Below are 71,622 nucleotides of genomic sequence, written 5' to 3' on the forward strand. Positions count from 1 at the left end.
ATAGAAGGTAACATGCAGTCAACGGCCAGCAAGAAACTAAAGGAGGATTTGTTACATTGGGATTCGGGAAAATTGTTTACTTTTAAATTATTTGAGTAAAATAATTAATTAAATATATATATATATATATATATATATATGTGTGTGTGTGTGTGTGAGTGTGGGGCAAGCAAATTAAATGGGAGACTAAATAATTGCGATGGGCTATAATAGCATGTTTGTGTGGCATGTAAAAAGGAAGTTTTGAAAAGCCATGTAAGAGAGAAAGATTGGTAGGATTGGGAATTAGATATGATTATATTTGAAAGTACTATTATTTAATTTTGTGAATAAAGCTTTGTGTTCCTTTATTTAAATGAAACATGGATTCAAATTCAATGGTGTCAACTAATATCTAGATCCATTAGTCAATGTCTATAATTGTGGAAATCCCATATCAAATCTACAAAAAGAATATATAATGCTTGGTTTCTTTTTAAATTTTTATATGAAAAAATAATTTAAAGTGAGATTTAAATACATATTAGTAGGCTTTGGTGGGCATCACCCTGTTCATTCTTTTGTTTTCACAAATTTTAACAAGTGAAAAAAAGTTCAAAAATCAATTAATTTAACAAGATCTCTACAAAATATGAAATGTTTTTTTTTTATGTTACATCTTGAGTAATTTTTCTCATATGATTTAGACAAAATCTTAACTTTTCGATCTTCAACACGGGTCGGTATCCGTCTGCCAGCATCAACGAACCCGATCACTCTTGCACATCAAATGATCAAATCAATTGATCAATCAGGTCCGTTGAATTGCCTGAACCATAGAAGGGTAGCATAGACCCGAGACTAAATAATTGTGTGTATTTTCCTAACCTAAATCATTTAATAGCGTTAAATAAAAAGGGATCTAAAATGTGTCATATTCAATGCTACATGGTTGAGAGACAATTCAAAATCTCTTGTTACCTTTCCCTTTCTTATTTTTTGTGTTCTTCGAATTTGTTTCCCTGCTGTTTCTCCTTTTGGTTTTCATTATCCGGCTTTTCCTTGATAATTGTCATTGTAGGGTCACTCAACTACCTTTTCCTTTTACTTTATATTATCAAGAATTCTAGCTTAGAGTAATTCACAAGGTACTGACTTTCTTTTGCCCCTTTTGGGGGTGGTTTATCAACCAAGGCCTAATTATTAATTCATTCAATTTTTTGGGGCATTTGATGAAAATGCAACTCTTTGTTTACATAGGAATATCTAGTACTACACACACACACCCACACACACTAATACTAATGCCTAGATGGAAATCAAGGAGGGCCGGTGGTTGCACCCATCTCCTCTCAACTTTGTCTCATCTATAATATGCGCTCTAAATTTATAATATCAGTTTTTTCTTAAATGATTTACCACTACGCCCCCCTCTCCTGATATATAAAAAAAAATCATGTCCATCCCCTCAATTGAATTTCCTGACCATGTCTCTGTTATTGTTTTTTTGTTCGCGTTACGTGTTTATACAGTTAATTATATATATATATATGGAAAATTACAAATTTCGTCCTGTATGTTTCTCACTTTGCGATTTTGGTTCTCTATGTTTTCACATTTCAGTTTTAGTCCTACATGTTCTGATTTTTGGCAATTTCGGTCCTTTTTATTCAAAAATGCTTACGTGGCACTGTACACGTCAGCACTGAATTGGTGCCACGTCAGCGCCACGTCGAAAAAAGGACTAAAATTGCCAAAAAAATAAAGATAGCGGACTAAAACTGAAATCTGAAAATATAAATGACTAAAATCGCAAAGTGACAAACATACAGGACCAAAAACGCAATTTTTCCTATATATATATATAAACATAATAATTTATTATTTTCAAATTAATGATTTTTTCATATAATTTTTTTTTATCAAGAGTGGTGAATTATTTTAAAATTTTAAAATAATCCTAAATATAAGAATGAATTTTAAAATATATATATATAAATCGAAAATAAAAATATAAATTATTTTAATAAAATTAAAAAAATATGATAAATAAAATTATATAATTGGAGATATAATTGTAATTTGAAATAAAACTTCGTCAAATTTTGAATTTGCAAGTTTTTTATATGATTGATCGGTTGATCCAAAGCGGATAATTACAAAAGTTAGAAAGGCCAGTCTATATTAGCTTATGCATAGGACATTTATTAGCCCATATTACATTGGGCTTGATGCAAGCTACACTGCCCTTAGTTTTTCTGATCTAGCCCAGACCAGTAGGTATATATTTGGATCGAGCCCTGTTTGATATTACGACTTCCTTGGGTCTATATTAGCATGGTATATTCATAGGACATCTATTAGCCCATATTTAATTGGGCTTGATACAAGCTAAACAGCCCTTAGTTTTTTCTGATCTAGCCCAGACCAGTACATGTATCTATTTGGATCGAGCCCTGTTTGATATTATGACTTCATTGGCGCACAAGCACAACCACCGCACAACGTGAATAGATATTTATAAAGAATATTTTCTTTAAGTTAATGGTCTTTGTCGGTGATTTTCAGTATATAGTATAAAAAATATTGATATGAAAAAAATCGATATTAATATTGAAATTTTGAAATTTTGGTATGAAAAAAATCCATATAATATCATACAGATACTGAAAAAAAATCGATATACTAAAAAAATGTATATATATCGAAAAAATTTCGATACGATATCCCGAAAAGTCGATATTTTAGTTCGATATTTCAAACCCTAGTTTTGAGTAAATGAATAATGACAATTTAATTTTCGAGAAAATTACAGTCAAAAGACTCGTTTTGTGTTTTATTTTAAAAAGTAGTCTTACACTATGTATTGAAATATAGATTTGACATATAAACGAGAGAGTATTTTTTTTAATATATATATAAAAAGATATACACTTACTTTTTTTTTATGTATCCCTAAAATTATCGCTTATAGAATGGATTTATGATCCAATAAATATAAGTATACCCAGTGAATAAATCGTCACTCTCAAAAAAAATTTTGAATAGTCGATTTTTTAGAACTTCGGACTACAATTAAAAAAAATCAATTATAAAACAGGAAAAATCTGTGCATAATATCTTATTACGTTGATTGAATGAATTATTTACATAATTTTTTAGCTATTATATGAAGAAATTATTTTAGGAGTTTATCGAAAGTTTTAATAAGGACAGCTTAAAATTGTATTTTTATTTTTTAATATATACTTTTTTTAAAAAATATCATGGATTTATTTTTATTTTTTACACTTTTGTCGAAACTTTGTAAAAGAAGTCCATAATCGACACGTTATTAGTTATTGGCATTTATGGATGAAACCAAGCGAAAAAGAAAGAGCTGCTGATATGAGAAAGAATTGCTAACTCTGTTGAAATTTAGATCGAACTCTTTGTTATCCTCTTTTTTTTTTTTGTATAAACAGAGTACACAGTTCCTTCCCCATCCACCCATCGCCACCGTACTTGCCCCTTCAGTTTCGCTGCTCGATGACCCTTTTCTATCCCACTTCTTCCGGGTATCAATCCCTTTTACGGGTGTCATCTTCTTCGTTCCCATCTGTCCCAGTGCCCAGAATCCGCAATAACCTGTTTTTGGGAGGTCAGGCCAGTTCCATTAGAGTAGAACTGAATGGAAGCACTGGCGGGAGGAGCAATGGCGGTAATAAAATCGACAGTCTTGGTAAGGGTAGTGATATGCGGGAAGAATCATGTGAGTGTGTGGAAGTGATCGTGGTTGGCAGTAGGAAGGATGCTATGCTCGATTTTTGTTCTGGGTCGCCACTCGTTTCCCCTGCCTTGAGATTTTGGTATGCACTTGATGTATCTTTGGACCAAAACGGTATTCTTAGAAATCATTCGTAAAAGTTGAGATTTTTTTTTTTGGTTTGAGGGGGCCACTGCATCGGTTGTGTTTAGCTTCTGTGTGCCGAGATTCTGGTTATTAAGCTTTTAGATATGTATGGATGTATAATTTTAGCTTATGAATTGAGCTTTATCAAGTAGGTGATTAAAGAACGATTTTCTTTTGGGGTGTTCATAATTGCATAACGTGGTGTTTTATTAGTCCTTAGGTCAGTTTGGCTTTTTCCGGTCCCCTGAGCCGAGGGGTGCTGAAATTCTTAGACTTGAAAACTTACCAAATCAAAGTTTGTGAAGTAGATATGATTCGGAGAATGCAGTTTACTGAGGCTTCATTATGCTTGATAGACAGTAATAACTATTCTCCAAGCTGTTTCTTTATATAATGATTAAACTTAGTGGGAACTAGTGCTAGATATGACGTGAATAGTGATAACATGATAACCAACGTCAAACTTACACCACTTACTCACATGCAACTGTGATATGGTTCACTGCAGATCTTCCATATAATTTAAGTTTGTATGGACTATGGACAAGCCCTAAGTCCAACAACTTATGGGATCCTGCTGATGGGAAATATCAATTTCCCCTACGTCTAGATCCTCATGTTTCAATCAGTCACTTCCATGAGCTTGTATAATTTATGGAATTATGATTTTTCCTTTTTCTTTGCAAAACTGTTGGATCAATTCTGTTCCCATTTTCATTGTAGCATTGTTAATTTTGATTTCATTGCTTTTAATTTTATAACAGGAATGTTGTTGGAAATGACTCAGAGCAGGCTCTATTGCAGCAAAGATTTACCGAACAAGGTGGAGTTTGACTTTCGCTGTTTTCTGTTGCCTAAAGTACGATGCTTCAACTGTTTGGTCCAAATATAATGTTTTGTTGTCCTGCAATTGTTTTCTCGCCTTTTCACATTTACATGAAGTGTCAGTAAAACATTTTGTTATTTACTATGTAAAGCATTAATGCGACTGACATGGAAGAGAGAAAAATTGAATATATATAAAATGGAAGGGTCGAGACATGATTTATATTCATTCACATCTAGTCTTTTTGGTTTGACTCATATCATACCATATAATCTTTCTGATTCTAGAATTTTTAGCATATAATAACATAATTAATTTGGAGACATTTTCACTAATAGGACATGCTGTCATGCTTCTTTTTCACTTCTATTTTGCTCAGTTTCTTTGTGTTTTTGCAGATCGCACTCCAAGAAGAGTGGAGGAATTCTCTGAGCAACAGTCTTCTTGTAAAGCATTCATACTTGTTTGTACATTTCTCGTCTCTCTCTGTTATTTGTTTCTTGCTTTACTTGAGGTTTTTGCTTTCTATTTTGCAGTTAGGACAAATGAGTTCAAACATATAAACAACTGCATGATTAGATACATGCAGGCATGTTACTGGTAAAGAAATCAATCATTTGGCACAGAGGCAGTTAAAATATAATTGCACTATATATTAATTTTTTCATTAGGCATTATATTACAATGCCTGCCTTCCTTTCAGACTTCAGTTCTCATTAGAGTTGATATTTCTTCGAAAATATAGGAATAGACTCAAGATTGCCAAGAGCGTGCTTTCCTCAACTTTTTATCTTCAAGTTGTCAAGTGAACTTGGATTTCTTGATTTCTGTGTCATTATGTGTTGCGTGGATAATAGGCTTATCAAAAAGTTATCATCTCTATAAGAATGCATAAGTAAGTCCCTAAGTGGTGAGTGTCTGGCAAAAAATTAACCTTTTTTTAATCTCAAACTTCAATTTCAAATATTTCTTCCGTGTTGCCTCGGGAGGGTTCTTCCAAGTAGGAGAAAGGCCTTTCAGGCATTTTTGTTGAAGATGGCACGATATTGTGTCGACGACTTCATTTTTCAGTATTCTGTTTACCTCCTCCCTTTCCTCTTTCCTTCTCCCCTATTCACCTGCTTTCTTTTTGTTCTTTCTGTTGGCGAATTGACACAAATGTAATATACTTGAGCAGTAATTGTTTGGAGGAGATTATATGATGTGAGGTCTAACTGTCATGGCAGTGGCTAGTATTTAGACGCCGCTATTTATTCTCTGAACAATGTGTGAACTATAAGTTGTTGCATAAATTTCGATCATTTGATTGGTACATTTTATCCTTTTGAATGGAACAATCACAGTTTGTGTATGTTTATAATTTCAAGGTTCCGGAAAAAATATAAAAGGAACGCGGTACCTGAAGAAAGTATCTGTTTTGACGTTTATATCTTGTTGAATTGCTTTAGACTTACAGTGGACAATTGCTTTGAGCTTCTTGTTTGATTCTCTCTTGTTCTTAATTTGAATTACAAGAAGCCTGCGATTTTTATACAGAATTAGGAAACATCAAATTCTGATCAGCTTGTCAGATATTATATTGTAATTTGCTATTCCATTGCAATAATGCAGTGATCAATATATTCTTGAATCTGTTAGATATTATTCCACTGCTTATGTACTGTTCTGATAATCTCATGTAGGTGGTTGAGTTGTGTCTTCCTTTTTTCCTCCTTTGTTTTATAGGTAGCTAGTGCAGCTTTTGGTTCAGAACATATCATTGCCCTCAACGTTCTTAGAAATATCAAGGCAGGAAATGGGCTTGTGGTGGGAATAATATTGAAGCCATTTAGCTTTGAAGGACAGAGGCGTCAAAACGAAGTATTGTATTTTCTTTTCTGATATAAATAACTCAGGGTTCTGATTATTTATAGGATTTCACCATTCACCAGAATGGTATATTTTTGCTCAGATATTAATGGATTCTGAAGTCTGATGTTTCAATTGGAAATAAAATTACATTAAATCATGTTCTCGCTCTAGGAAGTTATATTGTATTCATATCTGATTTTTTAAATCTGCATCGAATGGAAATATTCCATTTGCAGGTCAATGAATTAGTTGGCAAGATTCAAATGCAATCAAATTTTTGCATTGGTGAGTTATATCCTGTGTGGCACATTCTATGCATCTCCTTTGTTTCAATAATGTTCCAATTGCTGGCTATCAGGCTGTCATATGTGATAAATTGACTTCCTTTTGAATTTTGAACAGGCATAGCATATAAGAATCCCTTTTTGAATTTAAAATATGCAAGCATATGATGGTGTTTTATTCTCGAGGACATGAAATTTTTTAGCATTTTGATGCTAATTTTAGCCGATGCTGACTGATGGATAGCCCAGTTAATTGACTAATATTAGTAACGTAAAAGCTGCCCTTCTTCCTTTGGCCAATTTGTAATGATCTAATGTTTCAGGAGCTATTCACCTTGAACCCTCGCCATGTCAAACAATTTTGTAATTTCTTATCTTTTCCAGCTGATCTCTGAACCGTGAACCATTAGTCCATTAGAAAAAACAAAAAGGTGACTGCAAAACAAATTTCAAAGCAAGGATATTGCTCATACTATGCCAAGTCATTGCACTATGTTCTTTGATATGTTTGCTACTGGCAAAAGTTGACACATATTCTGTAAATTTTAGTCCTTTTCTTATAGGAGAATAGGTCTTCCAGAAAATATATTTTCATTTATGCCATATGGATTTTTTCAAGTCAGTTCATATTCCTGGGAAATTTTTAAGAATCAACATTGATGTGTTTCTTCTTTTTTGGCTAATTGTTTCAAATAATAGTGTTTGTGGCAACGCCTGCTGTGTTTTTAGAAAAAAAATTTGTCTGAAAAAACATCTGTGTGATTGTAACGTTCCAAGCATTTATTCATGGATTGGTGATATACGTGGAAAATTTCCAAATTACATTTTGTTACTGTTTATACTTTTACACTTCTTCAAAATGATCATCGTACGAAGGAATGGACCTTGAAAGCTTGTATTAATTCACAATGGATGCAGTTCTTGATACTGATACACTTTTGGAGAATGACTTGGTGACGCTGGATGAGGCTTTGAGAACTTCTCACAATACTGTTCTGATGGCCGTGAATGCCATCTCCATTATCATCTCTGTATGCAAACTCTTGATGCCTGTAGTTTGAGTTTGATGTATCCTTGTAATGTTAGTTTTGTTTTATGCAAAGTTGATTGATTAATTCACTAATTGGTAAATCATGTCATGTGGTTAACAGGAGAGATGTGTAAAGCTTTTGAATAAAAAGGATAATTCAACCAGAGAAATCCAGCTTCTTGAGTTTAGAAAAGTAAGTTTCCTTGAAATCTTAATTACGTATGCTTTCACTGTTTATATAGTCTAGTTATACTTTTCATATATGTACCGTAATCTCTTTTTGCTACATCACACCTTCTTATGTTGTTGGTACCTTCAACCTGGATCTCTTTGTTACATCTTCCTCGGGATGGCATCGGAACTAATAAGTTCATACTGTAAATGCTACGATATCGATCCAGAAAATAATCGTGATAATCTGGATCCATATCTTTATGATGTTAAGTATTTCGTTTTTTCTGTTTTTATCGACCTTCTCAAGCCTGAGCTTTTCGTTTCCAGATTGTTGAGAGGTACAATAAAGCCAGAATTGGATTTGGAGCTGGTTACAATGTCAGGACTTCACTCTTGAGATCAATAAATGACTGTCCTTTCCTTGATGTCGATTTAAAGGTATGATCTTTGTGGAGCTTTTTATGGATTTCGGATTTCATTTTGCAACAGTTATTTGCTTTTTGTTATTTGCTATTTCATGACAAACAATTTGTTTCTCACATCTGGACTTGTTTCTGTGATCTATGATTTTATTTTCATTTTATTCATAATTCTTTACTTTAGCTTCTATCTTTTGTTTGGCAGGATGTTGATGGTGTAATTTTATGCATCTTTGCGAGCTCAGATGTTACTTATTGTGGTGATGCAACTACCACTTTTCAAACTGTTCGACAGACTATAGGATGGAACAGTGAAATAGTTATATCTATTGTCCTTGAATCCAATCTGGAGCCTAATGTAATACTGACTACAGTGATTGCTTTCGGGTGAGATTTTGTGTCAACCATCAACATACTTGTGAACTCTGGACACTAGAGAAGTCTTCTTTGCTATTATATGCTTATGTGTTTGGTGGATGTGAGTTGATGCCAGTTAGATGTTTTTATAGGTTTATGGATAATTTAATTCATTTCTTAACTTCAGCATTCTTGATACAACCCGATTTATCCAAATTAATGTGGAATGAATAATACATCGTTTAAATTTGCAAGATTTACTGTTAGTGTTGGGCAAAGAAATAATGCATAAATTTTGGTGATTCTAGACAATCCTATTTAACTTTGTTTATTTCTGCTTCAGTTCATTTGATTGGTATGCTTTTTAATCAGGGACGCCAAACAGCGGCTGGCCCCCAAAAAGGGCATATTCTCTAATCTGGGTCGACATTTTCCTTTTATATTTGATATATTTAAGAAAAAAATTCAGCAGTCCATCAGCCCTGAAGAAGCCTATGTATCTAAGAATTCGGATGATTCTGCCGTGGTGAATTCATCTGTCATTGGTGATATTTTTAATGCAAATTCCAGTGACAGTACTCCTGAAACAGATGCCAACTTTAGCGAAAACCAACCTCTATTTCACAATTCAGATGAAGAATTTGAATTTTCAAGGTTCCACTTTCAGTCTCGTTTATGAAAATTAAAAACCTTAAATAGTGTCAGTAGCCTATTTTTACATTCAGTTGTTACAACTCCTGAAATCGCAGTGTTAATTCTGGAGACCAAGACTTGGACTTTTGGCAGGCCAACTCTAATTCTTCCGTCCATGATCCAAATGCTGACGGTAAATTTTGAAGATGTTCTGGTTATATTTCTGCTTTCGAATTTAATGACAACAAATTTACAATGTGAAAGCCAATGAATTAGTTCTTGTTGGAATGGTTATTTAGGACCGCAAATGTTCAAAAGGGAGCTTTTCACTAGAGGAAATTTTGGGCCTGGTCAATCTACTGATCCGTCAATGTACAACAACAGTTCTTCAGATTCATCTGACAGTATCAGCATCTACAAACTTCCGGTAGGTGTAAAACAGTTAGAAAAGTCAGAGGATACATTTTTCACCCCGAGCACTAAGCATGGAGCAGATGGAAAAGTTGATGACAATAAAAAGAGACAGCCTCAGGCTTCTTTGGCTGTATCTTTGATTGAGTTGATGGAGGCTGGTGACTTCTCTACAGCAGATTTCAGCAATAGTGCTTCTGTATTAAAAAAAGGAAAAGTTACCAGTAATTCTAAGAAGCAGGGAGTACTTTCCACCCGTGCAGCATCCATGTTGGTAAAATGGCATTCACTCCTGACGAATCCATATATGACTTTAGATTCATTTTTTGTATTCTTACAACCACACATGAAACTTTCGAAGATCTTTTAAGTTCAAGCAACTTGCAAATTTTAGATGACCTTTATTCATAAAACAACTGGTGGCTTTTTCCATGTGTTTCTATCCCTTCTTGCCTGATTGACAACTGTTCTTGAGCATGATCCCAGCTAGAATTTTTTAGTTTTCTATTATTTTATTTAGTTTACTTCTATCTTCTGGACTTAAGTTTAAAGTTTTTCTTAAAAATGAGCTCAATTAATAGTGTCGATGCCAAATGACCGTATAGATTCGGATATCTTTACTTCTTTTCCTTCACATGAGTTACCAATTCTTTGGTCAGTGGTTTCTATCATTTTTTTTCTTACATCCACATGGGCTACTCTAAAAAATTGAGATTTGTCTTTCCTTCGTTTCAAAAATGCTCCATTAATTTTTCATTAAGTTCCAGTTACAACATTCTTTTTTATGTGTATTCTGTTCTGATATTTTATAACTCCTTTTTTCCTATTCTGCATGTATCTCAATTCTTTCCTGAGACGGGCATAAACATAAATTTCTACCACATTATATTTGATATTACAATTTTTTATTTTTTAATCTAATTTTTACCCTTTTGATTCGGGGTTTAGTAAGAATTTTATCAGCTAGTCAATCCTTTTTCAAGTAGCAGATAATCCTTGTTTTCAGTGTACTAGCACAGAAGATAAGGTGTCTAGAAGTCTATGATGCATTATAAGTCCAGGGATTCAAATTGTCCGTTGTAGAAATTTATTCTTATTACTGATGCAGTATCAGTTTCGGAAGTCCATAATATTTTTTTTCTAAAATAGATTCTTGAAAGACCTTCCACACAGTCTGCGGTTAATTTCATCTTTGTTGAGACACTAATTCTTTTCTTTTCAAATCTTCATGTTCCTCATATACAATTGTTCCAGTGTTCATTCTATTTGCTGGCAAACCTTGAGATTTCAATTAAAGGGCCATCTTTCATCAGTCTCTTAAGATTGTAACTAGATGGTGATTGTTTGTTGTGCAAAGGAATCAGAGAGAGATTCGGAGAAGAAATGGAATCGTGTGGTCGAAATGAAGTATCGTGGTGGAATATACAAGGGGCGTACCCAAGGCGGACTTCCTGAAGGAAAGGTATTCCATCATACATCTGAAAAACTCGCAAGTACATTTTCTTGAGGATCAGTGATAAATGGTTAATCTTTTCAGGGTCGTTTATTGCTTCGGGATGGAAGCATCTATGATGGGATGTGGCGCTATGGTAAGAGATCTGGGTTAGGTACATTCTGTTTCAACAACGGGGATGTTTACCAGGGGTCTTGGAGAGATGATGTCATGCATGGCAAGGTAGCATTGATATCCCACTTCAGACATTTCAATCTTTGCTGTCTGCTTCATTTTATTGACTTCTTGTTGTTGGTATTGCTACACTGCTCCTCTTTGCATTGGACCACTAATTTCAAACTAAAAGAATAAATACTTGTAGATTATGTATCATTTGACTGGAGGTGGCCCACAAAATTCCTACACCGATAAGCTTTAACTTTACCATTAATTGTTCCTAATTCTGCTCTTTGGGTTTCTCTGTTACATAGGGTTGGTTCTACTTTCACACTGGAGATAGATGGTTTGTGAACTTCTGGAAAGGGAAGGCAAATGGAGAAGGCCGATTCTACTCGAAGCTCGGTGACGTGTTCTTTGGTCAATTCAAAGAAGGATGGCGGCATGGTCACTTTCTTCGCATCAATGTTGATGGAACAAGGTTGGTTTTCAACCTCTTTTTTGTCTCTTTGAAGTTTTAATCTTTATCTTGGTTGCTTTGTGATTCCTAGCTGAGTCGTTGACTAAGCAACACCGAAATATGATCCATATTGTTGAAAAAGTTGCTGTACGTCATTGAAATTGAAGATTTCATCCAGCATGAATTAGCTTTCAACGGAATTATCCATGAGATGGAGTGATCCCATTCTTTGTATGCTATTGTTTGTCACTGATGCTTATTGATAAATTGATGTTCAAACGTTTTAAAAACTCTTCCGATTATCTCATTTCTAAGTTTGTAAATGCGTCCTAACGGTTCTATGAATCTATATTCGTTCATGCATTTGTATGTCGTGGTCCACAGGACTCGAGAGGTTTGGGACGAGGGCGTGCTTGTCAGCAATGAAGCATTGGATGCCGAGGCCGAAGATAGCTGAATATACTTTTCAAAAATTTCAATTTCACCAGAAATTGTTATACATAATGTGAATATGGAATTCCAAATTTGTTTTCTAGCCGCCCGCAATGTGTGTGCTGGTGGATCTTGATTGCTTTTGGTGAATGTGGAATTCAAATGTCAGCTATTTTTCTATTTTATTTTATGTAAAATTGTCGAAGCAAGTATGAACATTTGATTAATGAAATATCCGTTTAATTTTTTTTCTCTTGGCTGGTAGTTAAGAGCGAGGTTTCCAGAGTGAATTTTTTTAAGCGTGTATGTAAAGACAACGGTGTCAAACGGGTTGGGTCGAGTCGGACTGTCAACTTGGTGGGTTGTGACAATTTCAATCCAACCCAACTCAACGTGGGTCAAATCTTAAAAAAAAAAAAATTAAAAATGGCCTTTTTAAAAAATAAAAAATCATGCATAATTTATAGCAAATAATATAAATATTTTAAATTTATCAACTTATAACTATATAAATCATTATAATTATAATAATATAGATATTTAAAAATTCAACAATGGTTAAACGTTACAAATAACATAAGATTTCAAAATCTGATCGAATATAATAAATCATTGACAATAATATAAATAACTCAAAATTCTTTAAACATTCATAAATTATTTCAAAATTCATCGATCATTCAAATAATTAATATAATATAATTTTTAAAAAAATAATGAACCAATCCGTCACACTCCAACCTATAGTCCAAACAGGCCACCCTTCAAATGCAACTAAATTAGTAACCCGACATGCCCTACAAATTTTCTTAAAACGTTTGTTTAATACATGTGAAACTTAGTTTTAGGTAGTTTTGGAGAAAGTTTTTAGAAAATATTTTTCAGATTTTTTTTTACAAAATTTTAAAATTTTGTAAAATCTTACAAAGAAGAAAGCTGATAAATTTTTCCTACCAGCTCTCAAAAGACTGCCTTCATGTGTGCGCACACATGAATATGCATGTACCTTCGTATATTCCCAAAGAGTAACGGGAAATTTCGTGTCATGGCGTGGCATATTTGGTCGAGTAATGAAACATTATTCAGTGGGACCTTTGAAAATTCTAACTTTCTTTTTAAAATAAATAAATAAATAAATCCCTTTTCAGTGTGTACATAGAGAGAGGGGAAACAGATAATCGAATAGAATTTTTGGCAATTTTTCTTCCATCCAAATAAAAAATAAATTTATTTATATAACACGTGTATGATAACACTCCACCTTCTTTATTTAATTTGTAATTACAAAAAAATTACCCTCAAACCGAATTTTAATATTTTAAATAAATATCATATCTAAATAAGTACAGAATGACTAAAAAATTAATTTTAATCTGAAAACGTGAAAATGTTAATATTTTATAATAATTTAATATGGATAAGAATATTGATAAACTCGTAAAACACCATCTGTCAAGTCTTTAGACCGTCGGATGGATGCAGGTGATGAAGACTGGAAAAGTGGTGATATTCAAGGGAGTTTGCTTCCAATTTGGCGAGTATTTACCCAAACCCTTCAATTTCCACGAAATTTTTTGATACTTTCTTATGAGATGGTTTTTGAGATACAAATTTAGCTCGATTTCTGTATGATCTGTGGTGATTGAGAGAGTTTAATTATATATATATATATATATATATATAGATATGTGCACTATTTAATAATACAGAATAACTCACTTCGTCGGTTTGATAGATGGACAGACATCTTATTTCATTCAATAACAATTATTATAAAAATTTATTTTAGTAAAATCTAAAAATAAATAACTGATTAATTATCACTATTTAATAATAGCTGAGAGTCTCTTAAAAACTGCTCTCAAGAGGACACCAACTTTTGTTTCGATTTTACATTTTTCTCTCTTTCCTATCCATTCAATTGCGGAGCCAGTATTTCAGTTCCACCCGAGATAAAAAAAATTTAGCGAAAAATTCAAAAATCATGGAAGCTGAAAACACCGATTTTTGTAGAAAAAATGGTAAAATTTTTTATTTAAAAGAACCAAAAAAATCGCATCAAAATTAGTTACAAAAAAATTAAATATTTCTCAGTGTATATACAAATTTCATAATTGTTTGATCGATATATACTTTATAAAATTGGGAGCATTATAATGTCAGAGAATTTTATAAGATAGAGAGTGGAGAATATGACACTAACACAATAGTAGATTTGAAGAAAACCCCATTTTTTGATTTTTTTGGACTAATTTTGAGAGCTAAAAGGTGGGCTACGTCATTTTTTTAATTGGGCTACCTGAGCTAATATAACATTAGCCCCAAAAATAACAATTAAAATTAATTTTTAAAATTTTTGGGCCATATAAAAATTTTTAAAAAATTTAAGCAGCCCGGGTGACCCAAAGCCTGCCTCCACCTTTGTATTCATTATCCCACTAAACCTCCCACCAACTCTATTCACAAAAAATACATATAAAAATAACATTTATTTTACACACTCACGAGCGTGTGTATTTGTTGTTAATTATTATTATTATTATTATTAAAAATACGTGAACGCGAATTGCCGTTGGCTAATATTTTATCATGCACTCATATTTCTACACTCTGGCAGTTTCCTATGATCTAGATGGTCCAAAATGGCCCGCCCAACCATAAATTGACTCCACGATCACGTTCTAAGAAATTAAAATTGACCCGCCTCGCCACGAGATTCTCATGCCAATCACATAATGTTGGATAACCATTTGTATGTAGTGTTTTTTAAAAAATTTATTAAATTTTTAATGGGAGGTTTTTTCAGTGTTTTTTTAAATGTCTTTTGTTTCATTATTTTGGACAGAAATTTTAGTTTCGTGCTATATTACTCTCTCCATTTATGTAGATGAACAAAATATTAATATACAAATAAAATGAGATTCAACACAATATTGATAGATTGCAGGAATAATTTTTAGAATATCTTGCTTGTTTGCATCTAGGAATATGAAAGATAGAAGATTATGTCAATTTGATATTTTTTTAGATTGTTGTATACTCGTATTAAAAATATAAAAAATCTGAATAATTATTTTTTTGTAAAATTTGGTTTTTTGACTATAATATTATTGAGTCATGATATTTTTTATTTTTTTTTGAAGAATTGAGTTTTATTATTTTTATTAGAACATGATAGATACTGATGTGTGAAGATTAAGAAAAATTTTATGATTGAACAAAATATAAAAAGACATAAAGTTAATGGGGAGCTCCTCACAAATGTGGCTTCCATTTCACACATAAAGCAGACAGCAAAAGCAAAACAAACAGTAATAAACAAAACAAAACACAAAATTAGTAATAAATCTGAAAATTTTATTGCCCTTAATTGAAAAGTAAAGTAGTGCACCCACAAAGTGATGAATTATTATAGATAATATTTATATATATTGCGGTAAAAAAGTACACAAAAACAACTTTGAAAAGACACTTGAATCAGTTTAATTCTATTTTAATGGGGGTCCTCCTGGTCTTGATTCAACCATGTTGAATATTGTATCTAGTTATTTTATTTTATTGTTATTGGGTAGACCGTTTGGAGACTTCGGGTGAATGATGAAAAGTCGAAAGAAAGCACAATTCAGATCTCATTGTTGGGGTCGCAAACGAGTCGAGTCAAACCCGAATATTATACTACTCGAGCTCGACTCGTATTTTATGTATTTGAGCTCGATCGAGTGAATAATTTCATATTCGAGCTCGACTCGTGTATATTTCGAGTTTTTCGAGCTCGAGCTCAATAAATAAACATATATATAAATAAATCAGTGTTCTAAAAGGCGTCGCCTAGACGTCGCATAGGCTCTCAGTTGTTGCCTACCGCCTCGCTTTTTTGCTAAGCTGTATCTCTAGGCATTTACCGTCTAATCTCCCACCTAGACGGCGCCCAAGCCGCCTAGGCGAGCAGAAATTTGCTTAGGCGGTTACTATTTTTTATTAAAAAAATTAAAAATAAAAAACTAAAAGAAAAACACGAAGCGAGAAACAAACACCAAAAAAACGAAAAAAAAGCGCATAAAAAAAGTCAAGTAAAAGATTAAATCTCATATTACATATAAAGATTTGATATCTATTAATATTTATGTTGTTATTATTGTTGTTGTTATTATTATTATTATTATTAAAATTTTATAAGAGTTTCGTACAAAAATTGAAAAATATAAGATATAAAAATTATATTTTATAGTAAAACTCAGAAATATTCCAAATTATTTATTATTTAGGTTTTAAAAAAAAAAACCGCCTAGACAGTCGCATAGGCGGCTAGGCGCTAGGCCGTGGGTCACCGCCTGCCTACCGCCTAGCGCTTTTTAGAACATTGAAATAAATATATATTATATTTATATATTTTTTATATTATTTATATTATTTTTTTATATTTATACATTTTTTATATTATTTATATTATTTTTTTATATTTATATATTAATATTTTTTATAAGATAAAAATATATATAAGTATAGTATTATAGTTATATATATTTTTATATTAGTTTTATTTATATAATTATATATTTTTATATAATTTTTATTTATATAATTATATATATACAGTTTTGATCCACCGAGATTGAAATTTGTAGCATATGATATATCGTTGGATTTGTATTTTTGAGATGACCCTACCTTGAAAATTCACGTGGATCTCGCACACCTTAGGGTGCGTGAGATCAAAACTGAATATATATATATATATATATCTTATCAAGTAGCTCGCGAGCTGCTTGAACAAAAACAAATGAAGCTCGAGCTCGGCTCAAGTGAAGGATCGAGCTCAGCTCGAGCTCAAGTCGAACTTTGGACCGAACTACTCAAAAATAGCTTGATTTTCTTACGACCCATAGGTGTAACAACCATATTGGGCTTTTCACAAAAAAATTATAGATCAAATAAACAAATGGGATAATTTTTTTACTATTTTTTAGTGTTAATAGCGACGATTTTCAATATTTTTGCGTGGATTTTTTTAAAAAACAAAATTTATAAAGGTCATTATTGCATCTTGGTTTATAAATTCCACGTGTTGCTATATTAACATCCGAAAAAATGACAATGATACATAAATGTGTCAAAACGGATTAACGTGGCGGGCTGACTCACAACATGTCACAACCCACCATTAGCGTGGGGTGGGGCAGGGCGGGACGGCCCATTTTTTTGGCGGGTTGGGCAAACACCCAACCCACCGATTTTAGGTGACGGGACCGATCAACCCAACGGACCTACGTATAATTTGACAGATTTTGGTGGACCAACCCGCAACTCACTCCAACCCACCATTATGCGACGCGGGGCGGGACGACAACGTGAAACGTGTTGAAGCGTGAGAGTCAAGTTTCAAGCTTTTTAAGCTTAAGCGTGATTACTACGAGCTTAAGCATACGTTTAAGCGTAAAAAAACTTTTTAAATTTAAACTATAATTTTAGTCAGCTCAAACAAATTAACTGAGTAAATAATGAATAAATATAATATGTTCAAGTGTAATGCATTAATTCTTTGTGAGATTCTAATTCAATTTATTTCATAATTCATTTCATATCTCGTGTCATCGAACATAAACTAAATTAATTGATATAATTTAAAACATTATCTGTAATATCTCTCAATATGTACTGTATTCACATAATCTCTACACTTAACCATACAATATTGTACATTTCTAACATTGCTAACAATCACTCACTAATAAAATCGCTAATTTATGATTTATTTTCGTCTTATTAATCAATTTTGATTTTTAGAAAAGTCACATTTAAGCGTATTTAACGACACTTGACATGATCAAGTTATGTCTGACCGCTTTTTTACTGCCTTTGACCCAAGCGAGGCGTTTTGGTGAAGTTCAAGCTTAAGCGAGGCTTAATCAAACTTTTTAGAACACTGCTTTTTGGTAAATTAAAAAAATGTCAACCCAACTCAACCCAACCCAACCCACTTATTTTGTATAGCGAGACAGACCAATCCGACGAATCTAACTCATTTTGACACCTCAAATGGTACATGTTCATATATTAAATATTACATATTACATTAGAAACAAGGAAAAGTATTTCCCAAAAAAAAAAGAAAAAGGCAAAGATACATGTACGTATATTAAATATTACATATTACATTTGAAATGAAGAAAAAATATTTCAAAAACATAAAAATAATATCGTAATTTCAAACGTAACATATAATCCCAAACGTAAATCACAACATTTTAATATAAACATTGGCGGCCGGATTTTTAGGCTCATCTCAAGTCTCCACGCCAACTTCGCTTTCAACTAGTTTCGGGGCATCGTACTACAAATACTACGCCTGCCTAAAATTTTCTTTAAGCACAAAACAAATCCAATTTAGCTAACTCGAAAATGGCTGCTACAACAACAATCCCATCGGTCCAATTGAAGGGCTGTGAAAAGGCGATGCCAACGCTCATCATGGGCACGGCATCGTACCCGCCGTCCGATTTCGAGACCACCAAGGCGGCGATTCTCGAGGCCATCAAGGTGGGCTACCGCCACTTCGACACGGCTTTCGCGTACGGGTCGGAGAAGCCCGTGGGGGAAGCCATAGCGGAGGCGGTGCGCCTCGGCCTCGTCCGATCCCGGGACGAACTCTTCATCACCACCAAGCTCTGGTGTAGCTTCGCCGAGCCCTCGCAGATTGTTCCCGCTTGTAAAATGAGTCTGCGGCAAGTTTTACTCATCGATCCAAACAGATTTTGGGAGTTTTTTTTTTTTTTTTTGGGGGGGACCTAATTTTTGAACTTTTGAAACCGTTTTGTGATGCAGAAACCTTCAGCTGGATTATGTGGATCTTTACTTGATACATTGGCCGATAAGATTGACCGAAATGATAAGCAAAACCCCCGTAGCTAGAGAAATCGTGCGCCCATTGGACGTGAAGGGTGCTTGGGCAGCCATGGAAGAGTGCAAAAAGCTTGGGCTCACCAAGGCCATCGGCGTCAGCAATTTCGCCACCAAAACCATCGAAGAAATCCTCTCATCTGCCACTGTTCCGCCTGCAGTCAATCAGGTGAGTGTCTGTTGTCAATAATTACTTTTTATTTGTTCATTAATAAAATGAGTAATTGATTTTCATCGACAATTTTGTTAATATTTATAATAAAAATTAATATTTTAATAAAAAAATAAATTTTTTTTATACCAAAAATGATTTTTCTTATGTTTATTTAGACGTGGGCTGGAATACTCAAAATATCAAATTATCGGGATATCGTACTGAATTTTTTTCGATATATTATACAGATATTTTTTCGTTATATCGAATTTTTTTTCGATATTTGTACGATATCATTATAGATTTTTTTCATACCAAAATTTCGAAATTTCGATATCAAAATTAATATAAATTTTTTTAATACCAATATATTGGGTACGATATACCGAAAACTCATCCCGGCAACTTGTTTATCTGCCAAGCCAAAAGCTGTTGACAGAGCCCAACCGTAACTCTGTCTCCACCAAACTCAATTTAATTCCTCCCTATTATTTATCTCTTTTTATATATAAAAATTTTTCACCTTGAACATCATCTTTTGTTTTATCAAAATTGCCTTTATATGATATACATATTACACTTTTGTTTATTTTTTTAATTTTGATATTTCAAATTCCAGATTATTTTTTAAATAATTTTTACAACTATTATATTTTTCTTATTTGAATATAAATAAAATTAATTACAAAAATATTATATAAACACGCAACGCGTGCACCAATACATTAATTTAAATAATTTTTTTTTTTTGGCTTTTGGATTATCTCAAAAGGGTAATTCAATTTATGTAACTAGTAACATTCTTTCTTGTTTTCTAAACATTATTTTTTTATTAACTAAGTTTTGAGAGATTTGCAACGTCTATTTTTAATATATTAAATAAAGATAATATAGTAAGATGGGGTTGTTTGCAAGATTTTGTTTCTCCAATGGAAAAAATTAAAAACGTGTATATTTGGGAGAGAGTACGTGTACCTAACAACACAATTAAAATGAGCCATAGTTGCCTAGATTAATCTTCTCTCTTCGTTTTATCAAAAAAAAAAATAATAATAATAATAATAATAATCTTCTCTCTTCAAAAAAACAATCATCAGTATATTAATCTTAAGCTTAATTTGATAAAAGGTGGAGCTGAACCCACTTTGGCGACAAGAGAAATTGAAGGAGTTTTGCAAGAAGAAAGGGATTCACTTCACCGCATACTCTCCTTTGGGTGCAAACAACACCAAATGGGGAGACAACAGAGTCGTCGACAATGAAGTTCTTGCCGAGATCGCCAAATCACGGGGAAAAACTACAGCTCAGGTAATATACATATATATATACCACCTTTATAATAAATAAATCTCACTAATTGTGAATAAAATTTTATATGAATTAATTATTAAAAATGAAATGTAGGTGGCTCTGAGATGGGTATATGAGCAAGGAGTGAGCATTGTGACAAAGAGTTTCAACAAGGAGAGGATGAAAGAGAATCTGGACATATTGGATTGGTATTTGAGTGAAGAAGATACCGAAAAGATCAACCAACTTCCGCAGCGCAAAGGAACAACTTTGGCCTCTGTTTTGGGACCCCATGATATTGTTTTGGAGTTGGATGCATTGGTTTAGTTTGACTTGCTATTATTAAATTAATATGTATGTGCGACTTTTAATATACTATATATATATATATATATTTAAATTAAATATGTTGAATATATTATATGAGAAAAAATAAATGTCAGGTGTTTTTACGATTCATGCATGTACATCATCCAAATCAAGTTGAAATTACCAATCTTGATTCTTTAAAGAAAAATCAGCACTCCATTAATTATCTTATGTTTGAGGATTTAATCGGTGTGCGTCTAAAGATTTATCGATAAGTTTAATATAATTATGACTTATAATTCAAATTAATTTCACCACGATTTATTAGTTCCGCCATGATTTGTACTTGGATTCTAGAAACATGTGGTTCAGAACATGCATGTTATGTTACGTTTCTAATGGTTTTGAATCTGGTTTCCTACTTTTATGAATATGCATTTATGAATCTTTGAAAATAAAATAAATTCACGATGGTTCATGGTATTATGTACATTTTTTTAATTTTTTTTTTAAAACGGTTTTATGTAAATTTTGAAGCCGATTTCTCCTTCTAAAAAGTAAAATTGAATCATAAGCTCGAAGCTTCGTGAGGTTCCGATGGTTTTCATGATAAAATAAAAAAATTACTTTGGTTCTTAAAAAAGATGTGTTGCGTGCGAGACCGAGCTTGTAGTCCAAATTAAGGGTGAGTATTATTTCGATTTAACCGAATTAATCGACCGAATCAATTGAATTCGAAAATTCGGTTCGGTTAATAGGAAATTTCGGTTAAATCGGTTCGTTTTCGATTTTCGTAAAACAAAATTCGGTTAATCAAATTATAAATAATTAAATTTTAAATTTTTTATTAGGATTTACATTAAATTTTTAATATTTTTTAATGTGTTTATATTTAATATTGTACTTAATTTTTGTTATATTAAATTTTTTAAAACTTAATGTTTTTATTATGATAAAAATATCATATTTAATTTATTAATTTTATAAAATTTTGTATTTTAAATTTATTTTGTAAAAAATCGATTAATTCGGTAACTGACCGAATTAATCGTTTTTAATTCGGTTTGATTAAACCGATTTTAACATAAATTTAATTCGATAAGCTTAAAAATAATTCGATTTTAATTAATTCGAATTTTTGATCAAATTAACCAAATATTCTAAATAGTCTCATTTGTGCGTCAAATCAACGGACAATTGAGTTCGAATCTTTTCCTTTCCGATCCTCGTGTATATAAAATTTAAAAAAGAAAAAGAAAAAGAAAAAGAGTTGCTTGTAACTGGAGAAGCAGCAGATCTAACGGCGCACGCCAAAATACACCCAGCAGCATGGATGCCCCTGCCGTCAGCTTTACACAAGCTATATTTGTAAGGTCAAAACTAGGTCATCTCTAAGCTATAAATATAATATATACATTATACGTTATTTCTTTTTCTTTTTCTTTTTTCCTTTTTTTAAAAGCTATGATACGTTATTTCTTTTTTCTTTTTTGACACGTTATTTCTTAAAAAAACAAAACAAAATTAAAACCCATGCATCTATTAAAACGAAGTTTTATTGGGCACTAAAGTTTCATTTCATTTCCATAAAATAAAAAATAAAATAAAAAATCATTTCATTAATTATCAGATTTTGACTCTCACTGCCTCTACTACTGTTGATATGATAGAAATTATAGAATGTGACTATGCGAGGACAGAGGAGCAAACCGATTAATATATAGTTCAAGTCAGCCTCTTGGCCATGATATATACGTTAAGGCACCTTTTTGTTCGTATCGTTCTGTTCATAGTATTACTAATATAGTATAATTCATCTCATCACATTTTACGTTCTTCTCATCATATTATTTATCTATATATTAACTATTTATTTTACATCAATCAAATCATTAATTATTTATTTCACATCAATCAAATTATTGAATTCAAATTATTATATTATTCCTTATAAATAATATAATTTTTATTTTATTTATTGTTAAAAAGACAAAATAGTCATTTAATATTTTTATATAAAATTTAATCAATCAAATCAAATAAACCATAATCTATCAATCAATTCCAATACAATTTTAACGATCATTTTTTATTTATTTTTTATTACATTATACTACTTTTCTATATATTATTTATATCATACCTCAAACCAAACGGTGCCTCAAGTTAATACTTTAAATTAAAAATAGTAAGATTAGTAATTTGATTAGATATGAGTATTTTGGTACGAATAAAGATGCAAGCTAGAATAACAATGATATAATGTTGTTGAGGTGCTTCTATTCATGAAATTTGGTGTCGGAGAGTTTTATTATAAGGATATCTCCAACTCTTCACTAAATTGATGTGAAATGCCATTTTGGTGCAGGATTGTGGGCGGTATGTTGGGGCAATGGAGATGCTATCTTTTGCGCCAAGATTGCGCCCCTCCTTCCATGCATCAATGAGACCTTTTTTTTATTATTACACCATCCGTTTCAATTATATTGTTCACGTTTTTTTTGTTTATTTCAAATATATAGTTATATAGCATATTTAGTAATATTTTTTTACACATCTTTATTAATATACCCCTATTCACTGCACCTTGAAAATTGTGCAATCATTTTTAATACATTGAATAGGGATAAAATAAGAAGTTTATATAAAATTTGTTTTTCTAATATATTTTTCTTAATCTGTGTGAAAATCCAAAGATGACAATATATATGGGACGGAGGGAGTATTTTTTTTTTATTTTTTAATGATTAAAAATAATTTATAAATAATATAATTTAAAAGTTAAACGTAAACACATATATATTCTATCATGTTATTTAATTGAATTTTTTGTTTTCCAGTTATTTATCAATTTCAATAAGTTATGTGTATTAATTTGTATTATATAAAATTCAATTAATATATAATAATTAAATTAACAATTTAAATATTATAATAATAATAATTGTATTTATTCATAATATAATATTTTTATATCATATTAATAATGATCATTAAATGTATAAATATGTATTAATTACATGATAAAAATATTAATATATGTTAAATAAAAACAATATTCTGGAAAAAATATTTTTTTAACATAAAATTTGAAATAAATGAGTTGAAGATAGAAGTTGTATTTGACACAGAATTTACATTATTTTAATGTAAAACCTTGATTAAAATAAATTTTTATGTTGGATTTGGCCTAAGAATAGAATATGATCGGAGTCCATATTCTATGACTTTCAAAAAAGATAATAATATTATTGTCTTTAGTCAACCTTAAAATATATTATATATAGAGTTATTTGCTCCAAACACCTCTGTGAAATATTAAAACGCACATTTTTCCCCTGTGAAATTTTAATAGGCATCTTCAACCCTAACCTTTTAAAAAATTAGCACACTCGCCCCTTCAGATAAGTGATTATTACGCACGCGCCCCTCATGCGACTGGGCAAAGATTTTGAAATTTTTTTGCACCAAATACCCTGTGAAATATTAAAAATGCATATTTGACCCATGTGAAAATATTTTTTAAATCTATTCAACCCATAATACATAATTTTTATTAAAATCTAATTATAAAATATTTAGCAAACACTTTTTGTTTTATTAGTTTTATTTTTATTTTTAAATTTATTATGATTATATAATTATTTTCTAAAAAATATTATTATTTTATCTTGTTATCATTATTTTATTAAACTTTCTTCTTGATTCCAACTTTTCCATTAAACACACATTCATAAACAAGTATTGAAATAATTTCAAGTACCAAAATATTGAACTAAACCGATAAGTTCAAACATATTGCATTTTCGATTTGGGACTATATATTATTGAATCAAATTTTAAATTTTTCGAGAATATGCATTGCACATTTGTAATAAATAATAATAAAAAATAACATGTTTATATAATTCTAAATCGAAAAAGTAACATTCATGAACTTATCATTTGGTTCAATATTTTGATATTTTTAGATAGTTAAATCCTTATTTATGAATCATGTTTAATGGAAAAGTTGAAAACACGGAGTGATTTGATAAAATAATGATAACGAGATAAAATAATAATTTTTTAAAAATAAATTAATTATAAATTTAAATTAAAAAATAAAAATAAATAAAATTTAAAATGTTTGAAAAATATTTTATAATTAGATCTTAATAAATATTGTGTATTATTATTTAATGCAAATTCTGCAATGAATTTTAAAAAATTTAGATTTTTGTTCAAAAATCTATAATCCTAAATTGAAAAGTAATATGCATGAAATTATCATTTGATTTAATATTTTAATACTTTTAGGTATTTAAATCTTGTTTATGAATGCATTTTTAATTGAGAAGTTGGAAACAAGAAGAAAGTTTAATAAAATAATGATAATAAGATAAAATAATAATATTTTTTAAAAAATAATTATATAATCACAATAAATTTAAAATTAAAAATAAAGTTAATAATACGAAAAGTGTTTGCTAAATATTTTATAATTATATTTTAATAAAAATTATGTATTATGAGTTGAATAGATTTAAAAATTATTTTCAAATGAGTCAAATATGTATTTTTAATATTTATAGGGGTATTTGGTAAAAAAAAATCAAAATCTTTGCCTAGTCGAATGAGGGGCGCGTGCGCAATAATCACTCATCTGAAGGGGCGAGTGTGCTAATTTTTTAAAAGGTCAGGATTGAAGATACCTATTAAAATTTCACAGGGTAAAGTGTGTATTTTCAATATTTTATAGAGGTGTTTGGTGCAAATAAATCATTATATATATTATAAAGTTGTTTTTTTTTTTTTTTTGAAGCTATATAAATGATAACGTTAGGGACTTAGATCGCCTACAGTGGGACTTCCCACATCACCATATGCTGTGGAAATAATTTTGGTAACAAAATTTATTTATGGTAATTGTTTATGATTTGGCTTTATTAACGTTTTTTTTTTATGTTTCCACATTCGATGATTTTAATGATTCATTATTCCAAATTTAAATTTTAATATTTGGAGATTAGCAAAAAAAAGATTTCTCTTTAATAAGTTGATAGAATATTCCAATTGATAAATTATTGATTAGCTTGACTTTAAAAAATTAATTAAAGGGTAAATTTTTTAACTATTAAATTCGATGATTTATTTTTTTTCAGTTTTTTTTCTTATTTTCTTAATATATTTTAACTCTTCTTTTTTTTTTTCCTTATTTTTTGGATTTATTTCAAATTTATTCTTTATCAAAGTATTAATTATTTATATTTTATCATATATATGCATATATGTATATTTATTTTTCATATTTTTTGTTTCTCTTAACCGAATTTCTTCTAAAATCGATGTAATCGAACCGAATTAAATGTGGTTCGTTCGGTCGTTAACCACATTAAACAATTTAGTTTTTTAAAATATTTTAAAAATAAAAATTATAAAATTAATAATTGAATATGTGATTTTTATGATAGTAAAACACATTATGATTTAGAAAATAAAAAAAAAGATTAAATATATAAACATTAACAAATACTGTATAAAAAATCAAAATATAATTGATTATTTATAATTATGTTAATTTGGTAAATCGATTTTTTATGAAAGCAAAAAATCAAAACCAATAATTAAAATTTTCTAAAAAAAAATTGAATTTTTTAATTAATCAAACGGAATTTTTGGTTCGATTGGTAATTAAAGGACACAACATATAAATTATTTATTTGTGTTTCTATATTAACAATAATTAGTTGGTGCATTATTATGTAGTGTTGAAATATAAATTATAAGAAGGAAAAAATGATATAAGAAAATTTGACAAAATAAAAAAAAGAATTAGAATGTATAATAAAAACAAAAAACAAAAAAAAAAAGAGAAATAAAAACCCCTAAATTTTAGCAAAAATAAAAACTCCAACAATGAAAAAAATTAAAGAATTAAAAAATATATATATTTAAAAAAACCAAAAAAAGAAAAATAAAAAAAAAACAAAGTGGATCGTGGGGGTAAACGAGCATTTCCTACTGCAGGGGATCCAAATCCTAAAGGTTAGAGTTTAGAGTTTACAGTCATGACTTGTCGATATCCCACCAAATGAATATTTTACGACAATTATAAAAACTACACATACATATATATATTGGAAGGGGGCTGTTTTCTTTGTGATGATGAGCAAGTATGCAGTATGCTGGCGTATAATTAAGATTCTGGCAAGAGAGAGAGAACAGAGTCAAAGCAAAGCAGCAGCGCAGCAGTTGGTATCCGTAGAATTCTTTTGGATTTGTAATGATTGCGGATGGAAATTAAGATGAGCAGACTCGTGATGAGAATTTTTCTCCTTTGCAGTTATTCAAAATCTCATAAAATCTATAACCCAGTTCAAACAATTCGCAGGCGAATTATACCATTTGTCTCCTTCTAATATATTACCTTTTGTTTTCTTCTTTCAGATAACTAGCTAGCACTCCCCTAGGTGGGTTTCTTTTTTACTCACCAGCAGAAGAAGAAACCCAATTCTAAATATATATTATTTTGTCAATTTCTTGAAAAATGGGTAGCTATGGGAGGAATGTTCATGGGGTGAGACAATATGTAAGATCAAAGATGCCTCGCCTCAGATGGACTCCTGATCTTCACCAGTGCTTTGTTCATGCAATTCAAGCCCTCGGAGGCCAAGAAAGTACGTAGCTTTCTTATCTCCATTTTTTTTTTCAATCTTTTGTGAAAGCTAAGTGATACATATTTTCATGGGTTACATCTATATGTATGTATATTTGCTCGCAGAGGCGACTCCTAAATTGGTTCTGCAGTTGATGGATGTCAAAGGGCTCACGATTTCTCACGTCAAAAGCCATCTTCAGGTTGTTTTAATTTCTTTCTAGTTTCTATTTCGATCATGCAAGTTAATTCAATTATTTTTCTTTTTTGCAAAAAAAAAAAAAGATTACATTTTGCATCATTTAATCTTCCCTCTTTCTTGTTCTACATGCCAGATGTACAGAAGCATGCGGGTTCCTACTGATTTTATCGGACAAGGTTCTCATAAATCTTTCCTAGCTTGCTCTATCTCTATCTACAATCTATATATATGCACACATCAATAAATGCAAAACACGAAAATGCTGCTTTGATTTGATTTTCATTTGATCTTATAAAATAAGCAACTCATGTTTAACAAAGTTAAGTACATTTGCTTCAAGCTTTTGCTCGTATAGGCGTGATGGATTAATAAAAGTAAGAGCTCTAGAATAGTAAAATGTTTGATTATATTAAATTAAACCAAACTGATATCCAATGCGTGCAAGTAAATAAAATCCAACTTTCAAAAGGGGTGTTCAAGTTGGTGGAGGAGGTGAACTTTTGGTCATATGTCAAGAGTTCGATTCTCCAAGTCAACATTTTTTTTGATTAGTCTGTCACATATGGCTTGCCTAGTGTGGTTACCTGATTAGCGTAGTTTGATGGCTATTGCGTAGTTCGGGGTTTATTCAGAATGCACCGAAAGATAGCGAGCGACTGTGGGTTTTTATGTAAAAAAAAATAAAAAATAAATAATTCCAATTTAATTTGTTGCTTGACTTTTATATATATATATATATGCCTTGGTGTATACAGCAGATAGGAGCATTCAGCAGCTAGGAAAATGTCCCCGCACAGATGAGCTCTACTACATGTCTCCTATCCCAACGAAAAGGTGAACTAGCTTCTTTTATTTTCTAGTTTTGTTCTCGAATTTCAAGATGGATAAAAGGGTACTTACTAGTTGATATATAATATTTGGTTTACTTGAAGAATTAATCTTTATATATATTATTACTGTTATAAAATATACAGAGCTACAGGAATCGAGAATCTGCAACAATGCAGCCAAGGAATGCGTGAGCCAGTCAGGAATCCGTACAGTGATGATGATTACATGCAGACAATTGCTGAGAAGGGAGGAATATTAATGGAGGAGAAAGAAGAAAGTTGTGTTCTCAAACAGCATATTCAAGAATACACTTCTGACCAGACAGTGCTGGAACCTGACCTTTTCAGGGTACAATACAATATCCTCTCTCTCTCTCTTTAACACAGGATATTATACACTCTATATATCTTCTTTTTTTTATAGCTTTTGGGGCCTATTTTTTAGGCTCTTTTTGTTTCTGAAAAGAAGGTCCAACCATTTTAAGTAATGGGTTTGAATTTTGTTATTTAACAATAATTTATAATATATTTTGCAAATTTTGTCAGGATGAAATCGATGGCTGTGAATTGTCGCTGTCTTTGTGTTTGCCTATGAGTAATGTGTCTTCAACTACAGGTAGTGAGACGAGCGAGGCTGCAATGGTCTCTTCTTCATTCGATAGGCATCAGCAACCAAATTCTAATGTTCATTTCCAACAACTTCATAGGCTAAATCTTAACCTTTCTATTGGTTTATGTAATTCTTGACGAATATGCATGTATTTTACAAGGTTATTGAATTATTATTATTAGTACTAAAGAAATGTGCCAAACTTTCGTTTGGGAGTTGGTTTAGTGTTTCGTTATCCATGTATATTAGTTGGATTGGGATGCTGACATTGAAAATGCACAATTTTCACAAGTTTCTTTTGTCTAGTGATTCATTTTAGCGCATAACAAATTCCAATTTCAAACATCAAACAATGCCCTTTTTTGTTAGGAATAAGTTCATCATGTCCTCGGGTAAATAATAATTAGATTTTAAGATATTGTTGCGTGTGAAAGATGAGAAGTGAATTACACTGTCTTTAATATTTAAACAAATATGGACTTAAATTTTAGAAATAGATAAAGATGTGGATATACATGTTATCCATATGTATGAATTTTTTTTATCTACGTATTACACGTTCTTTATCATGATCTCGTTCTAATAATACTAACTATAGTGGCACACACTATGCGTATATAACTAATAAAATGTGATAGTACCAATTGTAGAAAAAAAATTAGATAGATGATAAGAATTCAAAGAAATTCACTATAATGAAGCATAAAAATTTGACTGAGATATGAAAGAAAAAAAACAAAAACAGTAGCAACACACCCTTGCATTGGAGAAAAAACTTCATATCTTTGCTTGATATTTTGGCTTTCAGAATTGGACGATTCAATTCGAATCGATTATGGAGACGTGAGAAGGTGGGAGAGAGAATGAAGTAGGGAGATTTAGGTAAAACGTGAAAAAAGAGTTAAAAGTGAGGGTAAAATGAAAAAAAAAACATGGTGTCCTCTTGTCATATCAAATACAGTTATTATATACCTCTCAAGTATAGATAATATAGTATAGATAGTATAGATAACATGAGTATGAGTTTGGAGCAGGTTCAATTAAAATACTGAGGCTCGGTTATTTTTTTATTTTATATTTGAATAACTGAAGCTCGAGTTTAATTTTGAATATTTAATCAATGTGATTATTATTGTATTTTTTTCACATGTACGCATAGGAGAAAAGTGCCACCAGTTGGCATGAAATTATTTGACAATCTAGGTCGGATTAATGTATTTTTTGAATGGTTCTTTCTTCTTCTTTTTTTTTTTTTTTTCTAAAATTGTATTTTATTGAACGACATGATGAATAATTGATTTTATTTTTTGAAGATGTTTTGTTCGTGCGATACTATTTTTAAATAGTGTTATCAATGAACAAAAATTATTTTGGCCATATCCAAAAGTCTTTTGCAATTATATCGATTGTCAGACCATGTTTCAAAAAAGGCAAAATTTTTTCCCTAAAAATTAACAACAATTTAATGGAAAATAATATAAATAAAAGTACATGTCTGAAAATGAAACGAAAATAAAATGATGATATCTTATTTTATTATGGGAATTGAAATTTAATCAATACCCATCCTGAAAAGCATTGCAAGTAAAAGGACAAAATTTATTCATAGAAATTAAATTGAAGTTGACCAGGACTCCCCATCTCATCCATACATATTATATTATATTATTTAAAATAAAAAAAAAGGAAAAAGAATTCCTGGGGACAAATGGGAATGAACAAAAAATTTTACGGGCAAATAAGACCGCCACGTGTCACTCAGGCATTACATCCCAAGTAGATAAGGTTCATTGATTCACGTTCCAGAAAACCAATAATACATGTGAGGCCACAGTTTGCCACCGCCGCTCCCGTAACGCCATGTTACCAAAACCGCCGGCGCCGCCGCAGACGGGGCAAGAAGGGGCATCGACGCCGCGAGTGCTGACCATTCTATCGTACATGCTCGAAAAGCTCGTGAACCGGAACGACCAACTCCTGCACAATTACCACCACGAAGAGAGCATTGGTTCCTGGTTAGGGAAAAGCTTGAGCCCCTTTCATGGCGTGAGAGAGCCTGGGATCAGCCTTGAAAAATATATCGAGAGAATATACAAGTACACGAGCTGTAGCCCTTCTTGTTTCGTGGTTGGGTTCGTGTATATCGATCGGGTCCTGCACAAGTACCCGGACTCGCTTCTGGTGTCTCTCAATGTTCACCGGCTCCTGCTCACCAGTGTCTTGGTGGCTTCCAAGATCCTCGATGATGTGTGAGTCTTTCCATTTTCCTCGAATCTCTCGATATACTTTTTTTTTTTAATGATCATTCGGTATGCATTGGATAAACTCAAAATTAACGATGAAAACTCAGGTAAATCAAATTCGGCAAGTCTTGTTCGACAGATTAATTTAAAAAGATACTGTAAACTAAATTAGTCAGGTAAACAGCATTCGACAAGTACTCTTGTCCGACGGACTTCTAACTAAGAGTTCATCTAATCAACCATCTTGGATGACTCTTTGGGGTCTCTGATCCATTTTTAGACGTCAGTGTTTGGAAATTTTTTAGAAACCACTTTTCAATTTGTTTACTCCAATTCTTTAAATTCAATTTGATCGACTTTTTGTTTCAATCTTTAGAAACAATACTTGATGAATAAAATGGAATCAAATCTGATTATAAATTCAGGCACTACAACAATGCATTCTACGCCCGTGTGGGAGGAGTGAGCATCACAGAGCTCAACAGGTTGGAAATAGAGTTGCTTTTCCTGTTAGACTTTGGTGTTACAGTGAGCTCCAGTGTTTTCGAAAGCTACTGCCAGCACTTGGAGAAGGAGGTGGTGCTCTGTAACGGCGGCGGCGGCGCCGCCATTGACAGGCCTACAACTACCAACACCTCCGCCGCCGACGACACCACCGAGATTTCTGTCGAAGACACGCAGATTTCCTCGTCGCCGTCTCTGATAGTTGACTAGTTAATGTGTGTCTAAATGTGATCTCTTCATTCATATAATCATTCAGTTATGGACTTGTAACTAATCAATCCAGGTGTAAGTAAATGATATATATATATTTTTATACTAAAATATTGTTTGATGCAAATCATTATAGTTACGGTTATTAACCATTATATACCATTATATATGTACATATATTATATATCTTTTATCATTTCATTTGAATTACTCAAACGAAATCATGATGAATTCATGACTCATGATAGAGTTATATTTGGAATAAGTTACATGTACACACGGGGAGTTATATATTGCGTTACACGTTGCAATTTGAAATTAATAATTATTTTAAATGTGTTTTGAAAATAATTTTTTTTTAAATAAATTGAAGGAATGATTATGTAATTTCAAGTCTAGCAAGCAAAACATGCATTTACGTTGGGAGAGGAAACAAATTCAATATTTACTAGTTATGGTTCGAAATTTGAAGATAAATTACTTTGTGTTTTGATTTCAAATCTATATGGAAATTGCAATACAAGTTCGACTGATTAACGGCCAGCATTATATATAATTACTATAGTTTCTATAATCGTATTAAAGTGTAGGTGCAATTATATTTATCAATTATTAATGTTTATCTCGAGTTAAAAATTTTACTTATTATTTTGTAAACGGTTCGAAAATATATTGGTGAGTGAATACAAAAACAAAAATTTCAATTTCTTTACGCAAGACATAAAAATATTGATATTTCACCTTGCATTTAAAATAACTTTGAATCCAAATTAATTAAAGTTAGTTCTTGCATGCGCATTTTGCATGCATTAATTATTCTTCATGCTCAACACACCAACTCATGAAAACAAATTGATCAAATTCAGTATGACTTAACAGCTGCTAACGCTCATATTCTCTACATGATCTCTTCTTTTTATGTATCATGCATTGATCAATCAAAATCTAGACCAAGAGAGTGATTTCAATTCATACTTTTTCTTCCAAAATTTTTTCTTTAAAAAAAAATTCCACATCATGAAGATCATCATTGTAATGAAAGACTGTGAAGTGTCTTTAGATGTTGCATTTCAAGAACCAATTCTTGAAATAAAATCCAAACTACGAAGCTGTCTAGGCATCCCCGAGTCCTCACAAACCCTAACGGTTTGCGACTGGGAGCTGATCGACGGCCTCGATTTATCGGATTATCCATTCATTTCCGAGGGTACGAAAATCAACCTTTTCATCAAACACATCTCACCTAATTCCCTAGAAGACAACCAAATCAAAGTCACCGTGAAGTTCTCCACCCGAAAAATCGAAGTATCGGTCGACAAATACGACACCATAAAGAGCTTAAAGGAAAAGATCCATATAGTCGATGGCACCCCTATAAAGAGGATGACACTATTCTTTTGCGGATTAGAGATGGACGATGATTTCCGGAACTTGAGCGAATATGGGATTCAAGAATACTCGGAAATCATCGTGTTTTTGAAAACCATGACTCGAATTATGGTCGAGCCACCAGCAAATATTCTGGGGGTCGTCATTCAGACATCATCTTGCTTGATGAATGCGGCTAAAATACCCGTTGAGACGATTGACACGAGCCGGGTCGGGGACGTGAGGCGCATGTTGCTGGAGAAGGGAATACTTCCGGTCGACGAGTATATATTCATACATAAGCAGAGAATCATGCGTGAAGATTGTAGCCTTCGTTGGCATGGTGTTGAAAATGGGGACTATATTTACGTGTTTAAAGGGAGTGTTAGCCGGAGTACTGGTGGATATTGAATAATTTAATTTGTTATATGATGATTTATTACATTATTTTTCATCAGAAACTTTATAATACAGTGCTATATATGAGAAGTTTTTGCCTTTTTATAATCTTCTTATAAGCTAATGGATTAAACATTTGCATGAGTATTAATCATTATAATTTTACGTATTTATTACTTCATCCTTTGAAATCCGCTTTAGTTAATTGTGAAATGAAATTTGTTGGTTGGAGAAAATTCTAAAATTCGGATGAATGCATGGTAAATTTAGTTGAGCTTAGCGTCATTGGAGTGTCCGATTTAGTAAAGTAGATGGATGTGTGTGTATATAACCATAATTTCAATTATTTTACCAACATTTTTTCGGTCGAGCTTACGGAATGAACACCAGACAAATATTCACGGCGATTTCCGGTCAAAAATGAAAAAGTTAGTCGAGTTCATGAGCTGATGTACATGTTGAATATAATGGGTTGAAAAATTGGGCCAAACAATTGGTAGTTTATAGCATAGACTCCCTATGTTATATTGGGCTGAACACATGGGGATGAGTTAAGGCCCAATAACTTATAAGGCAATCGCTCCCCAACTACTCTGAATTTTGTTTCTCTGGCAGTCGCCTAATGTGAAACCCTAAACATTTTCAGCGAATTTCTTGTCGTATGGATTATGGCTGTCGATCTTGTGGCTCGAAATTCAGGTCGATATTTATGTTCTTTGGGCGGCGCCGCCCCTTGGTTAGCAAAGATAGGTCCTCCCAATGGTGACTTATGCAACAACGCCGCGGGCAAGGAGGCGAATATGGAGGAAAATTGCGCTGCTGAGCTCTTAACTCCGTTCGTCTCCGCTCTCCAGGATGCTGGCAGCAGAGTGTGCGACGCACATATAACGAATTTTATGTGTAATTTTTCTAAAAAAAATATATATTTTGGCCTACAATTTGGCCTTTCAGCCAAATTGATGGGTCCACCCGGCTCTCCATGTCCATCTTGTAGAAGCCGGACACTTGATCGGGAGTTGGAAGTGATTAAATCCTTGGAATTCAGAGGTATAACCCTTTTCCTTGGCATTATAACTGTTATTTAATGTGTTATGCACATTCCATAGTTTAAAACTGAGTTCATATTTAGATTCCGTGGAAAGCCAGGCCAGAGCAATATTTAGAAATTTGGGTTGTATTTGAATGTGGTGTGGACGTCCACTGATAACGCTTACTAATTTTATATTTATGAAATGTACCATGTGATTTTTAGTGAAAAAGGAAAAATATAATGTTAACTGTTCAACAAAATAAAATTTGGGAACTAGGAAAAATGACTGAAAACCTTGAGTTCAATGGTATGTTCTGTCCTATGTTAAAAAAGATAGTCATATAACTTTTATGCTGGCCTTGCCGGTCTATTGCAAAGACCTGCCAGCGGATACAAACAATGGTGTCTGCCTGGCCATAGTAGCGAGTTATAGTGCTGAAATGATATAGAGAGAATGATGGCAACCTCTCTTTGGTGCTGGTGACGGTGTTTTTGGGAGTTGGAAGTTAAATTCTGTTTAAAATGCATCGTTATTCAATTATTATGATAAATTTTTAATAAGTATATTTCAAGTGAGATTTTTTTTGGAGTATATTTCTTATTTCAATTTAATTAGTAAATATTTCTTATTCAATTTATGGTAAACCATAAAGTTATATAATAGACTAATAGTTCAAAACCTGCAACTTAACCTAAAATAGAACACATGTACTAGTTAGTTTAAGGTTACCTTTTGGTTTATGGGATGAGATGAAAGATGTTGACACAGAGATGATAAATCAATACATATGGATAACATAATGATTTGTAAGTATAATTATTGTAGAATTTGAGCCAAATGGTGGATGAAATAAAAATGTGTAATCAATTAATGTCTCATCCTTTCGCACCAAACAATATAATTCTATACCTTTTTTTGTTGACTTCTTTCTATATTGAATGGGTATTAAAGATATCTGCAGGTATAAATCTTTATGTGAAAATAAAAAATAAACATATTAAAGAAAAATGAATGAGGTGTTATGGTGGAAATAGAGAGAAAAAGGATATCCTTGTGAAGCTAAAAAATTTGAAAATATACGTAGGATGGAATTGACAATTTGTGATTATAAATAATTGTTCTCAGAGTAAATTGAGTTTCGTGAAATGAAGGTGAGAAAAAAAACCATCTCATGTCCAATTACTGAATCACTAATTACAAATTACTCGATTGTTATTTAGTGTTGTGTCTAAGATTGCCAAAATCTTATGCATTAAAGTAGGAAAACCTTATAATACAGTAGTGACAAATATATTTATGGCTTACTGACTATTGTTAAAAAGCTTGCTTTTAAGCGAATATCGACAATTTTTAGCTAGAAAAGCACTTGATACAAAGCTTTTTCGCCTATAAATTATCGAAAGTCTTATCGTTGTTCTCACTCTCATACTCAGCCTTCGCCCAACTTTGTCCTAAAAACCACCCTTTCTTCTCCATATTAGCCTGCATTTTTCAATTTTACATTGATTTTTCCATTTGAAACTATCAAAAGGTCATGGCACAAGATGGACCAGTAAGCCTTGCTACAAATGACATGAGCCAGCATGGCTCAAAGAAAGGGTGGACGGAGGCTGAAGATAAGATATTAGCGGACTATGTGCAGGAACATGGTGTGGGGGATTGGAATTTAGTACCTAAAAATTCCGGGTTAATCAGATCTGGCAAGAGTTGTCGAAGTAGATGGGTTAATTTTTTGAGGCCCAATCTCAATAGGGGAGCCTTTTCCGTCGATGAAGAGATGATTATTGCCGAGCTTCACGGAAGGCTTGGCAACAAATGGGCATGCATTGCCGCTCGGGTTAGTACTTCATCTTTGTTAATGCTTGTTTCGTTGTTTTCAGTGTTTATCTTTTCATATTATATGTTATAAGGCGATCAATTGTTAAGCTGATGAATTTTTTCCATGTAAATAGCTTCCAGGTAGGACTGATAGTGACATAAAAAATTATTGGAATACAAGGTTGAAGAGACAGAAAAGTGCAGGTTTAGCAGGTTCCTCTCATGAAGCGCGGCAAGAACATCAGCCGTCCAATTCCCCGCCGCAACAATCATATTCATCTCTTTTGGCTTTGTGTCAACCCCCTCATCCAAATACCGCATCTTGCTCCATCACGGTTGGATCTCCATCACTAAATGATCCTTCACCAAGCAAACTGGTTAATTCCTTTTTTGACAACCAGCTGACCCTTTTTCGTGACAACAAGGGTGGTCTAGCCTTGGCACTAGTTGCTCCAAAAGGATCATTTTCTTCATCCTATCCAGCGCCAAATAAAGGTGAGGATTACATTGTGATTGAATCAGACTTTATGTCTGGTAAGAACATTATGTGGCTGATTTATTATTTTGAACTACACGAAGAACGATGAGAAATGTACCCTTTTCATGCTCATAGATTTTGAAGTTACCACAGGAAATCTGTTCCTTTCAGTTTCATCGGTTTTTCGCCTCTGATTATGACTTTCGTTCTTATTTGATTCATGCAAGATTTTTGTGGCATGGTAACTTTTTGTGGCATGGTAACGTTTTCCTACAATATTTTTATTTAGTGATTAATTTGTTCACTCTGGCGCAGAACATGAGGAATCAAGGCATGGAATCAATTCCATGGATGCGGAGCTATCAGGCCTGCTCAACAATTTCCCGCCAGGCATGCCGTTAGATGTGCCCTTACCCGAGTGGGAAGACTTGAATCCGTGCTAGTCCACCTACTTACAACTATGGTGAAACAAGTGGACGCCTGATTTTTACCGATACGGCTGGGTGCACTTCAGGAAGTTGATGATTTTTCAATACATTCCTATTGTTGGAATTGACCTTTTTCAGTCTTGGTCTGATTGATGGTATGATTGACGAAGTGTTTGGGAGGTTTGTCATTGTGTAAAACTGACTATTACGAGAATTAATGGCATGTATTTTAGAAACAGCAGAAATCTTCAGTTATTGTTCATACTTTTTTAAAAATATATTCTAAGAATAAATTTATATAAATGCAACTGATGTATGTTACATAAAATATGGGATGAGTTATATTCCTTCAGCAGTGCACTTCCGCATTATTAAGAGGAATGTTTTGATTCAAGTTAAATAAGAGTGTTACGCTTACTGCACCAAAAACAGCGTTCTTTGTTTTTGTTTTTGTTTTTAAAAAAATTACAATAATAAAAAAAACCAAATTTAAAAAATGGATTTTAAAAAAAGTAACCGATTATTCATAATATTTACTTTGTACAGTAAATTTTGATGCAAATATTTTATCTAAATATTTTTTTAATGTAAATATTAATATTTTTGTCATGAATTTTAAATTGTCGGTTTTTAAAGATGGTGGATCTTTTTCCCTTTTTCGATTGAGCAGCAACTAATTAATCACAAAAAAAGAGGTAACCGATTATTCATAATATTTACTTTGTACAGTAAATTTTGATGCAAATATTTTATCTAAATATTTTTTTAATGTAAATATTAATATTTTTGTCATGAATTTTAAATTGTCGGTTTTTAAAGATGGTGGATCTTTTTCCCTTTTTCGATTGAGCAGCAACTAATTAATCAGATTTTTTTTACGATAAATAAAAAATAACGATCTCTTATATATAAAGGCATCGATAGAAAAAATGTGTATTTTCTTGAGATTATAACTCAAATGCTTACCCATAGTAATAAACAAAACAAGACCATTTGTTGCCAAGTTTCTATATATGAAGCTTAAAAATGAGTGAGGCCTCCATCCGTAGAAAATGTGTGTATTTTCCTTAAATATATAATTAGCCCATCTACTTCTACAATTCTTAGCAAATCTATTAGGACCAGAATTCCTTTCTTAGACAGATCCCTTGAGCTTCCAGATCCATCCAGTTGATGATCAAAACCGAAAATGTAAATTTCTTCTTGCATAGATTTTTAATTTAATTACTTATTTTCCAAGTAAAAATGAAAAACATGCAAGTTATATCTTGTTCATACCAGTCGATCGACGTACTACAAATGTGGTACTGAAACAAGTGTACGATTGATAATTTTTACCAATACATAAAAATACAGTAATGATTATTTGATACATCATATTAATTCCTATTGCTCGGATTTACCTTCTTCGATCTGTCTCGGTTCGGGAGAAATTGATTGTATGATTAACAAAAAAGCAACAAGATATTAGGTACTTTTCAAGTTGATACATAGACGATTGCAAGAAATGACATGGATGTAACCCTTTCCAGCTCTATCAAGGCCAATTCCCTGCATCATGACATTATCTTCACACTTTCTTTGATACGAACAAACCCCTCGAGCTTCCAATATCCATCGTTTCGAGGAATTGGAAGGAACGAAGATCGTTTTCTTAGAAAAATTACGGAATTGGAAGGAACAAGATCGTTTTCTTAGAAAAATTACACAAATTTTTTTTTATTCGTCGTGCAAATCGATCATCTTCCATTCTTTCAAGAACATAGTACGTTTCTTTGCTAATAGAATGGCCGCTGCGAGAAGCTCCACCACGCTGTGTTGCAATGGAACATAAATATTGGTGTGAATTTGTAACCACAGAAATACACACATATATATAGCTAGAAAATTCTCAGAAAATGATTTAAGGTTTCGCAAATCTGACAAGATTTATCATGATTTGGGTAATATGTAATATGATTATCTCTTTTTTTTTTTTCCCCTTTATTTGGATAATAAGATTAACAGATTGTGTTATATTGCTATTATTTATTTAGTGGATTATAACACTTACTAGTGCATTTCACATATAATCACAACAAAATTTGTGGATTATTAGACTCTAATTACACTATTGTGTAGAGTACTTCCTAAATCCTATGTACAACAAAATTTCTATAAATTAATAATATTGCGACTGTGAAATTTTATTAATTTAGAGAGTATTAATTAATCAATAATTCAGAATTTAATATTTAAAGTATTAATTTTTTTTATTCAACTAACATAAATTTAATCACATAAAAAATCATTGTATTTCACTAAAATTTGCATTATATTATTTAAATTAATATATAAAATTTATTATATATGTGTATATGCATATATAAAAATAAATGATACTAACTATTTTTAATAATTAACTAATATTCAATTTATTTATTGATCAAATTAAATTAACCATATAAACAAAAACAATAATAGAATTAAATTTTATGGAAAGACGACAATGGAATTATACTTTACTAAACTATATTAGTTATTTTTGTAATTTTAGTGAATATTAATTTATAATATTGATGGAAATATAAGTTTGTACAATGTATTTTGTAAAATTATTATTTTATTAATTTATTAAAATTATTAATTTCATATATTGGCTCACGTCGAGAACGAAAAAAAAAATAATTTTATAGATGCTATTAATTTATCGAATTTTAAATTATAAAAGTTTGTAACTAAAATTTTCTTGCTTTTAAATAATTATAAAAAAATGACAAACAATGTCACAATTTAATCATTGTCATTATTAAATTATTTTATAGACAAAAACTCTTATGAGACGGTTTCAAGGATCATTTTTTTTAGACGAGTTTTTTATATGAGTTATTCATTAAAAAATATTATATTTTATGCCAAAAATATTACTTATTATTATAAATATGGGTAAAATTGACCCGTTTCACAGGAGTGTTACTCTATTTTATATTTAACATATGTATAAAAATAGCAAAAAATCTCATGACATGGTCTCACATGTTAATTGTGTGAGACATATTCTTTATAGATCATATCCATACATATGTAAAAAAATAACACAAAATCTCATGACACGATCTCACATGTTAATTGTATGTTAATTGTGTGAGACATATTCTTTATAGATTATATCCATAAATAAATATAATTAATTTCAAGATTTTTTATTTTATTTATTTTCTAAAGAAGCACAAATTAACGTAATTAATTAAGATATTTTGTATAACATGAAAAGATTTTTTTAAAAATATTTTAAAATAAATTTAATATCATAAAATTCTTATGAGATGATTTGAGGCAAATTTTTAATTTAACCACTTATTAAAAAAATAAATTTTCATGAAAAAATATTATTAATTAGTTATCATATAATTTATATTAATTATAATGTTCGCAGTTTATAGGGGTGTTTAAATTTCGGATAAAAACAAAAAAACCGTAAATCCAAACTGAAAAAATCAAACACCGAACCGAACCGAAAACCATATTTTGCAATTCGGATATAAATCTTAAAACCGAAGTTTATTTGGTTCAATTTTGGATTATATATGTCAAAACCGAATCGACCGAAAAAACCAAAAATTTTCATTAAATTAATAATTTTATTTATATTTGTTTTTATATTATATATGTTATGAGATTATATATATTTAATGAATGAATAATCATTTTGAATAATTCGTAGTTGATTGTTGTTTATGTAATTCATTATTGTTGTTTTTTAATTTATAGTTGATTAATTAATGATTGTTTAATGTAATTTTTAGTTGATTTTTGTTTATGTAATTCATTTAAATTTTGTTTTTAAAAGTTTTACTAAGAAATCATGTAAAACGATTGCATATTATATTTTACAATATATTTATATTATTACTTTGAATAATCGTTTCAAAATCGAAATAACTGACTGAAATAAATGAACCGTTTTGGTAGAAAATCGAATCGAATCGAAGAAAAATGGTTCGGATATCGAATTATATATTTTTCAAACAAAAATCAAAAAAAACTAAATAAAAAATCGAAAACGGAATCGAACCGGTCGATGAACACCTCTAAATTTTATTGTGTTATGTATTATTGTTCAAACCGAACCGTATAAACCTGTCTATTATCGTACAAAATGAAACCGAACTTAAATAAAATAGTTTGACTACTATTACATTTTTCATAAACCGAAAAATCGAATTGAAATTTGGATAAATTAAAACCGAAATATAACCTGACGTTTATGTTTATGTTCCGTGGCTGAAATTCAGTTATTCACTTCGATGTTTATGTTTGGTGAGAGTATAGAGGAAAGTAAACAGGGCGGAGCTTCCGGCGGCTCCGCCCCTTGGTTTGCAAAGATAGGTCGTCTTAATGGTGATGCGTGCTACAATGCCGCGGACGCAGAAGCGAGCATGGACGGAAATTCCTCAGCATCGCCTCGCCCTCCTTCCCACTCGTCTCCTCTCTCCAGGGCAAATGCAAAAAGTTTCGTTTTTTAAAAAATAAAATTTGGGCGAAGGGTCTGCCGTGCTCCCCATGTCCACCTCGTCATAACTGGGCACTTGATCGGGTGTTGGAAGTGATTAAAACTGTCAATTCAGTGCAAATTGAGGTACAACCCTTTTCCTTGGCATTGTAACTGCTATTCCATGCATTATGTGTGTTCCTTCCATTTAAATTGGATGACTAAAATCAATTAGTAGTTCTGTGCAGCTTTCCAGGATTTTTTAAAATGTCTATTTATTTATATATAAATGTAATAATACTAATACTGGTTCATGTGAAATATACAAATGTTGCTACGTGCTATTCAGTTTTTATGTTCTATCAGGATGTGCTATTCACTGTTGAATCTCGAAAAGTTAACAGTTATGCCAAAGTTTTTTATTTATTTATTTATGATGACTTCGATCAAGTGCTATTTTTAAAATTAGAGGAATATGAGATTCTATGGTAAGTAAATTTTGGATTAAAAATGATAAAAGAAGAAATTTTTGGTATTTGCAGTTTAATTGCTGTATTATGGAACTTACTCTATCTCAAGATGGTATTATTTACTTGGGGATAAAATTTAGTTTGACTTATGATTGACATACACTTGAGATGATTTAGCGAGAATGATGACAGGTTAGTCTATGCTACACCGGGAGTGTTTCTCCCCCTATTTCAATACCATTAGATCACGTGGGACCCATATATTTTTATGGAAATTGACATATGTCTTGATGATCCAATGGTTGATATTTGACCACATCATGGGGGGAGAAGTATTTCAGGTGTAGCATAGTGCTGCCGACGTGGTGTTCTTGGAATCTGGAAGTTAAATTTTGTTTAAAATTTCATTACTATTCATTTATTCTGATAATGTTTTAATTAGTATATTTTGACCGAGACTTTTTGTGCGATTTATTTCATTAAAACAAGGAAACTGTTGCTTAATTTGTCCTTTTGAACCTTGGTGATATATTTTTTCTGGGAAAACTCTTCTGATATTTAACAAACTTTGTGCTGTATAGTTTCATGAATAGAACCAATTTGTCTATTGTTGCAAGACCAAGATTTATCCCTATTGCGATCATAATTAATCACAATTGTGAAACCAAAAATCCACAAGAAGAACTGACCCATATCTCATTTTAAATGCGCACTTTTACGAACTAGTAGAGATAAGTCAGACCAACCATTGATTTGTTACCTTTTCTTTTGTAATTTATATCGAACCGCAGTTTGTAGAAATCTTATTTACTATATTGTCATAATTTTGGAAATAGGGGGGTCTGGCCTTGTCACTGGTTGATCCAAATACATCATTTTCTTCATCCTGTACAGTCATGACACCTTTTTCCGGCCAGAGCTCATCAAGTGCATCGCCAATGCCTTTAGCTGTAGACAATTCCCCCAGTTTTGGAGTTACTAATGTTTTTGGCTTCGGGTCTTCCTTTAATCCAACCAATGGAAGCGACCGCGACAACTGGAGTGCCTTTTACAAGGTGGCCTTATGTTTGCAGCTCCAAATACAGGGGCCGAGGTTTACGTGACGATGGAGTCAGAGTTTATGTCTGGTAATAGCATTACTCAGCTGATTTATTATTTTGAACTGCATGGGGAACAATAAGAAATCAACCCTTTTCATGATAATAGATTTGAAGTTGTATGACACGAAGTCTGTTCCTTTTAGTTTCTTTGCTTTTTGTTAACAAAAATAAATAAATACAATTTATGAACACAAACTCCGCATGGATAAAATTCTGCTGTATTATCCTGACATGAAATATGGTTCTTTTTCGTTTCTTTGGTTCTTGATAACAAAAACAACACTTGGAAATTAAATTTTGAGTAGTCACTTTGTGATTATACAAAAATACTACCTCAAGTCCATTTAAGTAGCTTTTAATTGCATGAATATTAAATCTTGGTGCACTATTAATCCACTGCAAAGCTTGGCACACTATCAATACATGAAATATGGTTTTTTTTCGTTTCTTTGGTTCTTGATAACAAAAACAACACTTGGAAATTAAATTTTGAGTAGTCACTTTGTGATTATACAAAAATACTACCTCAAGTCCATTTAAATAGGTTTTAATTGCATGAATATTAAATTTTGGTGCACTATTAATCTTCTGCAAAGCTTGGCACACTATCAATGCATAACAATTCCTTGATTTGGCTCCAAAAATCCATTTACCATCTAATGCCATGTTCTCGTGACTAAGAAGTGCTAAACAATACCATCTCCGTAAGAGATGAGGAGCAAGGTTCAAATACGGTCAAACACATGCATTTTTCTTTTGTCTTCCTCAAGTGGGTGGAGGGCATGATGATCACATATGCAAAATGTGTAGTATTTGAAGAGTTTCCTATTGAAACCTTTGTTTCAAATGCCATTAACCCTTACTCGAGTTTCCAGTTTGAATCTCACATAGACTTGGTATACTTGTTCTTCAAAGATTGATATGCGTCTTGTTCTCATCGTGTTTCCTGAATTATCAAATCTTTTATTGCTGCAAATGGATGGCATAATCTGGCATGTCTATGGCCTTAGGAAGAAGGTTCAGCAATGATTCATTGATATTTGGTTGTGTCGATCTTAATGTGTTTGTTCCTTTCTCTATGTCTAGTAGCTGATTTTTATGGGTAAATATTATTTAGAACAAATTATTTTAATTAAAAATATCTTTTGATTCACATGTTGAAAATAAAGGGAAGTGGTAATTTCACTCAAGAGTTGGTTGATTGCATTCCTCTGGGTCATTATTTATTAATTTTAAAAAACATAGTATTGATTTTTATGACTTTTCTGTTTAAGATAATATATATATATATATATATATATATATATATATCTTACTGTATTATTACAGTAGAGACCCTCTAATTAACTACTTTCAATTAATTGGTGAAGCTTGATTTAAAATTACCATCATATCCTAACTGAATTTTTACTAAAACCAAAATTATTAGGCAAATTAGTCATTTTATATGGCTTCTTCTTTTGAAGCCATTAGATGTTTTATTATTTACCAAAAGAACACTCACTTTGTGCCCTTTGATTTTTTTTTATTTACGAAAATGCCACTAACTTTGTAAAATTGATATATCTATTTGCGTTTTTGTGACTATTTGTTTAGGAAAACAATATATTATTTGTATTTTTAAAATTTACAATTTATTTTTATTTTTATTTTTTGTTTTCGTTAAAAAAACGGACTGTACGAGCACGCAACGCTTGCAGCGGAATGCTAGTATATAATATTAGTCATTCTGTTTACATGTACAAAATATCTTGTAATCAATGTGTCATTTTAAGAAAATTTGGGAGCGGTGAAATCTTCGGATTGTCCAAATAATTTATTTCACAAAGTTGTGTTAGTTGTCTTCTTGTTTTAAATAAGAACATCAGTGTAATGAAATTTTTATTAGTTATAGCAAAATACAGAGTTTTGGAGATAAAAATTTGTTTTTCGAGTTCCTGTGCAATAATATTTGATATCCTTTAATGTTGATGTTTCCATGAAATAAAATTAAAAAATGATTGATCAATGCAATTTCCTTGGTCCAGTTGGTTTTTGATTGATCAATGCAATTTCCTTGGTCCAGTTGGTTTTTGTTAGTGATATTCTGTGTACACTCTCTTCGTCTAATTAATTTATTGTAAACCACAAAGTTCTGCAATTAGTTTGAGACCTGCAATGTTACCTAAATTGAAATACATGTAGTAGTTAGTTTTAACTTTTAAGGGTATAAATCTAGACTTTCTTTTGTCGACTTCTTTCTGGTGAATTGGTATTAAAGAAATTTGCAAGTAAAAGTATTTCGTCGAAATAAGTCAACAAAGTGGAAAAAAATGAACGAGGTATTATGATGATTTATTTTTTTCGGTCATTAATTTAAAAACAAATAATGTCCTAGAGAAACTAAAAAGTATGAAAATAAATGTAGGATGGAATTAAAAATTTATGAGGTGTAAGTGATAATTCTAAAAGTAAACGGAATTTCATTTTATGAGGGTGGGAAAAAATACCATGTCATATGCAACTACTGAATTTCTAATACCAAATTACTCTCATGTTATTTGGTGTTGTGTGTAAGATTGCCAAAATCTACGGATTAAAGCAGGGAAATGTTATCGTAAAGGAGTGAGAAATATATTTATGGCTTACTGACTATTGTTAGAAAGCTTGCTTTACAGCGCATGTCGACAAATTGTAGGTAGAGAAGCACTCAATACAATGCTTTTAACCTATAAATTATCGGAAGCCTTGTTGGGGTACTCACACTCGTACATAGTCTTCGCAAAACTTTGGTCATTGGAAAACATTTTTTGGCTCAATATTAGCCCACTTTTTTATTTGTTCATCAATTTTTCCGTTTGAAACTATTAGAAGGACATGGCTGAAGATGGATCTGGAAGCATTGCTGCAAATGACATGAGCCAGCATGGCTCAAAGAAAGGGTGGACTGAGGCTGAAGATGAGATCTTAAAAAACTATGTGCAGGAGCGCGGTGTAGGGAATTGGAGTTTAGTACCAAAAAATACTGGGTTAAACAGATCTGACAAGAGTTGTAGAAGTAGGTGGGCTAATTTTTTGAGGCCCGATCTAAAAAAGGAAGCATTTTCTGTCGACGAAGAAATACGTATTGCCAAGCTTCACAGAAGGCTTGGCAACAAATGGGCACTTATTGCTTCTCTGGTTATTTATTTATCTTTGTTAATGTCGTGTTTCGTTGTTTTCCTTGTTCATGTTTTCATGTTATATGATATAAGGTGTTCAATTATTAAACTGCTGAAATTTTTTCCATGTAATAAGCTCCCTGGGAGGACCGACAGTGATATAAAGAATTATTGGAATACGAGGATGAAGAGGCAGAAACGTGCTGGTTTAGCTATTTCTCCTGTAGAAGTACACCAACCATCACAATCATTTGCATCTCTTTTGGCTTCGGTTCAGCCCCCTCATCCAAATACCTCGTCTTTCTTCAATACATTTGGATCTCCAACCCTAAATGATCCTTCACCCATCATACTGGATAATTCATTTTTTAACAACCAGCTGACCCTTTTTCGTGATAATAAAGGTGGTGTGGCCTTGTCGCTGGTTGCTCCAAACGGATCATTCTCCTTATCTGGTTCAGCCACGGCACCTTTTCCCAGCTCGAGCTTATCAAGTGCATCCCCAATGCCTCTAGCTCTGGACAATCCTCTTCATGAAGTTACGCATGTTGTGGCTTCAGGGCTTCCTTCAATCCAACCATTGGAAGCGACTGCAATGGGGACTGATGGTTACATGGTGCTGGAATCAGAGTTTATGTGTGGTAATAACATCACCGAACTGATTTATTATTGAGATACATTGAGAACAATGAATAATTTTTAGAAATGCAAATTCCTCATAGATAGATTTCATTGCTGTGTTACGCTGACATGAAGTCTGTTCCGTTTAATTTCCTTGGTTTTTGTCAAAAAAAAAACAGTAAATACATTTTAGGAATGCAAACTCAGCAAAGGTAGAATTTATTGCTATATTATGCAATTTTCGCAAAACAATCTTAATAGACTATTTAAACAGTGTTTATTCTGCTGCATTTTGCGAAGTTGATGACATGAATGAAAACGTGATTGTGCTATTAATGAATTTTCATCCTACATTATGTTGTATGCAAAGTATACACCTTTGTGAACTGAGTTAATTGTTTTGTTTATTTACCACTGATCATGACTTCCATTCTTACTTTATTCATACGAGACTTTTTCTCCCTTGTGACATGATAATATTTTCCTACAATTTTTTTCATTTAGTGATTAATTTGTTCACTCGGGTGCAGAACATGAGGAATCGGGACCCGGAGCCGTGGTTGTAGAGGATGAGCTGGCAAGCCTTCTCAACAATTTCCCACCAAATGCGCTGTTGGATGTGGCCTTGCCCGAGTGGGAGGACTTGAATTCCTGCTAGTCTACCTACCTCGCATGATTTTTACTAGCCCGACTATACTGCACTGGGAATTTTACTACTCTGGTTCCCGGTGTAGTTTAGGTCATTGATATCTCATATGGAGCGATGCATCTAATGGCTACGACTCCACCGAGTGTGGTGGGGGATATATTTTCTCATTTTCACTAATAAGGGGTGGCTACGAGGAAGTTGTGATTTGGGAAGGCAAGAATTCGAGAATTGGGTCTCAGATGTATTCCTTTTGCTCGAATGAACCTTTTTCAGCCTTGCTCGGTTTGGAGAAATTGATGGGACAACAGAGGGAAAAAAATCACGATATTTGTACTTTTTCGGGTTCTCGTTTCGCAGAGTGAGAGGCTTTGTCGGATTAAATATTTAGTTGAAATTAACAACTTAATGACATGTATTTGTTTTTAATAACTTATATATGTATTTTTGGAAATAGCCAACTGCAGAAATCTTCCATTGTTGATCGACTTCACTTTCATGCGTCGGGTTTTTTTTAGAAAAAATTCTAAGAATGATCTATTATAAAAATGCAGGTCCGCAATCGTAGAGATCATGCTTTGGCTTTGGAGTTGCATATAACGAGGTCGAGGACTGTACGACATCATAGAGTGTTAAAGTATTTGAAGAAATTATCCGGGACTTTTCCTATTTTTTTAGACTACTAGTTAATAGTTTTGTTCGTAATTAGGGATGACAATGAGTCGGGTATGGGTATGATATCGCATCTCCATCCCCATACCCATTTATATATCCATTTATTAAATTCATCCCCATACCCGTCGGAGGATCAGATATCCATACCCTACCCATATACACATTTATCATATCTACTCCATACAAATACATTTTTTCAAATTTGAATTATTTTGATAAAACTATACTTATTTACTAGATTTTTATACCAAAATTTTTAAGAGAACAATAGAAAAAATGAAACATAGTAGAAAATCTACAACTTAAAAATTATACTCCCTCCGTCCTAATTATAGTGTCCACATTTCTTTTTTTGCTTGTACCAAATATATAGTCATATATCATATTTAGTAATACTTTTTTACACTTCTTTACTAATATACCCCTATTAACTACACTTTGAAAATTGTGCAAACATTTTTTAATACATTAAATAGGGATAAAATATGAAGTTTATATAAAATTTATTTTTCCAATAAATTTTTCTTAATTCGTGTGAAAACTAAAACAAGACAACATATATGGGACGGAGAGAGTATAAAAAATAAAACTCCTACAAAATAACATTAGATTTATACGAATAATTTTCATTGTTCCATCCAACTAACATAATTCAACAAAAAAATTAAATTAGCATTTAATTAATATAAATCAATATGCGTGTGTATATATATATATATATATATATATATATATATATATGAATAATTTTCATTGTTCCATCCAACTAACATAATTCAACAAAAAAATTCCATCCAACTAACATAATTCAACAAAAAAATTAAATTAGCATTTAATTAATATAAATCAATATGCGTGTGTATATATATATATATATATATATATATATATATATATATATATATATATATATATAATCGGATATCGGGTAGGGTATGGGTAGGATATTACTACATCCTCCTCCATACCCATATACGAGATCCCCATACCCATTTATCCATTTATTTAATCGGGTCCAAAACACGCCTCCATACCCTCCTCCATTCGGGTCGGATATCGGATTCCCCATCGGGTTCGGAGGAAATTGCCATCCCTATTCGTAATCAGTTCGTTTTTTCTGGTTTTTATTTAAAAAAAAGGTATTGCATAAGCACGGAACGCATTTTTCCGAGTACTAGTATAAATTAAAGATGACAACATGACATATATCAAAATGACAAACCATGCACAACAATTACATCAACAATTTAACTTAAAGCTTCGCCAAATATCAATAAAAATAATACGTCGATTAAAAAAAACCGTTGCAAATTATGACGGTATAAAATATATGTAAAAAATTGGCCATAATTTATCTAACCGTGTGCAAATGTTGTCTTGGTTAATTCACCAAATAGCTTTCTAAAATGGGTATCTAATAAAGCGAAGCCAAAAGAGGTGAAAATGATTCTGGCGTTCTTGTCTTCTTGGAGGCGAAATTGCTAAACCCAGTAGCTGTCTCTTGTCTCTTTATCTAATTAGTATTCCAAAATTTGATAACGAAAGACATCAGCCGATTACTGTTATTTATTACCAAACACCATGCAAATCATCAGCCCCCGTTGCAGCCGCTTGGACTAAAGGAAGCCCTGAAGCCACAATGTTCGTAAATCCAAGACTAGAGGATTAATACCTTTCTTCGTCCACAAAAAAAATGCTTCCTTTCGAGATTGTGTATCAAATAATTAGTTCATCTACAAGTCTTGTCAGATCTTTTTAACCATCTTGGCGATGGATCATTTAGTGATGCATGGGGATCCAACCATATTGGATAAAATAGATGCGGTATTTGGATAAGGGAGTTGACATGCATGAAGCCGAAAGAGATGAAGATGAAACATGCTAAGCCTGCAAATCAACAATTTATCGTCTTATATAATATAATAACATATATATAACATGAAAAGGTAAACATTAAAAAGATAAATTACTAACCCGAGTGGAAATGTGTGCCATTTGTTGCAAGCTTTCCGTGAAGCTTGGAAATAATTTCATCTCTTCTTCGACCGAAAATGCCTCAGTCCACACTTTCTTTGAGCCATGCTGGCTCATGTCATTCGTGGAAAAGCTTCCAGATCCATCTTGTGCCATGTCCGATCCTTCTAATTGTTTCAAATGGAAAAAGTAATCATGTAAGGAATGAAGTGGAGTGAAGGGCCAAACAGAATGACGTGAGTTTCTAACCACAAGAACCATATGTATATATAGCAAGAAAATTCGATCCCGCCCACAGGGGCATAGGCGAGTTGGTAAAGCCTAAGGTGACGTGAGAAGAAATTCCCTAGCGTTGCGGGTTCGATCCTCGTTTGGAGCATATTCCTCAATGAAATATTTGGGGGTATGCTCTGGGGATTGGACCATGTTGTTCCCTTCCTCAGGTTCCTGCCTACTCGTGCACATCCCTCGATTTAACCCCGCATGAGCCAATGGGCCTCTGACTCATGTGGAATGGGGTCCCTTCGGAGTCAACCCTTTTTTTTTTTAAAGAAAATTCGATCCCATGAATTTTTAGGGTTTCACATCTTTATGTGACGACGCTGACCAGATTTTTAATCTGGGCAATCTAATTTTCTCTTTTTGGATAAAAAATTATAAGATTATATAATTTAATATATATTGCTGTTATTTCGTTATCAAATTATGTAATTAATAGTCGGATTTCACATATTAGTGAATGACCACAAAAAATACATAAGTAAATCTTGTCGATTTTCAACTTTTGTTAGACTATTACATAAATTTTCCATGTATATATTTCTTCTGTTTTTTTATCCATCCATGTATATATTTCTAATGAAAAATTATATTTTTAGATTATTTTCTAATGGTTGAATTCGATAGATGAGTAATGATTTGAAATTCATCCTAATTAAGAATAATAAATTGGGTTATTGAAACTAATAAATTTTCACAATCAAAATTGAATATTCATAAATCATAAAATGCATGTGTATACATTATTAACATTGAGATTTCCAAATTCTCGCAAGTTGACCAAGTAAAGCCAAATTCACGCGATGTATGAAAAAGGTCATTGAAAAAATTATTTTCCAACATTGCATAAAAAAATTTAAAATTTATTTAAGTGGATAAATGAAATGCCCGAATCAATTTGTACTTTTAAAAATGCATATTTGATAGTTTGATAAACATATTATTTACATATCGCATGTCTGAATATCATATATGAAAAATCAAGATGAGAAAATCTCACCAGGCAAAAAAAAAAAAAAAAGTACCTCGAAATATGGTAGAAATAAGAATTTAATGTTTATTGCATTTCAGATTCTTATATTCAATTTTATTTTCCTTAAAGTCAAAATAGAAAGATGTTTTTTTTAAAAAATATCAAATAGAAAGAATACCAAAATCTCTGTCCTGTTTTTTCGATCTTCCAAACTAAATGCTTGTTCATGAATGGCACCAATACATGCCATCATTATTCATTTATTCTTCATAAGCATATCAACAATTTAGACATTTAAAATGATTTTAATTTCAAAAACTCAAATTCGGTTAGTAATATGTATAATTCTTAATAAACATAATATATAAATTAGCGGAAAGTAACATAAAACTTCAGGTTATACGGGCAAAATCCCCATGTTTACACAGACAAACCGATTTTTTTTAAAAAAAATATGAAGAAGGAATACTCGAAGATTAGCAAACAAAACTCAAAGCTTAAGTGCATGCTTAAATTGCAGTTGCATACATCACAATGCAGGATGAAAAATCAATACTCTCATTGAACTGTTTAAATTCTGTAAAAATAATGCAAAATTTTGCAAATGGTTCTTCATGGCAAACATTTTGTGTTAGACCAAAATAAATATAACATTAGCATTTTTATTTTTCTCTTTAAAAAAACTTCATCGGATTGTGGAGATTTTCGATCGTTTCAAATACTTTTTTCGTTGAAGTGGTGAATAAATTTTTTGCAATTTCAGACTTCATATCAAACTCGATATCTAAATGTAAGATGTGTTTTTAATTTAACTCATTGTCTTTATGAATATTTTTAATATAAAAACCAAACCAATTAATGAAATAAATCATTTTTACAAATAAAATTATATGAAATTAAAACATTGCAAAAATTCAATTCCTCGATATTTCAATTTAGAATCATGGTTATAATTTTTTCACTTACAAAAATGACCCTAAACCAACCTCGAATTCTCTCTCTTTTAGACAGGACACATATGCAACGGCCAAGAGACCCACTTCCGCAACAAAATACGGACCTCCAAATCAGCACCGATCGTCAACGGGAACCCATTCATGTGGAACCACATCAACACATGATTCTACATTATCCAAACCAAAACCCGCACGTTGGTTTTGGTTTAATTCAATCTATCTTCTTTGTTGAAAATTTTTGGAAAGATTAGATTTTTAGTCGGTTACCTTAGGGAATGCAGAAAATAACAAAATATTAAGTTATTTTTAACCAATACAACTTACATCTATTAGAGTATAGAGATGAGCAAAATATTCGTTTGAACTGAGATAATAGAATGAACTGAATCAATTTGAAAAATTGATTCTAGTTTATTCGAAATTTTAGTTTTAGTTTTAAAATATCAATTAGTTCAGTTCAATTTCGGTTTTTAACTTAAAGCTTTAATTTGGTTAACCGAAAAATCGAACTTTAATAAAAAAAATAATATAATTAACTTTTTAATTAATTGTTTATTATGATATAAATATTAAAAATTTTTAATAAAATTTATTGGACAATAGAACTAGACTTGAAAAAATATATTTTTAAAAATAAATTTTAAATTTATTTACTTCACTTTTTATATTAAATTTTGTTAGTTAAAACTTGATTTTTTTAACAAAAAATCTATAACTTTAGTTAATTCGGTTTGACCGAAATAACAATTGTCGATAATTAGATTTTAAAAAGTTCGGTTCGATTTTAATGTAATATTCACCTTAATTATTACTAATACGGAGCGGAGCGAGCCCCAACTAGTTTTGAAATCTTGGTTCAATCTCTGATCATTTGATTAATACTTATTTTTACGTGGATTCAAATATGAACACCGCATGTTTGGGCCAATGCTGACCATTAATGAATCTATACTATACGCAGTGAAGGCAATAATCGCACTCTATTAACCAACATTTCTTCAGTCTCTTATTTCAATAATTCTTAATTAGCCTACCATGAAGTTGTATACACGAGATCAAATTTGAACATTTGTCCATTCCCGATGAAAAAGAAACACATAAAAATAAATAAATAAATCACCCTGATTAAAAAAAAAATAAAAATAAAAAATCATCCAAGCTAATTAATAGCCTAAGAAGCGATGTAAGCTCATTTGTTTCCAAGCTTCCCATGATAGGCAAGAATAAGTTCTTCCTCAGCACAAAATGCATATTTCTTCAGATTAGGACTATTTCTATTTTTTAGGACCAACTACTAATAGTTTTGCTCGTAGTCCGTTCTGTTTCACGAACTAACTTAGTAGGGATTATAAACATATAGATTGAAAAAAAATATTAAAAATTATTTAAATATTTTTGAAAAATTATTTATAAGTATTTTCAGTGTATAAATAATTCTAATCAAACATTTTTTATTTATAAACTTTTTTAGTTTACAATAAATATAAAATAATTATCTCATAATAAATACAAATTATTCCGTAGACATTTGACACAATAAGAAAAGAAAACATCAATCATTGCTATTTTCATGACAATTTAACTTAAACGTTGCCCATTATCAATTAAAATATAAAATTTGAAATTTGCGATGGCTTTTAAAATCCGTCGCAAAGATTACATATAATAAAAAAAATCGTCACAAATGACGGCGGTATAAAATATATGTCGCAAATTGATCACGATTTATTTAAACCGTGTAAATGTTGCCGTCGTTAATTCACCAAGCTAAGTAACTTTCTAAATGATCTGTTTGGAGCAACCAACGACAAAGAAAATTTATTTCTTCATCGACAAAAAATGCTTCTTTTTCGAGATTGGGACTCAAACAATTAGATCATCTACTTCTGCCACCCTCGTCAGATCTCTTTAACCCAGTATTTCTTTTTGTTTCCGGGCTCCAATTCCCGTGTCCTTCTACAGAGATCAACATGATTTATCAAGCATGTTCGATACCATCGAACTGGAGAAACATAAATTTTTTAAAGGGCCGATTAATTTGACGCATTTCTTGAGGGTTGACGGCCCATTTTTTACCTATGAAGCTCAATAATAAGTTTTTCTTCCTTGGCAGAAAATGCACCTTCTTTCTTTGATTAGCAAAGCTTCCAGATCCATCTTGTGCCATGTCCTTCTAATTGTTCAAATGGAAAAATTGGTGAACAAATAGAAAAAAGTAACAAAACTGGAAAAGGGTAGGGTATCATACCTCAATTTTATGATAGCTTCGGTTGCCTGAGAATTGGAGAGACAAAATCATATTTTTAGAAAAATTACACATAAAATTTATTTTGTTTGTGCTGCAGACTATTCTGTCAGCCTCCTCCACGGCGGAGGCTTTGCGGCCTCTGGAACCTCCGTCCTGTTTATTTTGCTTTCTATTGTTATTGAACATAAATTTATTTGATGTGAATTTCTAACCACAAGAACTATCCATATTTATAGCTAGAAAATTCTCATGAATTGTTAGGGTTTCACATCTCTTTATAGCGGCGTTGACTATATTATAAATTTGAAGAATCTAATTCTCTTTTTTGGAATTTTTTTTTATAAAATATTATATAATATTATCAATATATTGCTAGTATTAAATTATCAAATTGTGTAATAATTATTTGGATTTCAAATATGAGTGAACCAGGACAAAAAACACACAAATAAATCTTGTGGATTATTCAACTTTTGTTACACAAAATCACCAAAATTAGATTTAGTCAAACAAATTAAATATTGAGAATCGTGAATTTGGTATAGGTGATTTCGACATAATTTCTCAAACCAAACAAAAACAATTACTGAAAGTAAAACATATATAAATATTAAAACCAAATCTAACACTTTTTTTTTTTTCAAAAAATCTCAACTACTGCAATCTATACATGCTTTTTGTTTCCCGATAATCTTTGAATTAATTTAATTTAATTTTCCTTTTTATTTATTTGTAAAACTTAAATTGTTTATCTTAATACTATATTATTATAGTAAAGAGCGTTTAATTAACTAACTTTCAATTAATTGGTGAAACTTGAGATAAAATTATGATTATATCCTAATTTAATTCCCAACAAAACCAAAATTAGTAGACAAATTACTTATTTTACATGGTCACCTCTTTTTTTAGTCATTAGAATTTATTTTATTTATCAAAATGACACTCGCTAGACATTGGTCTGAAAATGCTGACGTGGACCAATGCAATGCTGACACGTATGTATTTGGACCAAAATCACTGAAAATTAAATGTTAGTATACCAAAACCAAACTTCAAAAAGTTAATGAACCAAAACCAAAACATGGACAAGTTAGTGGACCAAAAAAGTATTTCCAAAATTTTTTAATTTGAGCAATCCAATTTCTCTTTTTTTGATAAAAAAATATAACATATTATCTATATATCTCTATTATTAAATGACCAGATTGTGTAATTGTTAGCTGGGATTTCATATATTAGTGAACCATGGCAAAAAATACACAAGTAAATCTTGTGGATTATTCAATTTTTATTGCACTATTTGGTAATAAAAATTTTACAATTACATATTATATATTTTAAATTTTTTAATGGTTGAATTTGATATATGAGGATGGTTTGAAATCCATTATAATTCAGAGTAAAATAACTTAAGTTGATACGGAGTACTAAATAAAAAAGTAATCACATAACCTTTCTTCATCTTAGTTAGGACTATTTATATTTTTTTCGACCAACTATTAATTGTTTTGCTCGTGCCTTGCGTTCCGTTTTACTTACTAATTTAGTAGGATTATAAACATATATATTGAAAAAAAATACTTTAAAAATATTTAAATTTTTTGTAAAATTATTTATACGTTTGTCCGTGTATAATAATTTTAATCAAACATTTTTTATTTATGAAATTGTTTAGTTTATAATAAATAAAAATTAACTATCTTATAATAATTACAAACCATTCTTAAGACATTTGACACATAAAATATTATTTTTTAAATTAAGGATGTGAATGCGACATATATCAAATTACAAACCATTCTTAAGATATTTGACACATAAAATATTATTTTTTAAATTAAGGATGGGAATGCGACATATATCAAAATGTCAAACAATGCACAATAAGAAAAAAAAAACGTCAATCGTTGTTATTTTCACGACAATAACTTAAAAGTTTCCCAATGTCAATAAAATACAAAATTTGAAATTTGCTATGGTTTTTAAAATTCGTCGCAAAGATTACATATGGTTAAAAAAAAACCGTCGCAAATGGAAGCAGTACAAAATATAAGTTGCAAATTGGCCATTATTTATTTAAACCGTGTAAATATCCGTCGTTAATTCACCAAGCTAAGTAACTTTCTAAGGCTCTTCTTTAACAAACTTTTACAAAATCAAACACTACCTAAATTGGTAGCTAATACAGTGGAGCCAAAAACAATGAAATGATTGAACCGGAGCACTTCTGGAAGAGAAATTGCTAGACCAATAGCTTTCTCTATCTCTACATTCCCGTATTCCAATATTTGATAAAGAAAGATGAGATCAGTCGATTAATGTTATTTATTACGGGACACAATTTTGGATTCCATCACCATGCAAATCTATCAGCCGCTTGGATTAATGGAAGCCCCGAAGCGATAATGATCTGTTTGGAGCAACCAGTGACAAGGAGATTAATTAATACCTTTCTTCGTCGACAAAAAATGCTTCCTTTCGACAAAAAATAATTAGTTCATCTACTTCTACAACTCTTGTCAGATCTTTTTAACCATCTTGGTGATGGATCATTTAGTGATGGGGATCCAACCATATTGGAGAAATTAAAGATGCGGTATTTGAATGAGGGAGATGAAGAAATATATATGCTAAGCCTGCACTTTTGCATGAGAAAAAAAACAGCAAATCAGCAATTTATCGTCTTATAACATATAACATGAAAAAGGTAAACATTAAAATAACGAAACAATATGTTAACAAAGAGGAATTACTAACCCGAGTGAAAAAGATAAAATTATGTTAACGAAAATGCCTCAGTCCACCCTTTCTTTGAGTCATGTTGGCTCATGTCATTTGTGGCAAAGCTTCCAGATCCATCTTGTGTCATGTCCTTCTAATTTTTTCAAATGGGAAAAGTAATCATGAACAAATTATACAAAAAACTGCGCTAATTAATTTGAGGGACAGCTGAACTCATGAAACCAAAAGAGATGAAAATGATGAGTTATTTGCACCAACCACCCCTGTGAAATATTGAAAAAGCACTCTTTTTCCCTGTGAAATTTTAACAAGCATCTTCAACCCTAACCTTTTAAAAAATTAGCACACTCGCCCCTTCAGATGAGTGATTGTTGCGCACGCGCCCTTCATGCGTCTGGGCAAAGTTTTTGATATTTTTTTTTGCACCAAATACCCCTGTGAAATATTAAAAATGCATATTTGACCCATGTGAAAATAATTTTTAAATCTATTCAACCCATAATATACAATTTTTAATAAAATACAATTATAAATATTTAGAAAACATTTTTTGTTTTATTAATTTTTATTTTTTATTTTAAATGTATTATAATTAATTAATTATTTCTAAAAAATATTATAACTTTATCATGCTATCATTATTTTATTAAATTTACTTCGTATTTCCAACTTTTCCATTAAACATGCATTTATAAACAAGTATTTAAATAATTTCAAGCACCAAAATATTGAACTAAACCGATAAGTTCAAACATATTGTTTTTTCGATTTAGGACTATATATTATTGAACAAAAATTTAAATTTTTCGAGAATATGCATTGCACAATTTGAAATAAATAATAAAAAAATAACTTGATTATATAATTCTAAATCGAAAAAGTAACATTCATGAACTTATCATTTGGTTCAATATTTTGGTATTTTTAGATATTTAAATCCTTATTTATGAATCATGTTTAATGAAGAAGTTGAGAACAGGAAGTGATTTGATAAAATAATGATAACAAGATAAAGTAATAATTTTTTTTAAAAATAAATTAATTACAAATTTAAAATTTAAAATTAAAAATAAAAATAAATAAAATTAAAAATGTTTGGTACTTATCATTCACTTATCATTTTGATTTAATATTTTGGTACTTTTATGTATTTAAATCTCGTTTATGAATGCATTTTTAATTGAGAAGTTAGAAACAAGAAAAAAATTTAATAAAATAATGATAACAAGATAAAATAATAATATTTTTTAGAAAACAATTATATAATCATAATAAATTAAAAATTAAAAATAAATTAATGAAACGAAAAATGTTTGCCAAATATTTTATAATTATATTTTAATAAAAATTGTATATTATGGGTTGAATAGATTTAAAAATTATTTTTACAGGGGTCAAATATGCATTTTTAATATTTCACAGGGGTATTTGGTGCAAAAAAAAATATCAAAATCTTTGTTCAGTCGCATGAAGGGCGCGTGCGCAATAATCACTCATCTGAAGGGGAGAGTGTGCTAATTTTTTAAAAGGTTAGGGTTGAAGATGTCTATTAAAATTTCACAGGGGAGAAGTGTGCATTTTCAATATTTCACAGGGGTGGTTGACGCAAATAACTCTGAAAATGATTAGTAACAACAAAATGGAAAAGGGGATCATACCTCATTTTTAGCATGACTTCTGTTACCTGACAACTGGAGAAACAAAATCATATTTTTAGAAAAATTACACTTAAAATTTATTTCGTTTGCGCAGCAGACCATTCTGTCAACCTCTTGGTGTAAGGAATGAAGTGGAGTGAAGGGCCAAGCAGAAAGACCCTCCTCCACATCCACCACGGCGGTGGCGGCTCTGCGGTCGCCGGAACCTCCGCCCCGTCTGTTGTTATTGAACATAAATTATTTGATGTGAGTTTTTAACCACAAAAACCATTTTGTATATATAGCAAGAAAATTCTCATGAATTTTTAGGGTTTCACATCTCTGTGTGGCGGCGCTAACCAGATTTTTAATTTGGGAAATCTGATTTTTTTTTTTGGATAAATTTTTAAAAGATTATATAATATTATATATATATTGCTGTTATTTTATTATCAAATTATGTAAATCTTGTGGATTATTCAACTCTTGTTAGACTATGACATAAATTTTCCATGTATATATTTTGTAATGACAAATTATAATTTTAGATTATTTTTTAATGGTTGAATTTGATAGATGAGAAATTATTTGAAATTCATCCTAATTAAGAATAAAATTACTTAATTTGATATGAAGTGCTAAATACAAAATCACCAAAATTAGATTTAGTCAAACAAATTAAATAGATTGAGAATCATGAATTTGGTATAGGTGATTTCGAATTAGTTTCTCAATCCAAACACAAACTTAAACAAAAACATTTACTAAAACGTAAATATTAGCACCAAATCTAATCCTTTTCTTTTTTTCCAAAAAAAACTTAATTAACTACTGCAATCTATACATGCCTTTTAAAAAAAAAAAAAAAATTAATTTCCCGGTCATCTTTGCATTTAATTTCGTTTTATTTTTTATTTATTTGTCAAACTTAAATTCCTTATTTATTATGAAATTTGGGTAATTGAAACTAATAAATTGTCACAATCAAAATTAAATATTCATAAAATGTTTATATATTATTATCATTGAGATTCTAAATTCTCGCAAGTTGACCATGTAAAGCCAAATTCACGTTATGTATGAAAAAGGTCATTGAAAAAATTATTTTCCAAGATTGCATAAATTATTTAATATTTATTTAAGTGAATAAATGAAATGTCCGAATCAATTTACTTTAAAAAATGCATCTTTGATAGTTAGATAAACATATTGCATGCAGTAGAAAATCTGAATATCTGAATATCATATAAGTATTGACCAAAAAATCACGATGAGAAAATCTCATCAAAAAAGATGTTACTCGATATAGGGTAAAAATAAGAATTCAATGTTTATTGCATTTCGGATTCTTATATTCAATTTTATTTTCCTTAAAATCAAATAGAAAGATGTTTTAAAAAAATATCAAATAGAAAGAATACCAAAATCTCTGTCATGTTTTTTCGATCTCCCAAACTAAATACTTGTATTGCCACATGAATGGCACCAATACACGCCATCATTTATTCTTCATTAACATGTCAACAATTTAAGCATTTAAGAAGATTTTTTTTTTTTCTAACTCAAATTGGGTTTGTAATAATGTATAATTCTTAATAAACACTAGAAACCGTCGTACGTGATTTTCACGTGCTCTATAATTTAATTGTTTTTAAAAAATGTAAAAATTGTCAGGCAGAATAGTCAAGACCTCATTAATGAGGTAGGTGGTTGAGACAAGGAACACGGAATTTGATAAATGAAAGGCAAAATTGAATTTGTACATTTTCACGTTCAGACGAAAATATGCACCTATAAATAGATGCATTCTGCATCACTTTCAGCATCTCAGCCTCAAGCATTCTTCTGTTCTTGAGTGCATTTCATCTCCTATATTTTTATATATATTTGTGAGATAGGTTTTCTCCTGTATAAGAGAGTGAGTGTCTCTTTGAAAACACAGAGAGAGGTTGTAATTCTCCAAATTTTATAGTGGAATCTTTTGGTCTTGCCCGTGGTTTTTACCCTAATAATTTTTAGGGGTTTTCTACGTAAATCTTGGTGTCTATTTATTCTTTAATTTCCATAGTTTTTATCTCGTAATGCCGCACCTGGAACCAACAAGTGGTATCAGAGCCTCGACATAAAATTTCTTAAAATTCTGAGTATGCTCTGTGGTTTCAGCTTTGACTGATCTTCCACATCAGAAAAGATTTTTTGAAGATTTTATAAAGCAGGATTCTTGTAGTCAAGATGACGGTAAAATACGAGATAGAAAAGTTCAATGGGAGCAATTTTTTGCTGTGGAAATTGAAGGTGCAAGCAATTCTGACAAAGGAGCGTTGCTTGGCAGCTATTGGAGATAGACCAGAGGACGTCATGGACGATCAAAAGTGGAATGAGATAAATCACAATGCTATTACCAATTTGCACTTGGCAATAGCGGATAAAGTTTTGTCAAGTATCTCTGAAATAAAAAGCGCAAAAGTTATTTGGGATACTTTGGCAAAACTGTACGAGGTCAAGTCACTACATAACAAAATTTTCCTAAAGAGAAAGCTCTATACTCTTTGGATGGCGGAATCCTCATCGATGACCGAACATATCAACACACTGAATACTCTATTTTCCCGGCTCACGTCTATGGGACATAAAATAGAGGAAAAAGAACGTGCAGAGCTTCTACTTCAAAGTCTACCAGATTCATACGATCAACTTATCATCAATGTTACCAACAATGTTCTTTCGGATAATTTAAATTTTGACGACGTCTTAACTGCGGTTCTTGGAGAAGAGAGTCGTCGAAGGAACAAGGAAGATAGGTTGGCAACATCGAAGCAAGCAGAGGCTTTACCGATGACGAGAGAAAGATTGACGGAGCATGACTCCAGTGGGAGCCACATATATGGTAGATCCAAGTCAAGAAGTAAGAAGAAGAATATTTACTGCTTTAAATGTGGCGGTAAAGGGCACTTCAAGAAAGAGTGTACGAAGAGCATCGAGAAGGGATCTCAAGAAAATGTGGCCGGTACTTCAGGCGGTGGTGAAATATTATTCAGCGAAGCAGCAATGGTTGCGGAAGGCAGACACAAATTTTGTGATGCATGGATTATGGATTCAGGAGCGACGTGGCACATGACGTCAAGGAGAGAATGGTTCGATCAATATGAACCAGTCTCGGGAGGATCTGTATTCATGGGAAATGATCATGCCTTGGAAATCCCTGGGGTCGGTACCATAAAAATCAAAATTTTTGATGGTACTATTCGCACCATACAGGAGGTACGACATGTGAAGGGCCTGACAAAAAATCTTTTGTCTTTGGGGCAATTGGATGATATTGGGTGCAAAACCCGTATCGAGAAAGTGATCATGAAGACTGTGAAAGGCGCGCTTGTGGTTATGAAGGCGAAAAAGGTTGCTGCAAATCTGTATGTATTGTTGGGGAAAACACACAAAGAGGTAAAACTAGCTGTTGCATCAATTGGTTCGGGAGATGAATCAACAGTGTTGTGGCATAGAAAGCTTGGGCATATGTCAGAACGAGGAATGAAGATTCTCTCTGGACGAAATCTATTGTCGGGGCTTACAAAAGTGAATCTACCCTTTTGTGAGCATTGTGTTACCAGTAAACAACACAGATTAAAGTTTGGCACATCTACTGCCAAAACAAAGGACTATTGGAGCTGATTCATTCTGATGTTTGGCAAGCACCGGTGGTGTCCATAGGAGGAGCAAGATACTTTGTCTCGTTTATTGATGATTTCTCTAGGAGATGTTGGGTGTATCCAATCAAGAAGAAATCACATGTTTTTGAAGTCTTCAAAGTTTTTGAAGCGTGGGTTGAACTTGATTCTGATAAGAAAATCAAGTGTTTGAAGACTGACAATGGAGGAGAATATACCAGTGATGAGTTTGATGAATTTTGCCAATATGAGGGCATCAAAAGACAGTTCACGATGACTTACACGTCTCAGCAGAATGGAGTGGCAGAGCGGATGAACAGAACTTTCTTGGACAGAACAAGGGCCATGTTGAGTACTGCGGGTCTACCAAATCCATTTTGGGTAGAAGCAGTCAAAACTGCTTCTTACATCATCAATCGTTATCCTTCAGTGGCGATTGATTTGAAGACTCCGATGGAGGTGTGGACTGGCAAGCCAGCTAATTATTCTCGGCTACATACATTTGGAAGTCCGATGTACGTTATGTACAATGATCAAGAAAGATCAAAGTTGGATTCTAAATCCATAAAGTGTATCTTCTAGGGCTATGCTGATGGAGTAAAGAGGTTTCGCTTGTGGGATCCTACTGTCCACAAACTTATCATCAGCAGAGATGTTATCTTCGAGGAAGATAAAGTGAATGGAGACAAAGGCACACTGAATTCAGAAACTACTATCATTCAGGTAGAAAATAATACAAACGAAGATCAAGTTTCTTGTGAAGCAGTACCGGAGCACGAGGAACGAGAACCAGTTGAGTCAGAGTTTTCCAAAGTGAGGCAGTCAACTTGAGAGAGAATACCACCAGGTTGGCTTTCAGATTATGTCACTGAAAGCAACATTGCATATTGTCTGTTAACAGAGAATGGTGAGCCATCGAGTTTCCATGAGGCTACTCAAAGCTCGGATGTATCCCTTTGGATGACAGCGATGCAGGAAGAATTGGAAGCATTGGACAGAAACAAAACTTGGGATCTTGTTACACTACCACGAGGGAGGAAAACTATCGGTAACAGATGGGTCTATAAGATCAAGCGTGATGGCAATAACCAAATGGAGCGGTATCGTGCGAGATTGGTTGTCAAAGGATATGCTCAGAAAGAAGGTATTGACTTCAATGAGATATTTTCTCCTGTGGTTAGACTTTCAACAGTCAGGGTAGTATTGGCAATGTGTGCGGTGTTTGACCTACATCTAGAACAACTAGATGTAAACACGGCATTTCTTCATGGCGATCTTGAAGAAGAAATCTATATGCTCCAGCCAGAAGGTTTTGCAAAAAAAGGCAAAGTGAACTTGGTTTGCAGGTTGAACAAATCTCTGTACGGTCTCAAACAGGCGCCGAGGTGTTGGTACAAGAGATTTGATTCCTATTTCATGAGCCTTAGGTACAACAGACTCAGTGCAGACCCTTGTACGTATTTCAGGAGGTCTGGTGATGATGATTATATCATTTTGCTGTTGTACATGGACGACATGTTGGTAGCAGGCCCCAACAAAGATCGGGTCCAAGAATTGAAGGCACAGTTGGCTAGGAAATTTGATATGAAGGACTTGGGACCAGCAAACAAGATTCTAGGGATGCAAGTTCATCGAGACAGAAGCAATAGGAAGATTTGGCTTTCCCAGAAAAATTATTTGAAGAAAGTCTTGCAGCGCTTCAACATGCAAGATAGTAAGTCAATTTCTACCCCTCTTCCTATTAACTTCAAGTTATCCTCTACGATGTGTCCTAGCAGTGAAGCAGAGAGGATAGAGATGTCTCGAGCACCGTATGCATCAACAGTGGGAATTTTAATGTTCGTATTGATTTGTACAAGACCAGACATTGCACAAGCAGTGGGAGCAGTCAGTCGGTATATGGCGAATCCTGGACAAGAGCATTGGAGCACGGTTAAGAGGATCCTTAGATACATTAAGGGTACCTCGGATGCTGCTTTATGTTTTGGAGGATCAGATTTTACACTCAGGGGCTATGTGGATTCAGATTACGCAGGTGATCTAGATAAAAGAAAATCTACTACAGGTTATGTGTTTACAGTTGTAGGAGGTGCAGTCAACTGGGTTTCAAAACTGCAAACAGTTGTGGCATTATCTAAAACAGAGGCAGAATACATGGCAGCTACTCAAGCTTGCAAGGAGGCAATATGGATTAAAAGGTTATTGGAAGAGCTTGGACACAAACTGTAGTAACCCAGATACCATTTTAAGATAATAATATGTTAAACATGATTAAGGGTTGGTATTTAACCAATTTCGGAGTGTTATTGGACTTCAGAAGTAAAATTTGGGCTTTTTAATTTTGGGCCGGATAGTAAGCTCCGATCCCAGATAGTAAGATCCGATCCTGGATAGTAAGCTCCGATCGGAACGGAAGTTCCGATCCCCAGCTGCCAGAAATGATCGATGACTCAGTCGCGAGTTTTGACAAGTGCCGATCATAGAGCAGATCGGAAGCTCCGATAGTAGATCGGAAGTTCCGATCCTGGCGTGGCAGACATGCACGCAATGAGCTGGATCGGAAGCTCCGATTCCGAAATCGGAAGTTCCGATCCTGGCCGAGAAATTTGGCTATAAATAGGGCCGTTCAGAGTTCATTTTCAATTACGAATTCCCGAGTTTCCTTCTTCAGTTATATAGTATGAGATATACACTTGAGGGCCCTATCGGTTATAATCGAAGTTCTGGAATAACCAAGTTGTGGTTATAGTCATCCGGGACTAGCGTCTTCAAAGGGCTTACTTCGGACGAAGGTATGGTCCAGGAATCGATTTAAGTTTTGGGAGTACTTATTAGCTTAGTTAAGGCTTATAGAACTTGTGTAGTGATACGGTGAACTTTTGAATATAGGCTTGGAATCTAGGATCTACTTTACTTGAACTAGCCTAGAGGTACGTACACATTGACTGAGATTGCCAGCGAGAATACATGTTTATATGTTGCATTTATTTGGCATTATTATATGGCATGATGTATGATTTACCATTTTCTATACTCATATGTCATGTGCATATACACGTTGAGCCTATTCCTTGTTATACCTGATTATAGAGCCGCTCAGCTCTATACTCGATAGTCTGTCACTGAGAGTACCGCGACGGCGGGGGCATTTATGTCTGTCTACTCTGGTGTACTGGACGAGTGTGGTTGCACCCAGAGGTTGATCCGTGCGGTGGCAGCACTCATATGGCGCCGGTTCTGAGCATGATTTTTCAGATGACCCTGTACCAGTCATCATGTTGCATGCATTATATACATATGTTTACTCATGTCTATGTACTGGGCGTTAGCGCTCACGTCCTAGTTATTATCTTGGACACCCTATTCCATGGGGCAGGTCGCAGGATGGACGGAGCTGGTAGTTCAAGGCAGGACTAGGGAGCAGGAGCCTTGAGGATTTTATTATACAGCAGGATTCGATATAGCTGTATAATGTTTACTGTTTAAGTTTTCGATTTGGTTGTACCACTACAGTATTAAGCCTGGATAATTTACTAAGCTGATATGTAAATTATGGATTATGTTTCCGCACGTTTTACTCTGTTAAGTATTTTGTTGTATTAAATTTAATGCATGCTTTTAGTTTCCAGTTAGTAGGTGATTCTATGCAGGGTCACTACATTTTTGGTATCAGAGCATGCTTAGATTTTGGGATTAGTACTTGAGATTTAGTTTAGTCTTGAGTAATTCTTGCGCATTTGGGATTTTAATGTGCAATTCTTTTCAGGATATGGCTGACGAGAGTCACGGTAGTGTTGGCCAGGGAGGTGGTCATCATCATCAGGATGATCAACATTGTCCTCATGAGGGTCGACGTCGCTATACTATTAATAAGTTCATGCAGGTAGGACCGAAACCCTTAGTGGGAGGCGAGAATCCTGAACAAGCTAGAAGCTGGATGTCTAAACTTGAGAGCACGTTCCGAGCTTTTGAGTGTACTGAGGAGCAGAAACTGGAAGTTCTAGAATTGGTTCTAGAGGATAGAGCACGTTTTTGGTGGGATGCCAAGGTTGCTTAGGCACGTACTGAGAGAGGACAGGTGACTTGGGTGGATTTCTGTCGGGAGTTTCAGAAATTGTATTTTCCTCCGGCTGTTCGCCAAGCACGATCTATGGAGTTGCTTACTTTGAGGCAAGGATCAATGACTATTGATCAGTATCAGCAGCGATTTCTTGATCTGCTACCTTTCAGTCCTCATATTAATGAGAGTGATGCATCGAAGTATGATATCTTTCTACAAGGTTTGAACCAAGATATCTACTCTCAGGTTGTCGTCTGTGATGACCCGGTATCTTTTGAGACTTTAGTGAACCGTTGTCGTCTTGTGGAGACCAGCAACAGGCGTGCACAATTGATGATGCCAGCACAGCCTAGTGGATTTGTTGAGCCTCGAGCTCAATCTGTTGTGCCATCTGTACCTACATCTTCTTCTACTCCTACTACTTCGTCTGGTTCTCGTGGTTCACGAGGTACTTTCCGCTTTGGGAAGAAGAAGAAGAAGGAGGAGTTTTGTAGCCACTGTTGTGGGAAGCATCCTGCAGTTTCATGTCGGAGAGCTACTGGGGCTTGTTATATTTGTGGTCAGCAGGGACATCTGAGGAGAGATTGTCCTCAGCGCATGGGTTCTGCTAGTGGATCGGGATCCCATGTTGGATCTCAGGCTTCTACTTTTCCACGTTAGTAGCCAGCACTACAGAGTTCTTCTGGTTATCGTCCCCAGACTCAAGGGCAGGTGTTTGCTCTGTCTCAGGAGCAGGCTACTGAGGGAAGCGATCGCATGTTGGCAGGTAACTTCTTGTTATGTGGTATTCCTGCACTTGTATTAATTGATACTAGAGCATCGCATTCCTTTATTTCTAGTCGCTTCGTTAAGAGACATAGATTACCTTACGTATCATTAGATATGGATTTAGTTGTATCTACTCCGTGGAGCAGGAGGTAGTAACTAAGCGTCTAGTGATGGGTTGCCTTCTGGAATTTGAGGGTAATGTGTTATCGGCTAATTTGATGATATTAGCGATGACGGATTTTGATTGTATCTTGGGAATAGATATGCTGACTTTGTATCACGCTACTGTGGATTGTTATCAGCGTCTGGTACAGTTTCATCCCGTTGAGGGTGATAGCTGGTACTTTTATGGTGAGGGTGCGCGACCTCCGATGCCACTTGTTTCGGCTCTGAAGGCATGTCATGTCTTGGAGTCAGGTGGGGAGGGCTACCTCATCTATGCGGTTGATATGTCTGCGAGTAGTCCGGGTATTGATCAGCTACCGATTGTCAGCGAGTTTCCTGACGTATTCCCTGATGAGATTCCTGGTTTTCCTCCGGTTCGAGAGGTTGAATTTGGTATTGATCTAGTACCAGGAACTACGCCTATATCCCGAGCACCTTATCATCTGGCACCGTCCGAGATGAGGGAATTGAAACAGTAGTTGCAATATCTTCTTGATAAGGGATATATTTGTCCGAGTGTTTCTCCGTGGGGAGCACCTGTTTTGTTTGTCAAGAAAAAGGATGGATCGATGCGATTATGTATTGATTACAGGCAGTTGAATCGTGTCACCATCAAGAATAAGTATCCTTTGCCGCGGATTGATGATCTGTTCGATCAACTACAGGGTACTTCTGTTTATTCGAAGATAGATCTGAGATCTGGATACCATCAGATGCGGGTACGAGACTCAGATATATCTACGACTGCTTTCAGGACCAGATACGGGCATTATGAGTTTCTGGTGATGCCATTCGGTTTGACGAATGCACCGGCAGTCTTTATGAATCTGATGAATCAGGTATTTCGAGATTATCTGGATAGATTTGTCATCGTCTTCATAGATGATATTCTTGTTTATTCTCATGACAAGGATGAGCATGCACAACATTTGAGGATTGTTCTACAGACGTTACGAGATAAGCAGCTATATGCGAAATTGAGCAAGTGTGAATTCTGGCTTGATCGGGTAGTATTTCTCGGTCATGTGATTTCTAATGAAGGGATATCTGTTGATCCTAGTAAGATAGAGGCAGTGCTGAACTGGTCTCGACCGACGACGGTTGTTGAGATTCGTAGTTTCTTGGGTCTAGCTGGATATTACCGTCGGTTCATCGAGAATTTTGCACAGTTGGCAAGGCCTTTGACTCAGCTTACACAGAAATATGTTGCCTTCATTTGGTCCTCGGATTGTGAGGAGTCATTTCACGAGCTGCGTAGACGTCTTACTACTGCACCTGTGCTAGCTCTACCTTCTGGATCAGGAGGTTATGTTGTCTATACTGATGCCTCTGGTCAGGGGTTAGGATGTGTTTTGACACAGCATGGACATGTTATTGCCTATGCTTCTCGACAGTTGAAGTCGCATGAGAGTAATTATCCAGTGCATGATCTCGAGTTAGCCGCCATTGTATTTGCGCTCAAGATTTGGAGACATTATCTTTATGGCGAGAAATTTGAGATATTTACGGATCACAAGAGTTTGAAGTATTTATTCACTCAGGCAGAGTTGAATATGCGACAGAGACGCTGGATGGATCTCCTGAAGGATTATGATTGTGAAATCAAATATCATCCAGGTTCTGCTAATCTTACTGCTGATGCCTTGAGTCGGCAGGTGAGACTGTCTGCACTTCAGACTAATGAAATATCTCATATGATTCAAGAGTGCTGTTCATTGAGTTTTACACTCAAGCACAAGAAAGGGAGGAATGGGATTCGTTTGTATACTATTCTATCTGAGCCAGCATTGTATTCTCGGATCAGAGATGCTCAGATATCTGATGTTAAGACTCAGCGATTGGCACGTCTAGCCAATGGAGTTAATACATCTGGATTCCATTTTCAGGCAGATGGTTTATTGTGCCTATCCAATAGAGTGGTTGTACCTAATGTTGCGGAGCTCAGGAATGATATTCTATCTCAAGCTCACAGGAGTCGATTATCAGTTCATCCTGGAAGTATGAAAATGTATAAGGACTTGCGAACTAGATTCTGGTGGAAGGGGATGAAGCGAAGTGTGTATCAATTTGTTTCGAGATGTTTGGTTTGTCAACAGGTCAAGGCTGAACATCGACGACCAGGTGGATTACTGCAGAATCTTGAGATTCCCGAGTGGAAATGGGAGCACGTGACTATGGATTTTGTTACCCACTTGCCTATGACTTCACGTCAGTGTGATGCTATCTGGGTTGTCGTTGACCGTTTGACAAAATCAGCACATTTCATTCCTTATAACCGGGAGTATTCTTATGATCGCATGACACGCTTATATATCCAGGAGATTGTGCGATTACATGGGATTCCAGTGAGTATCGTCAGTGATAGAGATCCGCGATTTACTTCACGTTTTTGGGGTAGTTTTCAGCAGGCGTTGGGTACCACTCTGAGTTTGAGCACGGCGTATCATCCGGAGACTGACGGGTAGTCAGAGCGCACTATTCGTATGCTGGAGGATATGCTACGTTCTTCTGTCATGGATTTTGGCTTATCTTGGCAGGATCAGTTACCTTTGATTGAATTTGCCTACAATAACAGTTATCATCGTAGTATTGATATGGCACCTTTCGAGGCATTGTATGGTCGACGGTGTCGTACTCCGTTATTCTGGGATGAAGTCGGGGAACGGCAAGTCGAGGGTCCTGAATTGGTGCAGCAGATTGTAGACAAGGTAGATTTGATCAAGCATAGGATCAAAGTTGCTCAAGATAGACAAGCCAGTTATGCGAATATTCGCCGTAGGCCACTTCAGTTTGAGCTTGGTGAATATGTTTTTCTGCGAGTATCACCTTTCAGGAAGGTGATGAGATTCGGTGTGAAAGGCAAGTTGTCTCCTCGTTACATTGGGCCTTTCCAGATATTGGAAAAGATCGGAGATGTTGCTTATCGTTTGGCTTTACCGCCATCTCTTTCCAGTATAAACAATGTTTTTCATGTGTCGTTGCTTCGACAGTACATAGCTGATGAATCTCATGTGATTCAGTCTACTGATATTCAGCTAGAGCCAGATCTGTCTTTTGTTGAACGACCAATCTGTATCCTAGACAGGAAGGAGAAAGTTCTTCGGAACAAGACTATACCACTTGTGATGGTACAGTGGCAGCGCCGAGGCGTTGAAGAAGCAACTTGGGAAACTGAGAGTCGTATGCGAGCAGAATATCCTGAGTTGTTTGCTTTGTATTTTTGATTACCATGTAAGATGTACTTACAGTTGTTGTAATAAGCCA

General features: G+C 32.7%; 7 protein-coding genes across 14 annotated transcripts; all 7 read left to right on the forward strand.

Annotated features, from left to right (window-relative positions):
* The first annotated feature begins 3,351 nt into the window (after positions 1 to 3,351).
* Positions 3,352 to 12,605, forward strand: LOC140882440 (protein ACCUMULATION AND REPLICATION OF CHLOROPLASTS 3, chloroplastic). 4 transcript variants are annotated; one of them, XM_073288443.1, is made up of 16 exons: positions 3,352 to 3,827; positions 4,636 to 4,694; positions 5,096 to 5,160; positions 6,423 to 6,557; positions 6,785 to 6,833; positions 7,751 to 7,863; positions 7,984 to 8,055; positions 8,364 to 8,474; positions 8,661 to 8,842; positions 9,185 to 9,466; positions 9,562 to 9,638; positions 9,745 to 10,130; positions 11,214 to 11,318; positions 11,394 to 11,531; positions 11,780 to 11,946; positions 12,310 to 12,605. In XM_073288443.1, exons 1-16 carry the CDS (start codon positions 3,508 to 3,510, stop codon positions 12,380 to 12,382), a joined length of 2,334 nt encoding a protein of 777 aa, XP_073144544.1. In that variant the 5' UTR covers positions 3,352 to 3,507; the 3' UTR covers positions 12,383 to 12,605. The 4 variants fall into 4 exon arrangements, 3 of the variants coding, with proteins under 3 accessions (XP_073144544.1, XP_073144546.1, XP_073144545.1); XM_073288445.1 differs by having other exon boundaries at positions 3,805 to 3,827; positions 5,096 to 5,143; XM_073288444.1 differs by lacking the exon at positions 3,352 to 3,827 and having other exon boundaries at positions 4,644 to 4,694; positions 5,096 to 5,164.
* A 6,055-nt stretch (positions 12,606 to 18,660) lies between these two features.
* LOC140883036 (D-galacturonate reductase-like) lies at positions 18,661 to 21,157 on the forward strand. Its single transcript, XM_073289332.1, has 4 exons — positions 18,661 to 19,079; positions 19,180 to 19,423; positions 20,537 to 20,716; positions 20,813 to 21,157. The coding sequence occupies exons 1-4, from the start codon at positions 18,757 to 18,759 to the stop codon at positions 21,023 to 21,025; spliced, it is 960 nt and encodes a 319-aa protein (XP_073145433.1). The 5' UTR covers positions 18,661 to 18,756; the 3' UTR covers positions 21,026 to 21,157.
* A 6,379-nt stretch (positions 21,158 to 27,536) lies between these two features.
* Positions 27,537 to 29,423, forward strand: LOC140878283 (myb family transcription factor MOF1-like). The gene is made up of 6 exons (XM_073281882.1): positions 27,537 to 27,666; positions 27,771 to 27,847; positions 27,980 to 28,022; positions 28,605 to 28,680; positions 28,821 to 29,025; positions 29,223 to 29,423. Exons 1-6 carry the CDS (start codon positions 27,537 to 27,539, stop codon positions 29,421 to 29,423), a joined length of 732 nt encoding a protein of 243 aa, XP_073137983.1.
* Positions 29,424 to 31,115: 1,692 nt separating this feature from the next.
* Positions 31,116 to 32,366, forward strand: LOC140884660 (cyclin-U1-1). Its single transcript, XM_073291490.1, has 2 exons — positions 31,116 to 31,535; positions 31,955 to 32,366. The coding sequence occupies exons 1-2, from the start codon at positions 31,147 to 31,149 to the stop codon at positions 32,241 to 32,243; spliced, it is 678 nt and encodes a 225-aa protein (XP_073147591.1). The 5' UTR covers positions 31,116 to 31,146; the 3' UTR covers positions 32,244 to 32,366.
* An 894-nt stretch (positions 32,367 to 33,260) lies between these two features.
* LOC140879425 (polyubiquitin) lies at positions 33,261 to 34,022 on the forward strand. The gene has a single exon (XM_073283125.1). The coding sequence runs from the start codon at positions 33,261 to 33,263 to the stop codon at positions 34,020 to 34,022; it is 762 nt and encodes a 253-aa protein (XP_073139226.1).
* Positions 34,023 to 34,630: 608 nt separating this feature from the next.
* LOC140883453 (transcription factor MYB97-like) lies at positions 34,631 to 38,045 on the forward strand. 2 transcript variants are annotated; one of them, XM_073289920.1, is made up of 4 exons: positions 34,631 to 35,057; positions 36,573 to 36,878; positions 36,994 to 37,393; positions 37,653 to 38,045. In XM_073289920.1, exons 2-4 carry the CDS (start codon positions 36,576 to 36,578, stop codon positions 37,778 to 37,780), a joined length of 831 nt encoding a protein of 276 aa, XP_073146021.1. In that variant the 5' UTR covers positions 34,631 to 35,057; positions 36,573 to 36,575; the 3' UTR covers positions 37,781 to 38,045. The 2 variants fall into 2 exon arrangements, with proteins under 2 accessions (XP_073146021.1, XP_073146022.1); XM_073289921.1 differs by having other exon boundaries at positions 36,994 to 37,354.
* Positions 38,046 to 42,030: 3,985 nt separating this feature from the next.
* LOC140882029 (transcription repressor MYB6-like) lies at positions 42,031 to 48,659 on the forward strand. Of its 4 annotated transcripts, none has more exons than XM_073287757.1 (4): positions 42,031 to 42,383; positions 43,543 to 46,965; positions 47,083 to 47,587; positions 48,098 to 48,659. In XM_073287757.1, exons 2-4 carry the CDS (start codon positions 46,663 to 46,665, stop codon positions 48,223 to 48,225), a joined length of 936 nt encoding a protein of 311 aa, XP_073143858.1. In that variant the 5' UTR covers positions 42,031 to 42,383; positions 43,543 to 46,662; the 3' UTR covers positions 48,226 to 48,659. The 4 variants fall into 4 exon arrangements, with proteins under 4 accessions (XP_073143858.1, XP_073143855.1, XP_073143856.1 ...); XM_073287754.1 differs by having other exon boundaries at positions 43,543 to 43,833; positions 46,657 to 47,587; XM_073287755.1 differs by having other exon boundaries at positions 43,543 to 43,833; positions 46,660 to 47,587.
* The last annotated feature ends 22,963 nt before the right edge of the window (positions 48,660 to 71,622 follow it).

The sequence above is a fragment of the Henckelia pumila genome, chromosome 2 (assembly GCF_033568475.1).
Source record: "Henckelia pumila isolate YLH828 chromosome 2, ASM3356847v2, whole genome shotgun sequence".
Classification (NCBI taxonomy): Eukaryota; Viridiplantae; Streptophyta; class Magnoliopsida; order Lamiales; family Gesneriaceae; genus Henckelia; species Henckelia pumila.

Bases quoted from the DNA above. Each gene is read 5' to 3' on its own strand.
- LOC140882440 (XM_073288443.1), top strand. From the start codon at position 3,508: ATGACCCTTTTCTATCCCACTTCTTCCGGGTATCAATCCCTTTTACGG. The intron at 4,695-5,095 runs GTGGAGTTTGAC...GTGTTTTTGCAG, and splicing joins GCAAAGATTTACCGAACAAG to ATCGCACTCCAAGAAGAGTG. The intron at 11,532-11,779 runs GTAGCATTGATA...TCTGTTACATAG, and splicing joins ATGATGTCATGCATGGCAAG to GGTTGGTTCTACTTTCACAC.
- LOC140883036 (XM_073289332.1), top strand. From the start codon at position 18,757: ATGGCTGCTACAACAACAATCCCATCGGTCCAATTGAAGGGCTGTGAA. The intron at 19,080-19,179 runs GCAAGTTTTACT...TTTGTGATGCAG, and splicing joins GCTTGTAAAATGAGTCTGCG to AAACCTTCAGCTGGATTATG. The intron at 19,424-20,536 runs GTGAGTGTCTGT...ATTTGATAAAAG, and splicing joins TTCCGCCTGCAGTCAATCAG to GTGGAGCTGAACCCACTTTG.
- LOC140878283 (XM_073281882.1), top strand. From the start codon at position 27,537: ATGGGTAGCTATGGGAGGAATGTTCATGGGGTGAGACAATATGTAAGA. The intron at 27,848-27,979 runs GTTGTTTTAATT...TCTACATGCCAG, and splicing joins ACGTCAAAAGCCATCTTCAG to ATGTACAGAAGCATGCGGGT. The intron at 29,026-29,222 runs GTACAATACAAT...AAATTTTGTCAG, and splicing joins TGGAACCTGACCTTTTCAGG to GATGAAATCGATGGCTGTGA.
- LOC140884660 (XM_073291490.1), top strand. From the start codon at position 31,147: ATGTTACCAAAACCGCCGGCGCCGCCGCAGACGGGGCAAGAAGGGGCA. The intron at 31,536-31,954 runs GTGAGTCTTTCC...TTATAAATTCAG, and splicing joins TCCAAGATCCTCGATGATGT to GCACTACAACAATGCATTCT.
- LOC140879425 (XM_073283125.1), top strand. From the start codon at position 33,261: ATGAAGATCATCATTGTAATGAAAGACTGTGAAGTGTCTTTAGATGTT.
- LOC140883453 (XM_073289920.1), top strand. From the start codon at position 36,576: ATGGCACAAGATGGACCAGTAAGCCTTGCTACAAATGACATGAGCCAG. The intron at 36,879-36,993 runs GTTAGTACTTCA...CCATGTAAATAG, and splicing joins GGGCATGCATTGCCGCTCGG to CTTCCAGGTAGGACTGATAG. The intron at 37,394-37,652 runs GTAAGAACATTA...ACTCTGGCGCAG, and splicing joins TGAATCAGACTTTATGTCTG to AACATGAGGAATCAAGGCAT.
- LOC140882029 (XM_073287754.1), top strand. From the start codon at position 46,663: ATGGCTGAAGATGGATCTGGAAGCATTGCTGCAAATGACATGAGCCAG. The intron at 47,588-48,097 runs GTAATAACATCA...ACTCGGGTGCAG, and splicing joins GGAATCAGAGTTTATGTGTG to AACATGAGGAATCGGGACCC.